Genomic DNA, 67421 nt, shown 5'->3' on the forward strand with positions numbered 1-67421 from the left:
AAAACTCATGGTAGTTAATTAGAGGAGTCCTGTGGGAGCCTGGCAAAGCCTCTGTCTGATAAAACCTCTTCAACCAAAGCCACAGTGTCTCCAGCATTAGGCCTACAGTAGCAGACTCACAATAATGTCTCCACGTTATTATGCATTCTCAGTAAGCAGAAAACCACATTGCTGTCTCTCCGGTCAGTCAAACACTGGACTCTCTGTCACTGCCAACCTAAAGGACAAGCAGCAGCAGTATCCAGGGATTACACCCAGATTGCTCCTCACACAATGGTGGGCTTCTTCTGGTTTAATGAAGCAGATGCTGTTTAATCCGGAGATGGATGTGGAAAGATCACAGAAACCCTTGCGTCTACTTTAAGACACTATTACAGAATGTAAAAAAAAAAAACTTACGGAATGTAGAGTAACATTTTGGCCTACTTTGTTGTATTTTTGTTGCCATTTACTACAGAAATATGTCTAATTAAAGTGCGCGCCAGTTTCCTGCACACAACCTCAAACAGCGAACATGTTTCAAATTGGACATCAAATGACTCATATTCGTCGGTCCTTTTGAACGAGTCAGCCAAAAAGATTCAGGAACGTTAGCGGTTTAAATTTAAGTCAGATTCAATTAGAATCGTTCTAAACTGCGACACATTTCTCAGTTATGTCCGATGACTCGTTGTTCAATGACAACGTATTATTAAATATAGCCTACATATGCACAACATTGTTTTGCTATCGTAATAGATTGGTAGCTATAATATTTTTTTCTTTAAGCGCATTCAAATATTTTACAAAAAAAGTATTATTGGTTAATTGTAAGGATAAATTACAGAATTAATTAATTAATTTAAAATAGGCAGACATATTCTTTCAAAACACATTAGTTGAATTTTAAAAATATTAGTTTAATATTAATATATATTAAAAAAATAAATAAATCAAACAGGCAGAAATATTCTTTCAAAACAGTAAGCAATATTAATGGTTAATTATTTATTGATTAGCATTTCAGATTAACTGTAAGGATCAATTAAGAAAAAAAATTGTTTGGGTAACCTATTGGTCTGTCATCAATACAGGTTTACTTAGTTAAGCTAGTTAAGAAAACTATGCACTCATCGAAGCACTTCTGAACAACTATTTTTTATAAGGCTATAGGCCTACTGTAATTTCTACAAGCATGTTTAGAAAAGAAGTCAGAGAAAGGGATGATGAAGGAGAAAATAATAATTTATCAACTTGTGTTTACTTGCTCCTTCACATCTGTGCTTGGCTGGATAAGAATCACATTTTTTACATAACACATACTTAATAATATCAGCCAAACCATTTGATATCATAACTGACTGGTGTGGTGAATAACTTGATTGAGCGCCAGTCATATTATCAAATCCAGTAAGTGACTCACTGACGATTATAAGTCAAGGTTTATGTAAATCATGAGGACTTCATTTAGCATTTTCCGTAGTGCCAGGTTTCCATTGGAGCGTTATGTAAAATGCGGTTTGGTTTGTGTTACTGTTCCATAAAAGTCTGTCAGACCCAACATGAGTTTAAAAATGAAACACTCCATTTAAACTTGAAAAAATAATATCTAGAATGCTAACTGAGTGTTTGAGGTGAAAGTCATTTCTTATGTTGTGGGTCAGTGGTTGTGGCAAAGTAGTTTGTCTTATTTTCTCATATCCAAGCACGCTTACTATTGCAGTCAGATGGCCGAGGAACCCTGTCATCATCACCATCAATAACATTCACAAGTTCTGTGTTTGTATAATTTATAATAACGATATGTCACACAGGTTTGTGAGCTCATTTGTGAGCTTGACAAATGGTCAGACAGGGCTGGTTATGCTCAAGTGCTCAATACAATTACAAATGATTGAATTTACAGCTCCATTGGAGTTAAAACCTGAGGAGATTGTCTGACAAATGACAGTGGTTTGATTTTGGTTCATCGCCACCTTGCATCAAGAACAGGAAAATAAAGCAATGTTTGGGAGAAAAAAAAAAAAAAAAAAATCCAACTAATAAAAAATATGAGATGTTTTAAAGGGGTCATGAACTGAGAAATTCCCTTGACCTTTTGATATATAAGAGGTAATTGTGCTATGAAGAACATTATGTATGTTTCAGAATTCAAAACGTGCACGTTAGTCTAAAAACATCTTATATTGAAGCCAATCTGCCAAAACAACAGGTTGTGGAATGTGCCACTATGATGTAATAGTGTGGCTAAACACTGCTTCTGCAGAAGAAGATCAACGCCTGCTTCTACATCACTGCCTGTTTAGCCCCACCCACCGATTTGCGCATGTAGTAGGTAAATGATCTGCAATCTCACAGTCCAGGGTTTTTCTAGGGAACCCCTTAAAAAATAAGTGTACTTTTTTATTTGATGAGGCTATGACTGTGATGATATACAAATAATGGAGTGAAGTTTTCCTACAGCAGTGCACAGGTGTCATACACAATCAACTGGTCAACTTGTTCTTTGTGAGAAAAGATATGTAGTGTTCGTGGTTTTCCAGCCACTAGAGAGCGCCATGCAATCTTGTATCCTTTTCTGTTTTTGTTCATAACACGTGTTGCTTCTTTAGTTAATTTGTCATTTCTTCTCTTGGTGACTGCTGCTTTTTGATTGTAGAGATATAAAAAATTAAACTTAAGTAATGATGGTTCTTCTAAAAGAGTTTGGAAGACCAAACATACACTTGGTTGTTGGTTTCTAAGCTTATAGATTATATTTCTATGAAATATTTATATGTGCAGTCTTAACAGAACACAAAACATAGCAATAAGTTTTATAATTTGTATCCACTTTATTCTATATTCAATAAACTTTAACATACAATAACTCCATAAAAACAATCCAAAAATGAATAAATCAAATCCATTTAATAATGCATATTTTTATCAACAGGAAAACATTTTATGAGGTAGTTTTTTTGTTGTTTGCATTTCCATAAGAATGACATTGAAAAAAGAATTTCAAAAATAATTCGAAAGTGTTTTATTTGCCTATATAGACTGAGAACTATATAGACTGAGCTATCATTTCATTTCTTTGGTGGAAAACTTGTAGGCATGCCTGACAAATGTTAATCTCCGAGCATAACATCCAAACACAGTCCTTCTCCTCTTCCACAGTGTTCACCAACAAGCAACCACAATGTAGCGTGCACAATTTGGTCTAACTGATTCATGATTTAAAGATGCAGTTTTCAAAAGATAATGTTGAAACCTTTGTGCATGCATCTGTCACTATTTGCACCTTGACTAACTTATCAAGTAGGTTGCTACTTCTTGTGCGTCAACTGATGGTCCTCTTCAGCACAAGCTCTGTGGACTCTCCATGTCCTGTGCACAAGGCTTCATTTAACTTCTATTGAGAACTAGTCCATGTACTCTGGTAACCATCACACATACACTTCTGGCATTGACTTGCAAATCAAATGATTGGGGACGATCGGGTTCTTGCCTTGAAGTTGCATTTTCAGCAAAGAGTCTTTTAAAAGCTTCTTGTTGCTTTGAAATGCATTCCTTAAACAAACCTGTGGTAAACATAACTCTGGTCAATAACTTTAAAATACATGTATAATATCTTGATTCAAAGTATTTAAATAATATCTTGACTTTAAGTATTTAAGTACTTACATAGCTTATGCAGAACATCAGGAACGCAATAATGAGTACTGGGACAGCAAGAACTCCATAAATTGTATCACTTGTAATAAATTCAGTTTTCTCAAATGTAGTATACTCTGAAAAGGAGAAAGAAAGAAAACAAAAACACACATGAAAATCAGATTGTTAGTTATTGCTCACAGCTGAAGTATACAGTGGCCTTAAAGGTATTTGGAAGCAACACTTAAAACTGTATGGATTTATTGCATTGAGATGAACTGCTACACCTTTGATTAATGTAGCCTATACCAGATCACCCCAGTGAACTTGATTCTGATTCTAAAAGCTCCAAAAATGTCTAAAACATTTGTTTATTTTAAGTGTGGCTTACGTATGTGTTCAAATACTTAAATCCCCATAGACTACTTACCATCGACTTTCAGAAAGATTTCACCTTCTTGGTTCTGATGGCCAAGGGGAGCAGAAAGAAAGCATTTGTATATCCCACTGTCCTCCGCGGTTACATTAGACAGAAGAAGGCTCATTGAGCTCTCAAGTAGCTCAGCCTCTCGTTCGACACCTTTATATTTTTCCACTGTGCCATTGTTTTTAGTTAGTCTCTTCCTTACAAGTCCAGATAACAGTTGGGAAGGCTCTTCAGAAACCTGCAGAGGTTTAGCTTAAAGTTAAATGCCATTCATTTGAAACAATACAATTCTCAAAAACATATAGGGGAAAATGTCAACATCTAGTACAAAACACGAACATGTGAGGGGGGAAAAAACGCAAGGTTCTAGAAAAAAATACGAATTTTGAATTTTACCTTGTACCATGTGACGGAACGGTACTGGACATCGGGCTTTGATTTCGCCGCACAACTCAAGACTGCGTCCTCACCACTGAAGAAGCGAATCTCCCGCCGCTCTCCCTCCGCCACAGCTGTGAATAAAACACCTCATGTCAACCTGGATCAACAGAGTCTGCGTGAAAATGTTTTCAGGAATACAGGTGGAGTCTTACCTAAAATTACAAGACAAGCGACTAATTCCGAGAAGTAATGCATGGTTCTGACTGTAGCTTGCCGTCGACTCTGCCTTTATATATACACAGTTCGTGCCATTTGTACTTTTGGTTTGAGGAAGTGGGGGATTCCCTTGCGTCATGAAAATCTGTTACAGTCACAAACCCGGAAAGAACCACTGTGATGGAAACTTTCATTTATGCATTCACAGCCACTTCATCAGACTAGTCCACGAGATGTGCTGGATAAGAGACTTTTTTGTTCGTTTCATATCGCTATCAGTCTTTGTTGCACCTGGTAAGATATTTCATGCTAATCTCCGATTCGCTCACTTTACATATTACATAATGTAGCTATGAGGCTTGATGCTGTTCAATAGTAGGCTAATGACGCAGCGGCAAGTTTATTCTCTCATGTCTCTAGCGGTCTAGCAAGCACGAGCGCTTGTGGTATGCTGATTTTTCACATGCACGTTTTTTTGTTATTTGTTAGTTTCTGTAAATTTAGCTTTTTCTAGATTTTAATTCTGTCTCTGTTGTGTTTACCATTTCGGCAGTTCTCAACTGTCTTTCAAGATTTTAATTTTAACATTGCATCTTAATGTTGTTAAAAAGTTATATATACATGCAGTTCATTTTAAAAGATGTTTGGTAGAGAAAGTATATGTCACTTGACAACTTCCGTTGGTATTTTGGGATTCCCCCATTACGTAATTGTTGCTGAGCACGTTTTAGTATTTACGCTGTAGTTTTAATCTGATGCTTTGCCCTCGTTGTCTCGATTAAATAAACTTTACACTCTACACCACAGGTAACTGCATAGACTTCCATTGATTTTATATCAGGTTAATATTTGTAACTAGTGAGGACCAGTTGTCAAAGTATTTCACAATGTACAGTAATTTAGGACGTTAGTCCTCACAAGCATAGTCAAAACACACACACACACACACACACACACACACACAGGCGTAATGGTTTTTATACTGTACAAACTGTATGTGCCATTGCCCTACACCAACCCTACAACCTAAACCTAAACCTACCCCTTACAGGAAACTACTGGCAATTTTTGAATTTCATAAAACACCGTTTTGTATGTTTTTGAAGCCTTTTGTTTTACAGGGACATAGGAAGTGTCCTCATAAACCATGTTTACGTTGTAGTACCCATGTTATTATACACATTTGTGTCCTCATAAACCATTTATACCAGTACACACACACACACGTTTGTTTTTGTGAATTGTGGGGACATTCCATAGGCGTAATTGTTTTTATACTGTACAAACCGTATTTTCTATCGCCCTACACTTAAACCTACCCCTTACAGGAAACTTTTTACTTTATCAAAAACAAATATGGGGACATGGGGAAATATCCTCATAAATCACCTTCTCTTGTAATACCTAAGTCCTACCTATGTCATTATACAAATTTGTGTCCTCATATGTCACACACACACACACGCATGGATACTCTGACATGCATACAAGTTAATAACAAAAGCTTTGACTTTTCTTATGTGTTGCACCTGTATATGATTCACTTTCTAAATATATAGTAATGACATATAATTCTGAAAGACACATCTTATGCCTCTCTTCCCTCAGTGTTCACTACAGTCACAGAGACGACACAAAACTACACCTGTGCGGAAGAGTTGCACCATGTACAATCTGAATATGCAATGAAGAGCCCAGACTGTGATCAGTATTGGTCTGCACAGGATCATGTGAGTAGACTGAAGAATTGAAGTTCAGTGATAGAATCTATCTACGCTGCAGCTCACTGACTTTCATGCTTTTTCATCCTTCAGTCTATTGCAACATTTCTGCAATCCACCCCAGAGTGTCACAGTCCATGCAATGAGGTGTTCGTTGGGAGAATCGTTCTGACTGACTGCGTCAATATCACCCTGGCTGTAATATGCACAAGAGTGAGTTGTTTTCTCTGCACCGCAGGTCATGTCCTTTATGACTTTATGAGCATTTGAATTAACCAGCATTTGTATCTATTTTAAAGGATTATTTGACTGAATACCGTGTACATTTTTATGGTAAGTTTATTTTCTACCAGTGATATATTGTTTATTGTTGGGTAGCCAGTTAATTTTCAAACATTTTCTTTTGTTTCGTTTTAGGCGAAAGAGTCCCTCAATCACTGATCAACTCTGTGAACAGAGGTCACTCTGGTAATATAAAACAAACACTGTGTGTGTGTGTGTGTGTGTGTTTTGTGACAAATGGGGACATAAATTTGTATAACGACAAGGGTATGACATAGGTATTACAAGGAGAAGGTGACTTTTCAGGACATTACCTCATGTCCCCACTTTTCAAAATGCTTATAAATCACACAGAATGGAGTGTATTGAAAATCTGAAATAGCACAAAGTTTCCTGTAAGGGGTAGGGTTAGGTGTAGGGTTGGTGTAGGGCAATAGCACATACAGTTTGTACAGTATAAAAACCATTACGCCTATGGGATGTACCCACTTTTCACAAAAACAAATGTGTGTGTGTAAAATATATAATACTCTTCAGAACAGAAATATTTTTGGTTTCATTTCAGAGGATTTCTCTTTTTATTTTTAGGTGTTTTCCTGCCTGTTACCTTGGTGGTCATAGCCATTGTGGTGTGTCTGCTGTGTGTTGCATATGCATACAAAAACAACAGAAGCAATGTTCAAGCAGTTCAAGCAGAGAGTGTTTAACAGAATCTTTTTAATTCTGTATGACTTTTTTTCTAAAAATAGTTTTATTATGGCAGGGATCCATTTTATTAGTTTAGAGCATAGGAATAGTACATCTTATATATTGTACGGTTAGTAGGGGTGGCACGGTACACAGATGTCATGGTTCGGTACGTACCTCGGTTCGGGGGTCATGGTTTGATACGATTTCGGTACAACAGGGGGAAAAAATCTACTATGCTCAGTTTCTTTTCCTTTATCTTGAACAGACAGTAGTGCAAATTAAAAATTTTTCCAAATTCGCATGGAGCCACAAAATATTTCATGCCCAAATAAAGATAACACGGCATTACAGGGCAGGGGAGTAGCAATCATTTCAGAAGTGAGGGGGACAGAAATGTAAAATAAATATTATAATTATTATTATTACTACATTTATGTATGTATAATTGACAAAACAAATTATTATCTCTTACTTTCAATTGGCTAAGTAATAAAATACACTGCTGGACAATATCCAATAATTTGTCTTCTATAATATTTTTGATAAATATTTTACTAATGACAATTTTATGGTTGTGATTGTACAATCAGTATATATCACAAATACTTTTTCAATTTGTATTACATAATAAGGCAGAACATATATTTTATAGCTTCTGTACTGTAATTAATGCTGTCAGTTACCACTGTATCATTCATATTACCTGGAGAAGACTTGAAAAACACACATAAACCATATTGTCTTCACGTTTCATCCTTTAAGTTTTATGCTTGTTATTCAGCTTAGCTACAGCGATAGCGGGATGCCTGTCAAAAGTTATTACTACTTCTCATATGAGTTCGTTTTGGACTTTCTGCGCGACAGCGCCCTCTGGCTTCGAGTATGAATGAAACATACAGCGCATGAGAGCGTTCAGCTCTCCGTGATGTTCACATCGTTTTGGATACAAATAAAACGTAGGCTATCCAAAACGACGTGACTATCTTTTCTCTTTTAATTTAAATTATGTTTTATTCACATCGGCCCTTGAAAACCGATACTTTAACACACTGGACCGAGAAAAAAAGTGCAGGAGAAGAGTTTAGGTTGTATTAAAAGTCGGGGGGACACCTCCGCCTGCGTATTGTACACCACGCTACAGGGAGCCACCGCTGAGGGATGAAAGAGCCGCGGGTTGCCGACCCCTGGTCTAGGGGGCTACGTTTTCAAGTGCGCAACTCATGGCATTCACTGTTCTTCTGCTGGCGGATATCAAACAGCGTTGCATTACTTCGAGCGCCTCCTTCTGGATTGGGGGTGAATTGCCTGTATTCGTCGTAAGGTCTCATGCACCGAACCGAGACGCCCGTACCGTGACGGTTCGGTACGAATACATGTACCGTGCCACCCCTAACGGTTAGAAATGGTATAGTATAGCATAGGAATAGTAAGTGTACATGGAGACGAATGAAAACATGGGGTTTGATGTGGTTTCCATTTATTCATTTAGCAGACCCTTTTATCGAAAGCGACTTATAATTGAGGAATACAACAAGCGATTCATCATAAAGAAGCAAATAAACAAAGGAAGCGCTCGTAATACAAGTACGAAAATGTTCTGGAAAGTGTTTTTGTGCCCTTCTGTGGTACCACGAGGCATTGCTCACTAGTAGGTCTGAGACTTGTAGAGGGGATGTTTCCCATCCTCCGACACTTTTTTTGCATGAAGCAAATTTTATATGATTTTGCTATAAATATTTTTGTATTTTCTATCTACCTCTGATGAATGTTTTTTTTTGTATCATTTTTTTCCATTTTGAAATTGTGCTTGTGCAATATTTCTTCAATATAAATTCTAATTGTTTTGATATATACTGAAAATTCATTAAAATGTATTTATTTGTGGCTAAATGTGTTCAAATACTCTTTGAGGTCACTTTATAAAACAAGACCGTAAGAGTCAACTCAAACACACTGCCAAGATCTATGTACCAATACTACTTTAATTTATGTTTTTTGATTCTTCCTTTTCTTGTACATTATAAATTATTACGTTTATTGACATAATAATATTTCCCTGTCATAAACTAGTTTTGTCCTTCATAATTTATTCAGAAAAAAAATAAAAAATAAAATTCTAAATGGATTTTACAGTTATTCAAAAAAGTATGATAATGGCCTGAACAACGATCATAACATTTTGTGGTTACACTATATTCATGCCAGACAATCAAACACGGCTTAACATGTTTACAAAAAAATTATCTTTAATTCAGCTTGATGAATCAAGACAATAAAACATGATATTTCAGGACACAGTAGATGTATATTCAAGATGCTTTACAAAATTATTTACATGTCTGTACTGTATTCATAATGAAACTAAAACATTGTTGATGAATGAAACCAAAAGTGCTGGTAGTTTTCATTTGTATAGTTTCATTTTTGGACTTCAAATTGGTAAACAAATCTGTAGAGATTTGATCTCCAGTTCTTGGCCAGTTCTTGTATGTGATGTCTTCCATCCGACAGCACTATTTTCATGGTCTCTGCTGGAGATTATCTCCTGTCACGGGTCACTCACATTCGTCCCTGTTGTCAGGCCTGGCTGAGAGGGCCTTTGACCAATCCCATCTCTTTGCGCACTACAGGTGCATGAATGCTGCAGTCTCGTGCCTCGCACACGCCAGGTATTCCTGCATCGCCAAACATGCCAGGCTGACCCACAGGCCCGGGAAAGCCACGGGGTCCTCGCGGCCCATCGATTCCATCTTTTGGTTCCGCTGGATGGCCTGGCAGCCCTGTTTAGAGATATAAACCAGATTTAACTACATCTAATCCACAGTTATTGAAATAGCAGACAGAAAATTATCCCACCTCTGAGGCCTTGGTGACCATCATGCCCTGGAAGACCTTTTCCAGGATCCCCCCTCTGTCCTTTCTGACCTTTAGCACCTTTAGAAAAACACAGAGCTCATTTGTATGTATAAACTCTTTGTTTTTCTTTCTTTTTTGTTAAAGGGTAAGTCCAACTAAAATGAAAATTCTGTCATTTAATCACACGTCATTTCAAACCAGTATACACAAAAGATGATATTTAGAAAAATGTTGGTAACCAGTTTTGGGTCCTATTGACTTCCATAGTATTTGTTGTCCATACTATGGAAGTCAATGGGATCTGAAACTCTTTGGTTACCAACATATTCTTCAAAATATCAAATAAGTCATGCGGGTTTAAAATGACATCAGGGTATGATGACTAAATTTTCTTTTTTTTTTGGGTGGTACAGTTTCAGGTCATATGGGCATAAAATAGTTCCATGGGACCTGAAACTGTCTGGTTATATTTTCCAAAATATCTTGTTTTTTCTTTTTTTCCACAAAATAAATACACACAGGTTTGGAACAACATAACGAAGAGTAAATGATGACTGAGTAAACAATGATGAGAATTTTCATTTTTGGATGAAACAGTTTTGGGTCCCACTGACTTCCATAGTTTGTTTGTTTGTCCATACTAATGAAGTTAAAGGGACCCAAAACTCTTTGGTTTAACAACATTCTTCAAAATATTCTTTTTTTTTTTGTGTGTCTGTGCGTTCCACAGAAAAAAAACAAGTCATACTTAAATGATGACAGTATTTAAATGTTTGGGTGGATTATCCCATTAAATTAAAATTTTATTTTTAATAGTAATGTCAGCGCAGTACCTCTGTCCCCTGTAGCTCCTTTCTGGCCCTCTAAACCTTTCATTCCTTGAGGGCCTCTTTCACCTTTAGCACCTACCTTTCCTGCTTTACCCTGAATGAAATGCAGTGTGTTATTATTTAATTATTTTTAAAGTAAGAGTGTTTTTATATGCCAGTTTTGTGGTGATTCATATCAACTCACAGGTTTTCCTGAACTTCCAGAGGGTCCTGTGACTCCTGGGGGTCCGATGAGTGTACGGTTGTTGATCGGACAGCCCTGTACGCATTTGGCACGTATAGATGACGCATACTGGGAGATCTGAGCAGTGACCACACCTTGACATAGCTGCAATATCTGCTCATCCGTCAGTCCAGGGCCCTGCACAGAGTGAAATGAACTAATATATTTTACAGCAGAAATCAATATTTGTATTCAGGGCTAAAACACATCCATATACTCAAAATTAAATTCTTGCTCATAATAAACATGATGATACGCACAGGTTCACCTGGTTCTCCTTTTGGCCCACTCTGTCCTTTCACTCCCAGGTCTCCTATAGGGCCTTTGTCACCTCTGGGACCTGGAAGACCTGGAGGTCCAATAGGACCAGGTAGCCCATCACGACCGAAACGACCCTTCACCCCACGCTACATCACATAAGATAAAATCTCAGTTACTTAAAGTGAAGAACAACAGTTACAGAATTAAAACAGACTGCAATTTATTTATTCATTTATTTACATTTTTTAAAAATACTTTTACTACATGAAATTGAAAATGATTATTATTTTTTTTTCTTCAAATGGTTATATTTGTACATATATTTATACATGTTGGAATGTAAGGACTGTTTGTCTAATGATACAAGAAGGATTTTTCCTTTTATGATTTATTGTTATTTCTACACATTGCCTAATGTGTCTATAACAGAGCTGACAAACAATACCATAAAGACATAAAAGAAAAAAAGGAAGTAACCTGTGTTTGGCAAGCACTGAATTATTAAAATGGAATATGTTTTCAATACGATTCTTCAATTATACAATCACCCACATACATACATACATATATTTATAATGCCTCAGAGCTTAAGGGGTTAATGCTGTTCTCTTGAAATTTCTATTCAAAGAAACCTGGAAAAAATGTATCACGGTTTCCACAAAACATTAAGCAGCACAACTTTTTTCACCATTGACAATGATAATAAATGTTTCTTGAGCACCAAATCAGCATGTTACAATGATTTCTAAAGGATCATGTGACACTGAAGACTGGAGTAATAGTGATTGAGGATGAAATGAGGAAACAGTGTAGTCCAGATTCAAACCTCCGTCGTTCTACGTCATGAGCTCGTGGACTACCGCTGTGACGTACAATAATGCTAAACCACATCAGTGAAACTAACCTGCCCTTTGTCACCACGAGATCCAGCGCCTCCCTGTGAAGTGAAATGATGACGAAACTGGTTAAAATAAAAACTATGGCAAGTGTAATGGAAAGAGGAAGAGAAACTGTGATGGCTAGTTCAGATTCTAGCAGCCGTACCTTGTCTCCTTTAAAACCCTTTCCTCCTTTTCGCCCTACTGCCCCCTGAGAGAGTCATGAAAAAATAATTCAATAAAAATAATTAAAAGGTGATATCATTTTTTTATGTAATGCCTATATAAATGTTTGTGGCTAATATTATACTGATATTATGTGCTTTTGATATCACCTTTTCACCATCTGGTCCTGTTTCTCCTTTGGCACCCTATAGATCAGAACACTGTATTATCATTTTCTCAATCACTGTTCTATTCAAGTATCATTTCAATTGTGTCATCAATTAGACAATCAACAAACAGTGAAACTAAGCATTTGATTAATTAATCAATTAAAATCAACAAACAGTGAAACAAAGCATTTGATTAATGAATTGATTAATCATTCAGAAACTAAAATCAGTTGCATACTGTTGGTCCAGGCAAGCCTTTTGGTCCAGGTTTCCCCGGAACTCCTGCATCCCCACTTTCTCCTTGTGGACCCTATGAAAAATAGTAGAATAAAACATCAAACCTGTTTCTCTTTTTACTAGGGAAAAATGTAAAAAGTGGGTGTTTTTGATATTGCAAAACACAGTATTAAACAATGATTACAGTTCTGCTTTAAAGGGCACCTATTAGGCCTATTTGCAATATAAGTCTCAGGGGTCCCCAGAATGTGTCTGTAAAGTTTCAGCTCAAAATAACCCACAGATCATTTATTATATCATTTTGAAAATGCCTATTTTGAGTGGAAGCAAAAACACGCTGCTTTCATGCATGTCTCTTTAAATGCAAATGAGCTGCTGCTCCCAGCTCCCTTTTCCAGAATAGGGCTGTGCCTTACATTCTCTGCCAAAAAAAACCCCATCTGTTTGGTTTTGATTATCATGTCTATCTCATTGAAATCATGAGTTTTAAAGCCATATCAGTTTAAACATCTGATATACAGTTTTTTGAGTGCACACATCCAAAGCACGTGCACAGAAAGATTCTGTCACATAGCATGTGAGTACTAAACTCAGTTCTCTTTCATATCTTATTACGCTTAAATGGATAGTTCACCCAAAAATGAAAATTCTGTCATTAATTACTCACAAAAGAGAATACTTTTTGTGCGCCATTTTGAAGAGTATCACATACGTAAACAGAGTATGTATGCGAATATGTTGTTCATGTTCAGATCAAAGTGTAAACAACGTATCTGCGTACGGTGCTGCTGACACAGAACAGCATACGTTGCTTACGTAGTAATACTCTCCAAAATGGCGCCAGGGTGAAGCGGAGGAGAATTGTTGAATAAAGTCATCATTTTTGTTTTCTTTGCGCACAAAAAGTGTTCTCGTTGCTTCGTAAAATTACGGTTGAACCACTGATGTCACATGGATTATTTTAACCATGTCCTTACTGCGTTTCTGGACCTTGATCGTGTTAGGATCCTTGCTGTCTATGGAGGGTCAGAGAGCTCTCGGAATTCATCAAAATATCTTAATTTGTGTTCCGAAGATGAACGAAGGTCTTACAGGTTTGGAACGACATGACGGTGAGTAATTAATGACAGAATTTTAATTTTTGTGTGAACTATCCCTTTAAACTGTCAAATACACACAAGTTTATGTTAAAAACACACGTTACAATAACACGGTTGTGTCTGTGAAGTTAAACAGCAGCGTAATATACAATACCTATACTGCTGTCTATGCTGTTAACATGGGCCAAACAATAAAAAAAAAAAAAAAAAAAGAAAATCACTCACTGTTTTGGACTAAACTTCTATAGCTTTAATAAGACAATTCTTATTTGAATGTTGCTTTTAAACACTCTAGTGTGAAGATAAACAGGGTGTCCGTCAGCTGTTGTGGGCGGAGCCTGTAAAATGTGACGTCACATTTTACAGATTTTGTGAACGACTTGTTCTAAGACACTGCTTATGATTTTGGGGATTAAAAGGAGCGGGTGGATTTTTATCATTATAGGGTGGTTGTGTATACAAACTGCCAACACACATTTATGTTCAAACAACATGTAAAAATGAATTTTGCATAATAGGTGCCCTTCAAGTATTTAAGTGTTTGTCCCATTTAAATGAATAATCTTTTATAGTGCACTTTATAGTTTAGACTAAACTGCTTGTTTATGCTATGGTTATACTATGCTATAGTACAGTATCATTTCCTTTAGGGGGAAAAATGTAGGGAAAATCCAAATAATCTAATAAGCAAACTGATCTGCACTACTGTTTCAGGAAACAATTTAGTGAAACTGCTGTAGGTATAAATAGAAGTTGTAGTTTCACTTTCAGTCTTGGGTCTGGCTACAGTCTGGTAAATCCCCCAACATTTAGGTACATTCCCGTCTGGAATAATATAAACAAAACAACCAAAACATCTGGTATATAAATTTCTGGTGCCTTCCAACCTAACAAATATGTTGACTTACCACAGAGTAATAATATGGCTTTTGTTTTGATCTTGAAAGGTGTCACATGTCAGTCAACAGATCAACCTTGTTTGGCTTCACATGCTATCACAAGTGTGTCACGCACATTTGAAATAATAAGGAAGTGTAATATCCCCCTAAAGGGCCAAATTTACTTACCACAGTTCCTACTCTTCCAGGTCTCCCTCTCCCACCACGATCACCTTTCAAACCCTGCAGAAAAGAGGAAGAGGGAAATTTATAAACTTTCTGCAAATTTTGAAGAACAAATTCCTTTGAAACAGGTTTCACTTGGAAATTGATAGTAAACACACACACACATACATATATATATATACACATACACACATATACACACACTTTCTTACCTTAGGTCCAAAAGGCCCAGGCACCCCCACAACTCCTGGAACACCCAGAGGACCCTGAAAAATATTTTATTAAATTTTTTTTTTTTTCCCCTGAATAATGACATATGTATCAGAAACAATTAGTTACTCACATCCTCTCCTGGATCCCCATCACTTCCTGGCAAGCCACCTGTACCTTTAGAACCCTGAAGATGAAAACAAATAGAAAGAAACATTTGCCTACCATAAGTTAGTCACCAAGTGCTGATTCAAGGCAAAGCTTTTAACTGGAATTATTAATAGTCAAATATTAGGTGTTTGTAGAACATAATGAGTAAAGGGGATTGACTGTGCCAATGTCTCAATTTTAGTTGCTGATGACCATGATAAATGATTTAATGAGAACAGACCTTCGGTCCCGTCACCCCACGACCTCCTGGAACTCCTGGATAACCCTGATAGCACGACAGATGAAAAAGATAGTATTTTAGTGAGATTACTACAGGGATTTTCCTGTTGGTAAAATATGAGTAATAGAAATAGAAAGAGAATGTTTCTGAGTGATTTTATCACCAAGTAACCCTGCTCTCCATGGTCTCCTGTGAATCCAGGTGCTCCTGTCTGACCCTAATTATGCAGAAAATGAAGGTTTAGTCAGCAGATGTAAAAAGCTTGTCAAACTAATAATTAGTTATGCCTATAAGTCTTGTTGCCAACCTTCTGTCCATGTCGACCCTCAGGACCTTGTTTTCCTGTTTTGCCAATGGAACCCTGTTGAAAGATGGGGAGATTTCTCAGAATTGGTCTTTTTTTTGTTCAATGTTTCAAGACAAGTCTGAACAAATTAAGACTCAACTGGAAATTTTCAGTTACATGAGAAGCTGACAAATCATATGGACTTCTTCATTTAATATAAATATTTAGTTTTTTTTTTTTGTGAATGTATTACAGAAAGCCTATATAAGTGCTGTAACTGTAAGCTATGGGTTTTTTTTATGGGGAGCATTTGAATCACTTTTTGTTTGCAATTTACTCAAAGGGATAGTTCACCCAAAAATGGAAATTCTTTATGCACCCTCAAGTTGATTCCAAACCTATATGATTTTCTTTATTCTACCAAATCATCTTCCATAGTAATTTTTTCCATACTATGGAAATCAAAGGCAACCCATTAACGGTTCAGTCACCCACATTCTACCAAATATCTTCTTTTGTGTTCAGCAGAAGGAACTCATACAGGTTCGGAACAACTTAAGGGTGAGTAAGATGACAGAATTTCATTTTTGGGTGAACTAACCTGAAGTATGACAAATTAATGATAGCTTATAATATGTATAATTAGACTGCAGGTCACTGCTGTCTCCACTTGAAAGGTCATATCACAGATGATATTATTAATTACAAGAAATAGAAGAGATAAAACCAGACAAACAAAACGAACAGAAAAACTCCCCCTCACATGCCAATGGGAAATGAAACTCGTGACACTGACATTTAATCAGAATGGGGAAGCATTTGACATTAAAACAGATATTTATGCAGATAATTGATATCTATTTTTCCTCCCTTGCAAATGTCTGACTAATAACTGCATGTAAACATAGGTGTTTGCTTAATAGTCATTTAGCAGAAGTTGACTGAAGGGACAGTCCCCTTGAAGGCAAACACTAGGTTAAGTATCACAATGTTCACATCTGTAGACTCTTATTGGTAGCTGAAATCGGGATCAAATTAGTTAGCAAGCTAAATAATTTAAGTAAGTAAACCTGTTGACCAGCCTTAAACCAGCAACCTTCTGGTCATTACATTTCAGTACACCACACAACAACTGTAAACATTTGTAGAGTAAATCAACTTACCTTAATACCTTTAACGCCTGGTTTTCCAGGTTTACCTTTTGCACCAACAGAACCCTGTAGCCAGTCAGAAAAATAGCACCTCAGATGAATTTCATAGACAAATCAGAAATTTTGCCAGGAATCTATAATAACTAGAGGAGTCAGCATGACTGTACAGATGCTGCTTTGAAATATCACATGGAGCTACTGTATGTGATCTATTTTATTGACTGAAGTGGAAATGAAAAACATTCAAAGAAATGTGGAGAGGAAATGCTGGTGGTGATATGTGTTACTGAAGATGCTATTTTGCTCACAGTCTTTCCAGTGACACCCACTCCTCCACGTGGACCTTCGATTCCGACGTTACCCTGCATGACACAAAGAAGTTGCAATGAATTATAAATACAAGCTGAATATAATTCTGGATAATCTTTATACACATATAAAATAATACCCTATAGGTCTGCAACAACAAAGATCAACCCTTTTTCACTTGTGACCTGTTTTGTTTTTTTGGTAAATCCATTACCTTTAATCCAGATTGGCCAGTTTCACCAGGGTCCCCTGGTAACCCGGGAAGGCCCTATAAAGAAGAGAAAGAAAAATACATATTAGAGATTTTTCTGGGAATTAGCTATTAAACCTAAAATAATATAGGTAATAGTAAAGTTTTCCAAAATTCTTGACTCACAATTGCACCAGAAAAACCAGATGCACCATCCTCTCCATCAGGCCCAGAGTCGCCCTAAACAGGAGGCAAGTGAGGTTAGTAAGGTAAACAAGTGAAGTCCTGGTAGTCTGAACAGGATGTGCAAGTTTAACAAGTGTTTCCTGTCACCTACCTCAGGGCCGGTGTCCCCTCCTCTTCCTCTCACTCCTTTGGCTCCTTTGTAACCCTAATAAAGTAACAGTCAGTTTGAGCTTGTGAACCTTTGCATTGATTGTTAAACACTATGAACATTAAAATCTGATGCTTTGCTCATACCACCCTTCCTTGAACCCCAGGAAACCCCTGTTTGCCTTGAAGACCCTTAGAACCCTATGAGCAAACATAAAAATGCAATAATCAAACTGAAGAATGCATTAAACTTTAAAAGAAAGCCAACTATACATAATTCGAAGGCATGGCATAGCAAGGCAATAATCAACCTTAGGTCCAGCAAAGCCTCCAAATCCAGGCTCCCCTGCTTCACAGTTACATTCGGTGGGTCCCTCCTGTCCCAGCTCAGCGTCCCCTCCATAAGGGACCTGTGTTATCAAGGTTTTATCCTCTTTGGCATAATCAAAAGACTCCACGGCTGTGGCATACGGGTAAGTTTCCTCAGTGATCATGGTGACCACGGTGGCCGCAGGCGCATAGGGGTCAAAGCCGGATGCTGAGTGCTCATCTTCACTGCCACGTTTGGACTCAACTGAGGAAGCAGATAAAAACACTGAGGTGCCCACTGATCCTGACTGGATATACTAATATAAAAGACATGATGACTAATAGTCTAAAGAATGTAAAAACAAACCTGGGATATAATATAATATACACATTTGCATTTTAATTTGCACTTTATGTCAACACCAGTAGTTAATTTTCCACTAATATTAGAGGTTTGAACATTTTTTAAAGAAGTAGTAGTAGTAGTAGCAGCAACGTCTCAGTTACCGCTGTGAGTGTATCCAGATTGTTCATCATATCGATCGACTAAGGATCCTTCATACATGTGCTCTTCTCCTATGATTGTAAAAGAGAGGGGGAAAGGCTAATTAAAAAAATGTTTTATTTGCCAATTATACATATCTAACAAATGTAAACATGTTGGACATGTGATAGTCTCACCCGACTGTAAACCAGAATAATCATTTTGAGCCTGAGAGGGCAGGACACACAGCAGGAACACAGAGCTGAGTGACACAGCCCACACCTGACATCAGCACAAACACAAACACACACACACACACACACACACACACACAGAGGAACTGATTACAATAACGTCATGGTGGAAACTCTACATCTGTCAGAAAAAGTTCAGAAAAACCTAAATGTAAATAGATTCACAAACTTCACTATTACAGATACTGATGATCTGTTTACAGTCTTTTGAGCTGTTATTTCACCAACTGGACAAGCTCAAGGGGTCTCCCTTTTAAGATGTGCTTTCTCAAAGATGTCCTTCTTTAAACTGGGTTTGTCCCTTCGTCATCTAATTTACAAGTGTTTTGTTTTTTTCTCTTTGTTAAAAGTAATTTTAATATAAGATTGATTTTATAAATATGACATTACTTCAGTTCCTTGTTCAGTTGTCATTTTGTTGGAACAAATAAATATGCAGTAATTGAAGCTGATCTTTTTATAACCCTCTTCCTGTTTCACACTTCCTCACGTGATTAGCTCAAATGTCATTAATGAGGTAATGGAACATGTTCTATCTTATATAAAAGTTAATAAAAAAGCTTTGAATGATGTAGCGAAATCAAGACCAATTTATCAAATATGATTTAGATTTTCAAAACAAGTTATCAGTAGGCTACAATGAACTTATTTTTTACTACGGGAGAAATAACAGATTTTTCACCAAATGATGTGTCAAAATGTAATTAAACCATTGAATTAAACCTCTGAACCGTTGACAGAATAGTTTATTTAAAATGCGAGGATGGAAACTTTATATAATATATGACCCCACCCCTTTAAAAAACATGAAGAGGAAATGGCGACATTTTAAATATGTAGATGTAGATCTCCCTCTAGTGGTCATTATTAAACAGAGCCGCACATTGCTGATGAGCAATCCCTAGAAAATCACCTCACAAAAATAACAGAGAATTACAGACATGAAACTGCCATCTACAATTATATCACACACTATATCTGTCAGTATCAGTTTCACTGAAGGGTTCTGTATTGTCACTGCTGAAGACTGTACAACTGTCAGCTGCAGGTGATTGCCATTTATCTGTGGGGATGTGTCTTTGTATTAAATTTCATTTGTTTGGTAAAATAGCCAACCAAGAACATACATGTAAATGCGGTATTTCAGTCAGGGTATCTGAATGCTGCACTGCATTACAGTTCTCAGGCTGCTCTCACATTCCAGACTAGACTGCTGTTGAAAGCAGCTTTTCTTAATCTCCCTCTCTCTGTGAGACAACAGTACTGCATGTTCACACAGTACACTTTACACAGCATGTGACCTTTCCAACAAATAGAAAATGCTTTTGTAAAAACTCAGCTGACTTTTTTTCAGGTCTCTTGTTCAATGTCAGATTAAGTTACAGGCAAAAAAAGTTTCTAGCATAATTATTATACACTACCTTTTAAAAGTTTAGGGTCAGTAACTCAGCAAGATTCACATTTAATAGACCGAACGTGCCAGTAAACACATTTATAATGTTACAAATGAATTCTTTTGCACCAATTCTTTTTGAACCTTGTTAAATGCTGTTCTTTTGAACTCTCTCTCATCAAGGAACCTTGGAGAGAGAACTTGCATCTAGTATGGACATGTATATGTGTTATATATATATATATATATATATATATATATATATATATATTTTGTATCTGTATGTTTATATAATATATTTATTGCTTTGGCAACATTGTTATGTTACACAGTCATGCCAATAAAGCTCATTTGAATTGAATTGAATTAATTTGACTGCACAACTGTTTTCAACTGTCATATTAATAAGAAATAATTCTTGATCACCAAATATATATTTAGGTAGCAAACAGTTATTATAAATTGTAATTTTAATAAAAATATTAGGCTACTGTATTTTTGATTAAATAAATGCAGCCCTGGTGAACATAAGAGCCTTCTTTCAAAAACCTTTGAATGATAATCATACACAATTCAGACTAAATATATTATAAGAATATTTGTTCTTTTGAAAATGCATTTGCTACACTGCAGGACTATTTTATTATACATACATATATATCTCCATGACATGTTAATGGTCAACACAAGTACCAGAAACAGTAACTTAGACATTTCTAGAAACGTTTATAAGGAGGACAAAGACCAACGCAACACAAAGAAAGCCATATCTTAACAGCTTGTATATCAGTCATATTTCTTCTAATTCTCCACAACCTAAGGAGGGTAGGGGGCGGAACTAATATCTCATACAACCAAAGCATCAGGTCCTCACCAACCCACAGGCCCTCTGGGACACTGAGGTGCAGCATGAGCAATACACACATTTCCATAATCTCCGCCAGCTTCAAATCTGGAACTGGCCTTTAGAGGCGCTTGTAAATTATTATTGTACTAAAATTTGGCTAGTTTAACCCACATGTGAGATTTTTTACAAGAGCCTAATAAAGTAATTACATAAACCCAATCAAAAAAATTTATGTAACATTATTTTTAATGGTTTTATAGGCCATGTAACAAAAATAACAGGTCATTAATGGCACACATAAATTTCATAAAGGCCCCTAAAACATGTCAAACTACTTCTGTAGCTGGTAATAACTTTACTATGCATTTGGTACCATTTCATAAAAATAACATAAAAATAACAACAAGCACACCATGCCTAACAACAAACATAAAATGTTTAAGATTAACAGTTCATTGGTTGAAAACATAATTGAATTCTCCTCAGCGACCCACAGTTTGTTTGCTTTTTGTAATAAGACTGTCCTCAAAACTAACCTGTATGAAACTGACAACACTGTACATGACCAATGCAAACCGCCTGAGAAACTACACAAACATAAAGTTGATTTGATTCCTGCTTTGCATATATGAAACAAACATAATTCCCTTCTGAATTCCCCTTAAATTTTAGTTACCCATCCTGCATCTTACCGTCACCCTGGAGGCTCCCATGGCCAGCAGCCTCCTGCTCAGGTTTCCAGGCGCTGTTCAGACACACAGCTCTGAGACCTTAGATCAGCGCAATCAGGGGGTCTGTGAGAACGCAGGCAGCACTGCTTCAGTGAGGGGCTGCAGTGGTCCTCAAAGCATTCTCCCTCCTTGCATGCGATTCTGATCCCCCTGTGCCGAGACAGATGAGCAGACCTCCTGGTCCCTCACCAGAATCTCCCAGGCTCCCACCTCTCCTCAACTGGGTGAGAAATACCTGAGCCTTCACCAAACAAACACACTCCTCCACTGGACTGCGAGTAATGAAGAATAAAGGCACTGTAAAAATAATATTCCTATCAAATATAAGTCAGTTCTTTACTCAAAACAATATTTTTATTGCAAAATATTTAATTATGATTCATTATATTAATTTTTTTGTAGTATATATGGTTCACTACTACAATTAGTAAAGGCTAAAGGAAAACCTGAATTGCAAAGCTTTGTGATATTTAATGACCTTTCGACCTCCTTGGAAAAATTTGCCATTGATGTAACAGATTTCTTAAAATCCATTTTAGGTGGTTCTTCTCTCTCTTAGCAACAGAAGGTAGGGCTGGACATATCCAATGAACAGCAAGATAAATTAAAATAAATATATAAATAAAGATTTTTTTTTTTTAATAACTGTGGAAAAACTTGGTAAATATGTAGAGTTCTACCTAATTATATAGATACATCACTCACCTTGAACTAGCATGTGACATACCGGCTACCAATAATATAATGGATAAGTCTATTTAGCAAGGATGCATTAAATTGAAAGACATTTACAATGTCACTAAAGATTTATATAACAATTCAATTATGTTATTTTGAGTTTTCTATTAATCAAAGGGGAAACTATCATAGTTACCAAAAAAATATTAAGCAGTACAACTGTTTTCAACTGAAGACTGGAGTAATGGCTGATGAAAATGCAGCTTTGCCATCACAGAAATAAATTACATTTCAATATATTTTACATTGACATTCATCAGTCCCAAACTTTTGAACAGCAATGTACATGAAAATATATGATGGCATGGAATAATGCTATAAGTAATGCAATTCAAGCCCATAAAACAAGTATTTGTAATATTCTATTATAGCAATTTTAATGTAGCATACCATCCAAAACAAAAACAAAAACAAAACAGGAGAAAACACTGAAACTCTGAATATCTGAAATCTAAACATTAATTCCTGATTTGTTCAATTAGGCTTCAAGACTTCAACTTCAAGACTTATTTTTCTTCTTTTTCTTATGATGTCTCTCCACGTCTGGAGACTGTGAATCTCTGAGGACAAAACAAAAAGGAGAACGTTTTAGTCAGTCTATCACAAATGGTCATAAAATGATATAACCACAAAGTATCAATATTATTTTGTCAGTAAAGTAAGTGTAGTGAGAAATTTGAGTGTAAAGTAAAAAAAAAGACATTATGTTAACAACAGTATAAAAAAACAAAAATATGCACAAGATAATTTTAAAAGAATGGTGGATTAAATTAGTTTCTGATGAGTTCAAATTTGTAAATACTTTATTTTACTTTCAAGTTGTTTAGGTCGGTGCTAGTGTGAACAGGCATTGATATAAAATACCTTTTAAACAGTCTTAATTTATACTAAGAAATGGGCCAACTAACTGTTTTTAATTAGTGAACATCAAATAATAAACATCAGTATAAACTTGCTTATAATGAGTGTTTCATAGCCTTACCTCCTACTTTTGTTTTTCCTCTCTCGACTACGCTTGCGACTACGACTGCGGCTACGTTTGCGGTGCCGTTTGTGCCCATGCTCGTCTCGGGAGCTGACACGAGACTCGATGGATGTGGAGCGGCATCTCTCAGATGCCCCTCTGCAACCAAAAACCATCATAAAATCAATATCAGTCATTCTGTGCTGCTTCTGTCAGGGAGGAAAGAGATTCACTACACTGAAATCAGACATGTGACCTGTGAGATGACTGCTGTGATGCTTTGAACTCCTCATCCTTCACTTCCTGCCAAATCCTGCCTAGTTCTCCAGAGTGGATGTCAATCACTTCCCGAATTACCTGGAAAAGATAGGAAAATGCATAAAATTATGCAGAATATTCTCTATGGCTCTCAAACCATCCATGGCATGGAGACAATTTAAATCCAAATCACAGGCAACCAAGAGAAAGACCAGACATGATAGTGACATGAGACATGCATAGCGTTTTGTTAGCAAGTAGATAAGATTAACACAAATCACATACCTCAGTGTAAGACTTCTTGGTAATGTGAACATTTTTCGCTCTGTAAGACTGTCTGCGCCTCCTGTAGTCCCTCATTTCAGCTAAGACCTCCAGATGAGACTTTGGCCCACTCTGTTGTTCTTCTATAAAATGTATTTCAAACAAAATATCATTCTTTACTTATAGCAATCAGGTACTATCAATTAATTGGAACTCAGTATTTGGCCATTATATGTGAGGTCAAAAAATCAGAAGCTGGATCGAATTGACACCGAAGCCCTTGAAAGTGGAGGCATTCATAAGATTTTCCAATTTTAGTGCAACTTGGGTCTTATTTGAATTAGCGGCAGTTGGGCCTTGGGATGCAGCTCCACCTCAGGGCTCAATGGGTCCCATGGTGCAGCTCTGCCTCAGGGCTCAGTCCCCCTTAAGTTAATCCATTACCAATGATCAGGGCTAACGTGTTGTCTGTGGGTGTAATTCAAGTACCTTTTTTAAGCTTCGCAACAAGATCTACATAAAGATCCTCATTGGATTCTCTCTTTGCACTCTGCTGACTGGCTTGCTGTATCACATGATCATAGATGGCCAATCGGTCTGCCACAGTGAGGTCACATAATGCCCGCTTATGATTCTGAGGTACGTCAGGGAGATCTGTAGATGCATCACCTAAAAAATGAAAACAAATTTTACACAAAACCACAATTATTAATCAAAATACCTAGACTAAAAAAAACATATTTGAACTAAAAATTCATTATCAAAGTGTTTATTTGAAAAATGTGTTTCCAAATCAAATATTAATTGACCGGACAGCAAAAACTAAATGCAGTGCAAAACTGGTGAGAGAGAAACACGTAATGGGACAAATTAACCTTGAGGAGTTTTTTTCTTTGGATATTTTTCTTTCGTCTATTATGAGTGTGTGCAACTAATGTGAGATAAAATCTTTTATCAAACAATATTAAGGACCAAGCCTTTAAAAGGATATTGAGCCAAAGGATACAGCAAGTATGTGTGGAAATTTGTCTACACCAGACTTCCTTTAATACTCACCCCTGTTACTGGGGAAAAAACAAAGAACACATATAAATGTTGAAAACATTTGGAAAAATTAAATCAAGACATGGATATCACTGATACACACATTCTGGCACACACCATTTTAAATGTGCCATATTGCTTGTTATCCTGATAAATGCTGATATGTCCCAATCACTGTCTAGAGAGGCAATCTTAAAACTTACTTGGTTTGTGAAGTCCTGTAGATTTCATATGAGGGACATTTTCCCGAGCCTGCAGAATCACTTGATGAAATGTATCTTTGTCTGTAAGTGATATAAGGTACTGTCACACAACTGCACCGAGTTTCAAAATTCGGGCCACAGAAACCTTATTACAAGAGACTGAATTGTAGGGAAGGCGTTCCACAAAGTAAAAAAAACCTCACCCATGGTTACTGAAGGAATGTTAGCTTTCTCATAGTACACTGAAGGATCAAACATTTCAGTCTGGAAACAAATGGAAGAAAAAAAATTGAAATCTTATTTTAAATATATCACAAGCCTTTTTGCTGTCACAGCCGTTACTTACCCGTTCCTCTTTTGAGTATCCCATCTCACTGAGCTGACAGGATGCTTTGTGTTTCTCCATCCTGTCCCACGGGACTGTGTGGTTTGGATCATACGGACACACTTCCATCTGTCAAATCACAAGATAATACAGGGATAGGGTCTTTCAACTTTCAAAGCAAAAGAGAAGGCAGGTGTTAAATATCTTAGGGACTAAGGGCATACCTTTTAATTTATATGAAGTATTTAGATTTAAAGACGTGATTTTATGGTGAATATGGTCATTTTTATAAAACAAAAAGAAAAACAAATCAAATGGTACATTCTAGTGATCACCTCATTAAGTGATCTGTTATTAATACAAAAAAGTGGTATCCACGGTAAACAAAACAAACGCTAAAATACAAAACAAAAACTCTCCCACTATTTGAATGAGACTTTATATTAGTTCATTATGAACTTACAGTACTACACTCATTCATTCACTGCTAAATAAGCCATCCTCATTATAGTTTCATATGTTTGGCTGGTGTTTGTACCTGAACTGCACGTGAATCTAATTCCTGACTCCATCCCAGCGCCTCAAACAAACCCTTTAGTTCTGCTTGACAACTCTCTGTGAAATCTGTGAGCTCTTGCAAACGCTGCATGCGCTCCTGGAGGCCCAACGAGAAAGATGTTTCACACATTTTACATTAGGAGTGCTCAAAAACAAGCTTTTTGTTTCGCGATTGTCTTCGTGTGTGTGTTCGCTGGCGCTTTAAAATGACGTAGACATGACGTAGCCTCGAACTCTGGTTGCCACAACCGTGAAAAAAACCCATAACAAAACAAAAAAAAAAAAAAAAAAAAACACACGTTTTATGCGAAATGGCTTGAATAGGATTGACTGGTGGATGGGAAATATTTACTTTTCCCAAAAAAGGTGCTTAAATAAAAACACGTTGTATTTAACACTGTACAGTTTTTCTAATTGCGTACTGACAATATTTTTTTTATTAGTGGTCAATTTTCAAAAGTCCAAACTGATCAAGATTTTTAGCTGTTGATAGCCTACTTTGAAAACACAAACAGTGAAAAAAATCTATAGACATACCAAATGAGTTGCAGATTTATCGTTAAGTGTTATGAAATAAAATAAATAAAATCTTCATTTAAGTGCAATATACTTTTGAAAAATGTAGTCTACTTTCTGCATTTGTTTGTCAAAACATTATCAAATTGAATTAAAAAAATATTAGCTACATAGAGTGCAGATCATAAATATGAATCATGGACTGATAGAGCAGTTTTATAACTGCCATTATTTCTCACCTCAATACAGAAAATATGTTCTTGCTGTGTGTTTGAGTGTAAATAGGCTAATATGCTGAAATCCTAACTGAATCCCTAGAGTCAACACTATCATAGTAAACTGTAATCTTGGTGTTGACCACCAGATAGCAGCACATCTTCATTTAGTGAGCAAACACGTTTCACATTGTTTTATAGTGGCTTATTGATAGAGACAGACTCCATTATCAAGGCTATCAGACTGCCTACGTTGTTAGTCCAAAATAACTCTCACTGAAGCCTTTCAGTTTAACAATATGACTCACTTTATAAAGTAAGCAAAAAGCGTGGCATCATTTCATTCTCCATTGTCAGAATATGTGACATCAGTGAATAACTGATTTATTTGAAGGACTTCAGATTCAACAGCATATCAACATAATTATGCCAAACTGAATGAATCACAGGTTTTGTTTTTAATAACCTTGAGATGTACATGTGGCAATTAAGTAACTTCTGTCGAAAGATTTCTTAAAGAGTCAGATACTTGACGTGTTTTAAGCATTACAACACCTGACTGCATATGAGTCAAGAATGAGTCGAAAGACCCCTTGAAAAGTTCCTCCTCTGTTTCTCTAGAAATAGAGACATCGGTATGGTAATAATGGTACGCTCTCATTTCATGGGCCATCTGTAAATGTTTTTTTTGTTTTGTTTCCATATTCACTTCCTAACCAGCGTGGGTGTTCTGCCCTGATGCCATGTTAACGCATTATGACGATAGTAGTACAACTTTGCATCTCCCACGCAGAAATAAGTTAGCACTGACGTCTGCTGGCTGAGCACTAACACCTGCATTAAGAATACCTGTGGAGGAAAAGATAATTGGTATCTAGAAAATTCAAATGAGATATCTAAAAATACATCGTATAGAATTAATAGAGCATTGGCTCTGTTGCGGAAATCTGAAAAACAAGTCTTAAATGTCACATTATGTTTCTAATACTATATGTTCTTCAAATAAAAGCTGGGCATTATTTTTAGCTTTTGCAACTTTCTTTTTTTAATTTTCAGGCACATTTTCCATCTTGGACTGGGTATATGTTGACATTTAGCTACTTAGGAAAGTGATTTCTGAAGCACAATATCATTGACTTTGGTTTCCAGGCTTTTGCAAAAAACAAACTCACTTACAAAATAAAGTCTGACCTTGTATTTTGCCACTTTATTACTGCTAATAGTCACTACAGCACTTGGTTGTTCTTTCAGGTTCTTTTATTTTCAACGTTTAAGCTTTTAGTCCCAAAGTCAGCCTGGGTTCGTATATGTCTTTGTTTCTGTAGCAACACCTCCGATAGCCCTTTATTGAGAAGCAATCAAGTTTGTCATGAAAAAGGAAGCAATTTTCTCAACCCAGACATTGTAGACAGACATCACTGGACAGCAGAGGCTGAAGCGGAAAATATTTGTGGTAATAAAAGCATGTCCCACTCAGAGACCCTTACAGTTCACTCGATTTTCTTTTTCACACAGATGCCTTATTGCTTTTCCCTCTTCTAGTTCTCTGCATCTCACTCAGCGGACTGTGCCATTGAATGCATTTTGGTCTGAAAGCACAAAAGAATGCCCTCTTCGATTAGTTCCAGCCCTTGAACTATCAAAATTACCACCTCGTGGACGAAAATGATCACAAAACAGTGCTGGGGTGAAAAAAAAGAGGTGTCTCGGGACTTCACCCGAATGTTTCAGTATGTTCAGCTCGCGTCTGCAGTATGGAGCTCATAGTCGGCTGGATTAGCGCTGCCTGCTGTTGGAAATAAACGTGTGGCCTGTGGCATACCAAACACGGCCTATTAGTGTGCAGCCCACGTGGGCAACTACACTCTCAAACACTCCCTCTGCCTCGCTCTCTGCCCTCACCCCTCCCGTACTGTCTCTCTCTCGCTTGTGTCTCCTCTGGCTCAGTGGTGTGTTTCTAAGAGATAAGACCCTTGCTCATTTCACACATGAACAGAATGGGGGGTGCTGGTGGAGGAAGAGAAAACAGGACTCTGATGGCAGAAGAAATGCCTCACCCAGTAACTCCGCCCCCAGCTGCGGCGCTTGATTGGTCTGTCCCAAAGGTGGGTGTGTTTACAAAACGCAAGAACTGACTAGTTGCAGAACTTCCACCGAGGCTGTGTTTAATGTGTCTGTCGCAGGGGGTCTCGTGTAAATAAAACATTTATTATGAGGTCATATTAGTTCAAATGAAGTTTATTTCACTGTTTTATTACTACATGCCAAACGTAAGAAAAATAACTGAAATATAACACTTCCAGAACCTCAGTCTAATAAAATAGCAAAATAATGTCAAAAGTAATTTTGTTAATAATTAACACTTAATCATGCTTGACAGACATTTTTGTTGAATTCATAACTCTCATTTGCCATAATAATAAAGTCTTTAAATAATATTTATTTAAATATTGATATATTTTTCAATTCAGTAAATTCTGAAGAAAAAAATATCTTGCAATTGTGCACTCTCAGAAATAAAGGTACAAAAGCTGTTACTGGGGCGGTACCTTTTCAAAGGGTACATATTTGTAGCTAAAGGGTCCATATTGGTACCTTAAAGGTACATATTAGTACTTAAAGTGTACATATTTGAACCTAATAGGTACCTAAAAGTGTACCTTTTGAAAAGGTACTGCCCCAGTGACAGCTTTTGTACCTTTATTTCTGAGAGTGTGAAATAAAGCTAGCAATTGTGAGATATAAACTTTCAATTCTGACTTTTTTTCAAAATCATGAGATCGCAGTTGTGTTATATAGTCAGAATTGTGAGATATAAACTTGTAATTGCGAATAATGAAGTCAGTTTCTGACATCTTCTCACAGTTGCGAGTTATAAAGTCAGAATCGTAAGATATAAACTCGTAATTGCGAATAATGAAGTCAGTTTCTGACATCTTCTCACAGTTGCGAGTTATAAAGTCAGAATCGTAAGATATAAACTCGCAATTGTGAGAAAATGTCAGAATTGTGAATATGACTTTCTTTCCTCAAAATTGGACTGTTTATATCTTACAGTTCTGAGTTTATAACTCGTAATTGCGAGAAAAAAGTCAGAATTGTCAGATTAAAAAAATCCCAATTAGGCAAATTTTTTTATTTTTTATTCAGTGGCAGAAACAAACTCCCATTGAAAGGCATTTGCCAGTTCTTATGTAATGATTTTAATATGTTTATTTCAAGCAGCCTTGTCAATTTAAAGGCCATTTCTTGAGGAGACTCCTCCTCTGATGTCTCTGGGGCTTTATGGAAACTAATTGTGAGGAATGAACTGCCTACAGTCTGTTGGCCTTGTGACAATCAGACGGCACATGAAAGGAGTTAGTCATGCAAATACAAGTTAATGAAGTGTTTTTAGTCCCTTAAGAAGGACCTTTTCGGGTGCCTTTGTCTCTATTGAACATCCTGTTCGTAACACTGGTTGCAGGCAGGAAAAGAAACTCAATTTGAGCAGCATTTGTACATTAAAAGCCTTGTACATGAAAAGAGCTGCTGAGCTTTGCTTGCGAATTAAACCACACAAAAAATGTTGTATTTCCACAGCAGAACCAACACTCTGAATTCATGTTTACTCGAAAAGCTGGAATAAATTTTATCTGACATCGAGCAGATCGTGTGATAGTTATTCCCCGAGTTGAATGAAGCAGAAATATTGATGACATTTGAAGAGCTGTAGCTCTTGAAAACTCGTTCAGTGCACTCCAATTACATCTGAAGCATGGGTTTTTCTTTAATTAATTGCTCAAAATCATTGATGACTCTATTACAGAGTGTGAACAGCTAGTGTTGACAGGAATCGTCTTCAGTCTGTTGCATGGAGTTTGTTCATGATGTAAATTCGTTCCCTGTTCAACTCATCCCCAGTGGTAAATTAACAGAGCCGAGGTCGATACGCCTGCAGCACATCACTGGATTCAATGCAAAATTGCACTGCTGCCACTTTCTCAGCAGAGCAATGACAGAACGTAGTGATTCGATGAATGAAGAGAACATCTCAGCTAGTGCATCAGAAATGAACAATCTGTTCAGATGTTAAAAGGAATACAGACAAAAAGAATATGCTTTCAGCACAGCCATGAGCAGGAATCGTATAATTAAAGTTACCATTCAGAGCTCCTGCTCAGTGATGAAAGCACAGGGTATGTAGACAACTGGAGCACTAGAACTGATTTCAATGCAGAATGATCTCAGAAATGCTCCACCTGAAGAACTTCCACTGGTTATCGACTGCAGGTAATCATCAGCAGGTAAAACCATTATCCACTGTATGGATACATGACACCTGTTTTTAATACCAACTGAGCTGTGAAGAAGTATCTACTTGCATTTTTATTTAAAGGAATAGTTCACCCAAAAATGAAAATTTACTCACACTCAGTCCATTCAAGATGTAGGTGAATTTGTTTGTTTCTTCATCAGAACATATTTCATGTAATTTAACATTACAAAACTTGCTCACCAATGGATCCGCTGCAGTGAATGGGTGCCGTCAGAATGAGAGCCCAAACAGCTGATAAAAATAGCTAAATAATCCACACTACTCCAGTTCATCAATTTATGTCTTGTGAAGAGAAAAACTGTGTTAAGAATTAAATCCATCAAGCTGTTTATATCTTCAAACCATTGCTTAAATATGAGTTGTCTATCCATAATATTGCTTTCTCCACTGAAAAAGTTGTCTTGTCTGAATCAGGAGAGAAATATGTATAGATCTAGAAACAGTTAGAAGTGAAAACTGTCCAAAACAATTCTAAACAAATATGTCTGTAGATTTTGATGTGAGAAGACAACAGGGGATGGACTTTATTTACTTTATGGACTTTGTTTGTTTTTGTGAAAAGTGGGGACATCCCATAGGCGTTATGGTTTTTATACTGTACAAACTGTATGTGCTATTGCCCTACACCAACCCTACACCTAACCCTACCCTTACAGGACCCTTTCTGCTATTTCAGATTTTCAATACACTCCATTCTGTGTGATTTATAAGCATTTTGAAAAGTGGGGACATGAGGTAATGTCCTGAAAAGTCACCTTCTCCTTGTAATACCTATGTCATACCTTTGTCATTATACAAATTTATGACCTCATTTGTCACAAAAACGCACGCACGCACACACACACACACACACACACACACACACACACACACATTTTTAATAGTTTTTTTATGTCCTACTAAAATAGTCATATAACTCAGCAGTGTGACTATTCTGCAAAACATCTCTTTTATGTTCCACAGAAGCAAGAAGTCATATCAGTGAGTAAGTAATGACACAATTTTAATTTTGGGTTGAACTACCCTTTTAAATGTTCCCTGTCTGTCCTGAGCTTAACACACTTAACGCACTTGCTCTGACTTTCATGTGTGTTTGACAATACAATTAGTCATCACTGGAGTAGTTAAACCTCGGGCTTTGTGAAGCGCACTTTGACACGGGTGAAGCAGACTTGCTGTAAGCTAGACAGACATGTCATTAGAGTGGTCTTTGTGTTTGTCCAGGTCCTGAGTACACGGAAAAAAAAAAAAAAAAAAAAACAACCCTGACATTAAGCAGAGACATTGATATTTCTATTTTGAGGCACATGCTCATAATATGTTCTCATTTGGCAGCTTCACCAAGGTTATTTCGAAGAACTGGATATAACAGGACAGAGAAAGACAGATCATTGTTAAATTCTTACAGAACCATATTTCTTATATAGATCCTTCCCACATGTTTATACTAAATTTAATTACTGTCTTTCTTATTCTTCTTTTACAGATTTATTAAAGGAGCAACATTACGTAAATATGCAAATTTTGTGTAATAGAAGTGCAGAGGAATTAAATGTAAGTGCTGTATTTAATTAGAATATTTATTTGCATAATCTTTGTACAGAATTTAAATTTAAGTAGGTGCCCACTATTAAAGTGAGCTTTTTTTGCACAAATGTCTGGTTACTGCATGTATTTCAATGCAGCCCAACACAAGCAATTAGGTAAAACTGTTTTGTGTCACAATATCTCATTGTAAAAATCATAAATTCACAAATTCATTATTTTCACAGTCTCTTGCAATGGAGATGTATCAAATGCTGAGATTAAACAGTCAGCACTGATTTTAAATGCTTTAATACACACTCAACAATTATTCAGTGCAGCAGCAACTAATTTCTCTGTCAAGCCACTGCTGGGGGCCGACAGAGACTCGGAGCACAGGATTAGCAGAATGACAGAGCGGTTATTACATCTACAAATCTACTTTCACAGTTAAAGGTGCTGGAAAGAGCGTCCCAGTGTATTTGAAGACTTTTTTCACAGTTCCTGCGGTTTGACACCCATCAATTTCTGGAACATATGCTAGAGGACATTCTACAATAATGTGGATGATTAGGATATATATTTATTTAAGAAGATGCTGGTAAACAGGAAAGTTGCCTTTGTCAAGGACATGCAGATGCAGCACTGGATGCCAAATGAGTCTGGACCACCTTTTTCTTTGAGGGAACACCCTAAGGCGAGAAGCATGCCATTAACATGGCAGCAATAATGAAGGTGGAGAGGAAATAATTAGACTTGTAAATTATGGAGCCATTAATCATTAAACTGGGTCAGTATTAGCACTCACCGAAAGTGCCAAACAAACAATGCTTTAATTATCGGCCAATTAGGTGGTTAATAATGCTTTTCAGTGGAAAGATAGCCCTTGCTGCCATCAAATACTTTATTATTATTATTTTTTTACTGTTCACTTGCAGCAGGTAACTGAGGTGCCTATTACAACAGGTTAATGCAACTGACTCTTTTATCAACTCATGCTACTTTTTACAGTACTTTTGGTTTGTTCTTAATCATAGTTTTTAGTCCTTTTAACTCTGGCTAATATATATATATATATATATATATATATAACCTTTAAAAAGAATATGCCTTCATCTCCTGGAATAATAGCATATAATAAGTTAATTGTATTTAATTGTATAATTTCATTTATTAATTGTTTTATAGATTTTAGTATGGGCTGATATACTATTATCTAAGCATATTTTAAAAAGCAAATGAAAATTCTCATTATCACCTATCTTAGTTCATGTGCATTTGTTTCATTGTTTGTGCAAATGCTATAATAAAAGGTGTAAAATTATGTGCAAAATAGTGTAAGTTTTGTTTCAAAATTGCTTATCATCATGATGTGTCTTTTTATGTTTGTTAGGTGTATGCACACAACTGAACCAAACTGAATGCACTTTCACGGTTAATGGATTTCATTTTGTCCAATTCCTTCAAAACCACTCGCACCAGTCCAGAAAGCCAAAGCACATTTATTAATTCAATTTTTAATTGAATTTTTCCCACAATTTCTCTGCTTAGTTAATTCCCATGCGGTCCTCAGGGTGGATGATTGGCGTGTAATTACTAGCTGTTGGCACAGACAAGACCCAGTATGTCCTCTTTTTTTTTTTTTTTTTCTCCCTCTGCCTTTCTTTTTATTGTGGATCCTTTTTTAAAACTCTCTGTCTGCACTTAAAACTTCTTCTCAAAGTCATCTCTCTCTCACTTCTCCCTTTTCGCCTCCCCCACATATCTTCTTCATCTGCTCGTGCTGTTTAATAGTTTCTATTCTTCCATTAGCCAAACTGCCTCGCTCATTGTGAGGGTCCGTGTGGGTGTTTCCATGTAAAGCCCTCTTTATATGGCATAACAAGAGCTTTCCTCATAATAATTATTTCTTCCTGCAGACCTATCAAACTGGGCATCGGCCCACATGGTGTCGCAGTTGAACTCCATTCTTTGAGGACACGTGTTAATAAAACAAGTGGCAGATAACAGTAATTACCACTCAATGGCTCCGCTTCTCTAGAGAGGCTACGCAGAGAGAAACTCCAGGCCTCTGTGTTAAGTTCATTTAAAGGGTTAGCTCACCCAAAAATTTAAATTCTGTCATTATTCACTCTCCTTTCTTTCTTCTGCGGAATGTATTAAATGTTCATTTTTGCAGGACATCCTGGCTGCAACTTTTAGTACAATGAAAGTGAATGAGGGCTGTCAAGCTTTAAAAAAGGGCATAAAATCACCACAAAACCATTATATGATTCATTGCGCTATATTACTAAGTTTTCTGTAACTGTTCAATAGTTTTGTGTGGTTAAAAAACTGGAGAATCAATCAGTCCAACTTGTCTACTTACATGACATATTTCCTATAATGGTCCATTTGTTCAATTGGGTGTGAAGACTACAAGTGTGTGTAGAACTTTGAGACACATGCACTTATAACGTGTGTAGAAATGCAAGATTTTACAGAGCTTTATTTACTCATTTTCAACACAAGTGGCCAAGACCACAAATGGGTCCTACTTAGGCAAGGTAGGTGAACTGTATCAATTGATTCATTGAAAAGAATCAATTGCTCAACTGACTGGCTACCTGTTAATGGGATGCCACCAACCCCTGTGAAGACTTTAGATGAATAAACATACTAAACTGACAAACATATAATCACTGCCTTAATTGTATTCATTGTTTCTGTTTGAATACGTAATTTACTAACTTCATGATTTGTATCCAAGAACTGTACATTTTTGCCATATGGACACTACTTTGAGATAGTTACCTCGAGTAAATTACTCTTAATTGTATAATGTAGAAACAGAATGAAAAGTCCCACATAAATAAACGTGAATTGAATTGAAAAAAGAAATATGGTTTAAAAGAATGATTCATTCATGACTTATGCCAAGTACCTAAAATTTCAGTCTGTTTTTCACACTTAAAAGCTTAAGACTTGAAATATTGACTTTTATGGCAGGTTTTGTCATTTTGAAGCTTGACAGCTTCAGTCCTCAATCACTTTCATTGTATCCAGGTTTGGAATGACATGAGGTTGATTAAATAATGACATAATTTTTATTTTTGAGTGATAGGCTACCATTTGCACTCTTTCCATCCATCTGTACCACCTCTCTCAGGCTGTCTCTTCTCAATGTCCTCCCTCTATCACCAGAGTATTAGCATAAGTAATTACAAATTCATGTGTGCCTGCATGGGTTTCTAATTTAAAATAAATGTGTTGATCTCTTTGATTCGCTTTTAGTTCAGAGCAACCCGTCTTGTACAATTAAGATAACAGGGGTTTGTGATGGGCGTCAGCAGAGGGGGGGTAATTGGAATTCCCTCCCTCTTTAAGCTGTTATCTCTTTTTGTTTTAAAGTCTTCCGAGCTTTCTGAAGACTCCAGTAGCAGCTCGTTCATGCTGCATATTGAAGTCTGTGTGGCTATCGCGAGAATCCACAATGGATGGTGTTTGGAGCTTGGTGCTCATGTAATTCTATTGATTTCACTTCAGAGGAAATGTGTGTGAAACACAGGGATCCATATCCACTTAAACCGCCGAATAACGCTTCGTCCTGAATAAGAGCGAGACGTAAATACACAATTTAACATTGCTCTAAAACAGCCTTCGCCTCTGACTGAAATCACAGTGAAGTTGATTGTATTCAAATGAGTGTCAGAGCTGCACTTGACATGCATGCGTTCACAATAGAGCTCTCAAGCTTACGACATAGTGTGCTTTGTCAGGAAAAACTGACTTTACAGGAGCCATTTTACTTCAATGCTGCAGCAAAAAAGGAAAGAAAACAGTCAGGAAAACAGCACTTTCACTTCATCAACAGTTTCAGTAATGTTAAAGGGATAGTTCGCCCAAAAATGAAAATTCTGTCATTAATTACTCACCAAACCCGTAAGACCTCCGTTCATCTTCAGAACACAAACTAAGATATTTTTTTATGAAATCTGAGAGCTCTCAGACCCTCCATAGACAGCAAGGGTCCTTACACAATCAAGGTCCGCTGACGTAGAGGAGACGAACTGTTGAATAAAGTCATTACTTTTGTTTTCTTTGCATACAAAAAGTATTCTTGTAGCTTTAAAATTACGGTTGAACCCCTGATGTTACATGGATTATTTTACCGATCTCCTTGCTACGTTTCTGGACCTTGATCGTGTAAGGACTCTTGCTGTCTATGGATGGTCTGAGAGCTCTTAGATTCCATTAAAAATATCTTAATTTGAATTCCAAAGATGAACGGAGGTCTCACGGGTTTGAAACAACACGAGGGTGAGTAATTAATGACAGAATTTTCATTTTTGGGTGAACTAACCCTTTAACCGTTTTAGTGGGTGTGGGAGAAAAAAGTGATTGTCAGATCAATCGTGATTCTCTTTACAACGAGTAAGAAAAGAGCAGAACAAAACAACTAATATGTTGTTAAAACAGATCTATGCATGCGTTTGAATTAGACTTGCCACTGTTTATGATGTTATCAGTAATAATCGAACAGCAATAACACCATAAATAAAAAAGATAAAAATCCTCCACTGCCTTTATCTGGAAATCTTTTATATACTTAAAGCCCTCTCAGATACTGAAATCACTTTTTGTTTATTGCTTGCAATGTGCTTTAAAAAAAAAAATGTATTAATGTATATTTTGAACTGTAAAAATACTTAAGAATAATTTAGATTTATTATTCATCTTTTATAAAAAAAACTTAATTCTTAAAATAATTTAATAAAATTCAACACATAAATTTGATATTCAAAATTGGTAAACTTTTTAATTAACATAGGACAAGAAATTTAGATCAAGAATCGTTTTAAAATCAGATTGTGATTCCCAAAATTGGGATTGATATATGTGTAAAAATGGTATTTACTTAAAGTAAAGTACCTAAAATATATATAAATACATAAAATATGCGTTAATAGTCAAGACTGTCCAGCAGATTTCAGAACTGACGCAAGGGAGTGCAACTATAGTACAATACAGCGATGGTATCTGATGGCAATACCATCGGAAATGAAAGATTATTGTGTTCATCTACTATATTAAGGTGGATTTTTCTGATATTTTTGTGTCTATATATTACACACCATGTAAACATTAAGAGTGCAGAGTGGAAAAAAGTATGTGAACCTCTTGCTATTGATTTTTCAAAGGCTAACTGAAGTAATGAGCAAGTCATTGAGACGACATTAGAGACGTTGTTCAGATCCGCCCTTACATTTACGGTATAGCTACAATATTGAGTATTTAATATTCAGTATGTTGAAGCTGATTCATGTCTGTCTATATATGAAGCGGATTGCCACTCAATATCCAGCAGAATGCAAGTTTCCTTCAGCCGTGACAAGTCAAATAAAATTATAGGATTACTAGAGGGAACATTTTCAAGGGCTAAGAAACAATGTGGGGAAAATGGAAAGAAGTTAAAGTTAGAAAGAGTGAGCTAGAGAGAAAAAGACAGAGAGAGTGGGATAGAAATTTCAGAGGAGCCCAGGGGTAGTTGTTGTTCAACACCTTGTAAAAAGATAGTACTATGCCCATGGCTTTACCCATAGCTCCCTATTTTGCATGAATTAGGTTGTCAAGGCCTGGAAGAGGCAATCCGATTCTGCTCATCATTCTGAGATTATTTCCAGTTGTCTCTGAAAGCCACCGGCAGGAGCGTTTGAAAGAGTCGCTTATTAAACCTGCACCAAAGGGGAGGAGCTGAAAGGCAGGAGCAGACTCTTTTTGAATGGCTCTTCTGACAACGTAATTTGCATTCTGTAATTAACTGTCTCTCCTGCCCCCCCACCCCCCCACCCCTTTCTTCTCCACCATTCTTGCACCCCCCTCTGCACCAGAGGTTAGTGCATGACAGTTCCAAGTCTGTGAATTAGGTCTGTGTTGCCCCGGTAACAGGTCTTTATCAAAGACCAACACACTGAAGTAGGAGGAAAGCTGATGTCTAAACGAAGAGGATTTTTTCCCTCCTGCTTACTATTTGCTTTTTCGCTCTTTTTGTGTGTGTTTGTGAGAAGCATGGATATAATCAATACAATGTCAGAAAGTAGAAAATGTTGCAGAAAGTAGAAAATGTACAAAATGCACAAAATGAAAGATGTAAATATTAGACATATTAATATTAAATATTAAAGTGTTTTGTGTGCGTGTGTGCATACAGAGCTGGGTAGTAACTGATTACATTTAATCTGGAAAACGTAGGCTAATCAGATTCCAAAAGTACTTGCAATTAGATTAAATTACATTTTAAAATACTTGGAATCAGACTACAGTAATTCTTTATTGATTACATGATTACATATTAAATAGCAATAAATTATTCATAATTTATTGATTCTCTGTCATTTCTCTTTTTCATCTTTTAAACGTTCCTTTCTAAAATAGCCTACCGCTTATATTTTCATTAAACTTACAAACCCCCTGCAGTTCCTTTACGGAAACCTTGATGTAATGTCATGTTTAATACACTTCATGTTGTCAATAACAACAATTGGAATATATTTTGTTTTTCTTGTATCAATATAGTACAAGATTATCCTATTTAAATCAATGTGATGGACGAGTTAGGTCAAAAGTAATCTAAAAGTAAAAAAATAGTAGTCTGATTATATTACCTAAAAATGTGTAATTATTTAATAATTTTTGTCATGTAATTTGGAATCAGTAACAGATTACAATTTTTAAGTAATTTACACAGCTATGAACAGTATATAGAAGTATTGCATCCTTCATGGGCATTTCATAATTTTTACATTTTTAAGTTAAATCTCTTTTTTTGGCTCATTTTATATTTATTTTGTTGTCTATTTCATGACAAAATTATATAAAATCATACTATTATGTATTATCATACTATGTTTGATTATCTACTTTAGGACACAATAATATTATAATAAAATAATGTATAACATGGGGCCCATATAATGACATGGTGGGCAACAGGTCAAATATGGTAACATAATATCACTATATCTGAGTAATTTTGATATAGAAAGATATTTTTAAATAACATTTAGGGACTTATTCAAAATAAACACCAATTTATGGTTTATTTAATTAATTTTGGTATTTCATAACCGCCTAAGAAAGTTTCAAAGGGGCCCTTTTACTCCAAAAATATATGTGATAGATTCAGAGATTCTTTTAACCTATATAAATCTCCAGGGTTTTAAAATACATTAAATGTTAGATTAAACAACCTCAAATTCAATCTTCTGTCACTGCGCACAACAACCTCAGGGATCAGGAAAATTTCATGCTGTACTCTGATGCTGTTTGTTGCTATTTAGTTTTTGGGAAGCAAATAAAATCAACCCTCCAGGGCCTTTAGCTGTGAAAACAGCAAGCAAAGCTAATATTTAAACAGGGGAGCATATAATCGTTAACATTCTGCCTTCGTTCACCATGTAACTGCTTGTTCCCGGTCTGCACTTGTGGCTTCCCGAGGTAGTCAATCTGCTCACCACCACTGAAATCGATAGGCGTGAGAGTAGAAAAGTATGAATGGAGTGGTGAGATCTGCAGCTTTGTCCTCTTTAACCTCGTCCCTTTACTGTGAGAGCAACTAGGGGCCATTATAAAATGTTCAGAGTAATAGATATTGAACTAACATTTCAAATGGGCTGAGCGAAAGGTAATCAAAGCATTCAGTAATTACAGTGTCTTCTCTAGTCCTCCCCCAAAAAGACTCCATTATGTCCTTGTTCTCCTGATAATAATGAAACAGGTGTTCGACTGTGTGTGTGTATATGTGTGAAGTCAAAGGACACAATTACATGGGAATTGCTAGCAAGGCCTATTTGCTTTCACTATGAGAGCCAGATAATGGGAAAAGTTTTTCAGTGTTTTCTTAGAAGAAAGAAAGCATGCTTGAAAAAAGCAGTTATGAAAATTCGTTATGAAATATAACTGAGAGGAAACTGATTGTCAGGAATTCACAGTCACAGCCACTTCAGTCACCAGCCACAACAATCACCAGATCACAATCACCTAAATACTGATCACCCGCACCTGCAGCCACTAATCAGCACTCCTTCAAATACACACTCCACTCAGACGCTCATCGTCTGGTCTACCGTTCACTACCCTGAACTGACACCAGACCAAGTGTGCACTTACCGGTGTATACTTTCCTTTCAGACCTCCAACAATCCTCCTACGAAGAATCCCTTTGTTCCTGGTTCGCGTTCTACCTTGATCCTGCAATGAAATTACTCTCATCAGTATTCTGCCAAGCCCCATTGAAACTGGTTTTTCTACAAGACACTCACCTGCCATTTCCTCCTCACGGCCAGCTGTCTTTCAGTCAATAAATTATCCTGTTGTTTCACTCATCTGTTGTTACGACTCTGCTTGTGACAGAAGACCGGACCATCACCGACACTTCCATGGATCCCCAATCTCCCTCACCTGCGGATGTCCTGGAGCAGCTGGTCAACACTCTTTGGGCTTCCCTCATGCCAGCCCCCAACCCTCCAGCCTCTGCCAGTCCCATGGATATGCCTGCTTCCTACATGGGTGATTCGGCCGTTCACCAGTCAGTCTCACCCGCCGCCACCTCCCCAGTACCAGAGCCAATGCAAGTGGATTCCACCTGGCTTTCTAATGCCGAACGTGCTCGCCGATTTGCGGCTGGGCTCTGCCTCTATTGTGCCGCTACCGATCATTACATCGGGACCTTCCCCATCTAACCCCCACGTCCAGCGGTGAGTACCATTCAGCTAGATCCAGTAATTTCCACGCTTTCCATGCTTGCAGTTCAACTATTCACTCCAGCCCGTTCCGTCACTGCCTCAACCTTTGTCGACTCAGGCCCCTCGGGCAACTTCATATCGAAAGACCTTCTAAGTCGCCTGCATCTGCCCGCCGCCGTCATGCCCAGGAGCTCCGAGTCGAAACCATCCAAGGAAAGCCGATAGGACGTTTGATGTTTTATTGATGTTTATTGATGTTTTGGGTACCGCTGGCTGCTGGGCCAGCGGCGAAACAAAACGAAACAAAAGATTCTCCACCCGGCCCTCCTCCGGGGGAGGGAGTGGTGCGGTCACCACCTCCCGACGAGCAGTCTCCTCCATCTCTGGGTCGCCCGTCTCAGGGCCTCTTGTACTTGCGCTTGCCGCCAGGTTTGGCGGGGGCCTGGACGGGCTGGGCGTCCTGCCTGTGACCGGCTCCACGACCCTGCCTGGTGGAAGGCTGCTGCGGCTGCGCGGGAGCAGGGGCGGCCGCAGGGGAGCGCCCACGGCGACGAGCAGGCTGAGGGGCTGCCGCCGGGGTGGAAGCAGCAGGTTTCCTCCGGTGCGTGATGTGTTTGGAGACTGTGCGGTCACCTTCGTCGCTCAAAGCGGGAGGTCCGTCGCAGCACGCAGCTCATGTAGAACCGCCAGGTCGTGACCACCCTCGTGCAGGTCTTTCAGGGCTTTGGCCTGGTGGACCTGCAGTAACGCCATGGCTTGGAGGGCAGAAGCCGCCTCCTCACAGGCTCTATAAGCACTGCCAGTTAGACCTGACGAATACTTACAGGCCCGCGAGGGGAAACACGGGTCACCCCACAGAGTGGTAGCGGCTGTTGGACATAGTTGCATGGCCACAGACCGCTCCACAGTGGGGATGCCCGCGTACCCCAAAGCGGCTCCACCATCGAGGGGGGAGGAGCCACAAGATTTGTTTCAGGCAGTGAAAGGTGCCTTCCACGATCTTGTGAGCTCCTCATGCACTTCCGGCGCGACCCCCACCGAGAAACCACTCATCCAGCCTCGAAGGATCAGGACGCGGTGGAGGATTCCACACGAGCCCGACATTCTCAGCGGCCCGGGAAAGCATAGCCGTCATCTCTGGGTCTGGCTCGGACAACGCTACCACACCCGAAGGGGGCAACGCAGCAGAGGGCCCAGCGCGCTCCTTTGGCAGCTCCACCGGCTGCGGAGTGCTTGAGGGGTGAGTAACTCCTCTTGGGGAAGCCCTCACTGTCACCCTCAGATCACCTCTGACTCCACCGGATACAGCGCCGCACCGGGAACGAACGCTGGATCGCGGCAGAGGGACTCCGCCATGTTTGACATAGCGGAGTCTATTATGCAACTCCGAGATGGTCATGTCCCCACAAGAAGAGCATGAACAATCCACGAAAGCTTCCTCAGCGTGCTGAATGCCCAGACACGTGAGGCAGCGATCGTGACCGTCCTGAGGTGCCAGGAAACGACCACACCCAGAAACGCACGGGTGATAAGACATCTTTAAAAATACGCGATCACCCCTGTTGCTCTTTTAGAGAAATTTGCTCTTTATTAAGTGCTGAAGCACGCAGGGGAGCTGGCCACCACACACTCCTAGTGTGACTGTCTTCACGGGAATCGTCTCCTCTCTCTCCCGTGAGACCGCGACCACCGCTGCTGCGCTGTAACGCCCGCACTCGCTCGCTCTTCTCACTCGCAGGAAAGGAGAGCAGCAGTGATTCACCGCCGCTCGGCTCCGAAGCAAAAGGATGAATTAATGCGGTGCACCCACTGCCTCTTATACTCACGCTGTGATCAGCGGCAGCTGGATGCAATGATTGCATGCCAATGTCCATTGGCTCGTTTAGTTACACTCGAAGTGGATTGGTCTCTCTGGCGAGATCCCAATTCGTCGGTCATCCGACATGACTCGGAGTGACCGACTGAAAGGAAATACACATCCAACACCATACGATCAGCACTGGAGCCCCCCAGGGTTGCGTCCTCTCCCCACTGCTCTTCTCCCTCTACACCAATGACTGCACATTTAAAGACCTCTCTGTCAAGCTCCTGAAGTTTGCAGACACTTATCGGCCTTATTCAGGACGGTGACAAGTCTGCTTACAGACAGGAGGTTTTAGGAGCTGGCTGTCTGGTGCAGTTTTAACAACCTGGAGCTCAACACGCTCAAAACAGTGGAGATGATCGTGGACTTCAGGAGAAACCCCCCTGCTCTCCCCCCACTCACCATCATGAACAGCACTGTAACGACAGTGGAGTCATTCAGGTTCCTGGGCACCACCATCTCCCAGGACCTGAAGTTGGACATTCACATAGACTCTATTGTTAAAAAGGCCCAGCAGAGGTTGTACTTCCTTTGCCAGCTGAGGAAATTCAAACTTCAATAACTGTCTGGTTCAGCTCAGCCACCAAATCTGACCTCAGATGACTACAGAGGGTAGTCCGGACTGCTGAGCGACTCATTGGTACAACCCTCCCCACTCTCCAATAACTGTATTCATCCAGAGTGAGCAAAAGGGCTGGCAAAATCCCTCTGGACCCCTCACATCCAACACACTCCCTCTTTGAACTATTGCCGTCTGGTCGACGCTACAGAGCTCTTAGCACCAGAACGGCCAGGCACAGAAACAGTTTCGTCCCTCAGGCAATCCATCTCATGTACACCTGACAATAATTGTGGAACACACACTATTGTGGAACTTATTTATCTAACACACATACTTGGTCTACATTTCAATTTGCACATAATATACCTGTACATACAACTGTATGTACAGGTATACAGTGTTTTTTTGTTTTGTTTTTTGTTCTGTCGCTGTCATTCTGTTGCACTGTGGAAGCTTCTGTCACGAAACAAATTCCTCGTATGTGTAAACATACCTTGCAATAAAGCTCATTCCGATTCTGAGTCCTTGCTAAATTGGCCCATTGTCTGTCTGAGGGCTGAACATTATTTCTTTATATCTCAGGGGAGCTGCTTTTGTGGCACGTAAGTGTTGCATTGGAATTCTGCTCAGGACCAGACCAGTGTCTGACTGTCATCCCTAATATGGATGGTGCCAATTAGACCACAGCTACAGACCCTCACACTCTATCACATAGACTCTCTTATATACAATCCACTTTAAACACATTTAGCCCACTACACACTCATTAATCCACACTCAAAATTTTGTGTGACACAATTTATCCCTATGATTTTCATCAGAAGCCACAGATCACCCCCTAAAAAATTCTCGTGTGTGTGTGCCCCCCTCTCTCTGCTCACCAAGGCTGTGAAAAAAAAGTGCGTCTGAAATATTACGATAATTTTAAAATAATTTTTGTTTCTAGATATTTTAAAATGTAATTTATTCCTATGATAGCAAAGCTGATTATTCAGCAGTCATGATCCTTCAGAAAACATTGAAAATATATCTTATATTATTATCAATGATGAAAACAATTGTGCTACATTTTTCAGGATTTTTTGGTCAACAGATATTTCAAAATAACAGCATTCATTTGCAATAGAACTATTTAAACATGTCATTATTGACTTTTGATCAATTTAATGTGTCCTTGTTGAATAAATATATTGATATCTTTCTTTTTTTTAAAAATAAATAATGACACAACTGCATCATCTGCACTTGATCTATACATAACACGTATAGACCATGTGATATGAGTTTTCATTGGGATTTCAGAAAAAAAACAAAGAGAGATGATTCTATCACAGCATCCTATTAGCAAAATATACCTTTAAGCTGTTGATTTCTTGTTTTCAAGGCATGGTGTTGGTTCATAAGTCTTTTTTCCCCCTCCATTCCTCTTGTTGAGACTCTTGCTTGCAGCTATGAGAGGTCTGGCTGAGAAAGGTATGGCTTCTTTCAAGCTCTGTGGGGCAATGATTTCAGAAAAAACAAAACAGTATTTAGAGTCAAATACATGCAGTACACCTATCTTCAAACATGCACACTGACCATTTCAGACATGTTTGTTTTTTGAGTTCAAACATTTGAGAAAAATTAAAGGGAAATAAATGGCAGTATTCAGATGCACAATGCCTGGTGCTTTTGCTCTTTTCTTCTAGTTGCTTGATTAGTTTAAGCCCTGTTTAGAATAATTGTGCAGAAGCCAAAAGAAAAGAAAATGATCCTGTCTGATACTCTCCAAATTGTAAACGGAACACCCCGAGCAAGTTTCACTTAAAATTACCTCCTGATACATCACCACTAACCACGAGTTGATTTATAACAAAACTTGCATCCTGTCACTATTTTAAAACACTGCATGATTGCTTTATATTTTTCCTTTTAAACTGGCACTTAAAGTGCTGCCACAGTTTGTAATCATCACGACTGTAGACCATCAATTAACATCTTGTGAAGTGAAAAAGCTTACTCTTTATTTTAAGGTGTCCTTGTTACAGTGTAATTATAGATTTAAGTACTGAGTAATATTAATTAACTACATATACTTACTATATGGTTGGGTGTAGGGTTAGGGTTTGGTTTAGGGTTACTTGCATATAATTATGCATAAATAATTGCTATTATAAAATAAAATATATTTTTTAACTTTAAACCAGTGCTCCAGGCTAAAATACAATTCTATTGCTTTCTCCAGTGAAAAAAAGTGTCTTGTCTGAATCAGGAGAGAAATATGCACAGATAAGTATTGTTTACAAATAAAAACAGTTCTAAACAAATGTCAGTTTAACCGGAGGAAGCATTATTGACTATATTTTGGCCTGAAGAACTTGTTTAAACTTAGAATGATGAATGGATTTGTTTCTTACAAACACACAGCTTTTCACTTCACCATGCCTTAATTCATGTACTGGAGGCATGTGGATTACTTGTGTATTATTGAGATGTCTCATTCTGATGACACACATTCACTGAAGAGTATCCATTGGTGAGCAAGTGACTAATTTCTCCAAATCTGTTCTGATGAAGAAGCACACTCATCTACATCTTGAATGACCTGAGAGTAAACTTTGAGCAAACTTTCATTTTTGGATGAACTATTACTTTAATAAACAACAGTGTTTGAAAAGAATACAAAATAACTGACTGGTATATATAAAGTATATTTCTCTCACCCTGCATAAAAAAAAGTGTCTCTTCTCTGGATATAACCACAAACAAGTATTCTGGTTTCATCCACACAATACAACGTGCACGTAACTCTACCCTCGTCTCTCCTCATCTTCTTACATTCACTCCATCAAAGCTATCCTCCGAGCAGTTGAGGTGGGCACAAAGAGAACTTCAAACTTGAAAATCCAACAACAACATCAACAAAAAAAGCAATTTCCCAATTTGTTTTATTTATGTGACACATACTTTCCAGCAGGGAACTTATCTGCAGGCGTCAGGAGGCCTGTGAGTGGAGGAGCACCTAATCCCAAACAGAACGCCTCTGCTAATCTTAAATGGGATGGAAATCCTGGAGATCCTGAATAACTCAACACGGGCCACTCATGTAACTCTGGACGAAGCGGGAAACAATCATTTGACAAATGTGATAACACCAACAATAGCGATTTGGCAGCTGAAACGACAAAATTTGCCTGTTGCGGAGTTGCGAAACTGAATCTAATTTTTAAGTTCCAATCCAATAAGCTTGGATCTAATTAAATGTGGATTTATGATGCCACTTTAATTAGTCTATATTATATTTTGAACAATGCCATCTTTAATTTTGCTAACTGCCATCAGACTTGGATAGGTTTTTAGATTTTCCGTGATTATCTTATAATGAGTTCTGCATTGATGTCTTCATATGGCCTGATGACATTTCCTTTTTGGTTTAATGCGTGATGTCCATCCGACAATAATTTGTCTTAAAACCAAATCTATTAGCACTAAACCTACAGGGGAAGAATACCAAGTAGAAGGCAAAGTAGAGGACTACTTTTTTGCTACTTAATTTCTTAAAATATATTTTCAAAAAACTAAAAAAAACAAAAAAAAACACACATTTACAGATTTGTAATATTATTTATACAGATCATCTTTTTTCACACTTTCAAACCAATTTGAGCTGTGCTTGTAGATTAATACATAAAGTTCAGAACAAGTGAGACAAGGTTATAGAGGATTTTTATTTTATTTTTTATGATTTACAGGATTACCACAAATAAAAAATAATTTACTCTGCATTATGTTCCAGATCTATATGACTTACTTTCTTGTTTATATGCCTGGAGAGAAACTTTGCAAACAGAAAACGCACTCCACAAAGTTGAATCATAGCAGGATGGTCCATGACTCTGTCACATTCAGAAACTGCCTGAGGAACAAAGAAGAGGAGGAGACACTGAAGTGTCAAATGAGGGCAAAAGGAGGTAAGGTGAAATAGTGGGACAAGGAGTAAGGATATGAGGTGCAGTTTAAATGAGAGATCAAAAGCTGGCTCTCTGTCTGTGCTGACTGTGACAAAGACAAATCAGACTTGCGAAGAAGAATAGGGTCAGGAAGTTGTCATATACTGCTTCAGACAGAAGTTTCAGATGGTAAAATCATCTTTTTCTATCTTTAAAGCCTTTCCTGAGCAAATGTTTCCAGGTTCAATACAAGAAAAGCTCAAATGACAGCACAATTACAACAGAAAATAATTTAAACCTGTCCCTTACACTTAATTAAATGGTGGAAGCATCCAATGACACTTTCAGCAAGTTACATCAATACACCAGTAGGTGGCGACTGTCTTCAGTTCAGAAAAGCAACCATTATGTTTCAACGTAAAAAAAAAAAAAAATACAGCAATTACAACTGCGATTTCTCAAATGAAACAGAATCGACGTCTTCGGCTGACAAAAGGGACCTCCGGAGGGCATAGCCTTTGAAATAAGGCACAGCGTTTAAGTGAATAATTGAATAATTTTTTTCTGATTCAATCAAAACACTGATTCATTCAGACTGAAACAAGTGACTCTCTTATACTGTATATTCAGGATCAGGAATGACTGTGTATTTTCGTTGCTGAACAAAAATAAAGTTACCAGATATTTAACTTTTTGTTTATTGAACTCATATAAAATCAAAATAAAAGTAAAAAAAAAAAAAAGAATCATGGAGATGAATGTAAAATAGAATATGATACATGAGCTGGATTTGAACAGAATAGATCAGAGCATGTGCTGCTAACCAGGTCACAACTCCAACCTAAAAATGATCTGCCTGTTGATGATATACAGTATTTACTTTCTTGTGTTATTTTCTCCTTTTAAGCAAACAGTTTTCTGTGCACTTGGTTGATGCCAAAAAAGGCATATGTTGCAGGTGGCATGGTCCAAATGTTTCTCTGTACCTCAGCCAAGCTCAGTAAGATGAGCTGCTACATTGGACGTTCTCCTTAAATAACAATTCTTTCCAGATAAATCTGCAGGACTTCCGTTAAAGGTGTGATCATGTCTCAAAACTTCCCTGCCTCCAGGCAGAAAAAAGGGAAAAAGCATAAGTGAGGCAGACACTGAGATAATCTAAAGTGCAGGTAATCACAGAGCCGCTTTGATCATTCCTCAAATGTTGTAGAATAGGAGATGTAACTCACAGCGAGGACACTGTTCTGATGTGGAGACCTCAAGTGACTTTCAGCTCCTCTTTTTCTGAGGTTAGCTTCACAAGTTGGTGCCTTTTTTAAAATATCAAGGAGGTATAGCCGTCAACAGAGAATAGGTGTAGATAGCCATCAATCAGCCATCAGAGAATAATGCCTTTTTGTAGATATATTTTAATATTACCCCAAACTGTATAGACCCAAAATATGCAGAAGTTTCTGGAGAAATTTCGCATTACATCACTAGCTCACCAATGGATCATCTGCAGTGAATGGGTGCCGTCAGAATGAGAGTTCAAATGGCTAATAAAATCATCACAATAATCCACACATAACCCACACAAGCTCAGTGAAGTGAAAAGTTGTGTGTTTGTCATAAGCAAATAAATCATTAAGATGTTTTTAACTTCAAACTGTCATCTCATCTGAATCAGGAGAGAAATATATATAGATCAAGCACCGTTTACAAGCAAAAACAGTCCAAAACAGTTCTAAACAAATATGTCGGAGAATTTTGATGTGAGAGAGATGCACTTTTCCACTGGAAGAAGCATTATTATGGATTATGGACTAAATCGATGGTTTAAGGGTGCTTTCACACTAGGCTCGTTTGCTGCGGTCCGAGCCGGGCGCGCTTTTTTTTTTTTTTTTGTTATTTTGGTGCTACTATGAACAGCATAGTGAACGGCAACATCGTTTATGCTCATTGCATGGCGTAATTCATCATATATCCATGATGATCGCGTACTGCTCAAACAATGATGTTGTCGCGCATGCGCAGGTTACTTTACTTCCTGAACAAGTGCGCACCCGAGTCCGTGTTGCTTTCACATTAACGCGAACCGCGCCACAGTTCGAGTGCAACCGAACTCAGACCACCTCCTTCAGGTAGTCTCGGGTCCGGTACCCCGGTGCGCACCCGCTTTCGCATGACAGCTTTCACACTAGCCAAACGTACCGAACTCTGACGTCAATCGAACCCGGGTGCGCACCAAACGTGCTAGTGTGAAAATGCACTAAGTTAAAAAGCCCCAATGATGAATTTGTTTCTTACAAGTACGCAACTTTTCACAAGACATTAATTGATGGATTATTGTGATGTTTTTATCAGCTGTTTTTCCTGAGGGTGGTTCGTTTTTTTTTGGGTGAACCATTCCTTTAAATAAATACCAAATAGTTTGTTTGTTTTATACTTACGTTTTCATTTCCTGTTCTGAATACTGCTAAATTGAAAGGATTTGTTGTGATCTGAGGGGAACTAAAATACATATTTATAGTTATGTTTACAAAATTCTTGCTGATTTACCAGTATTTTACATTATTTCTGAATTTAATAATAAAATGTGACATATACACCAAAGCGATGCCAGGTACGACTTATTTTTCTGAAAATACGGTATATGCAAATCAGGTAATGACGCAAACACACTCACAAGATCTGTGCTTTCTAAAAATAATCACAATTAATTTAATTTCAGAGCATTTAGCACCTGGTTAAACTAGGTAGTAGGTTGGTTAGTGAATTGGATTTTTGCATTGAAATATTGTTGCGTGGTTAGTAAATTCGATTTTTTTTGCATTGAAATAATGCATGCAAAAGTGGTTTAGTAAATTCGCTCTTCGATTGGTCAGAGGTCAAAGTGACCTAGTTATTTCTACCCCAGTTATTATGTGTGTGTGAAAGAATGACCTTTCAGTATCACATGAGCTTGGACATGGTTTAAATGCCTCTCTACCCTCTGGGTTCCCTCCATTTGACTGTCTCTAAATGCACAATCAGCAGCAGAGGGCACCAGTGATCTTCTGAAGCACTGTCCACTGGCACAAACCGGCTGCCACTAACGCTGCAAATATCATCGCCTATTTGTGTGTGTGTGCATGGGTGTTTGTCTTTGTTTAAATTTGATGTTTAGATTTCTGTGAGATTTGTTCTCGCAGCGTTTGCACAGATCATGTTTGTGGGTGCACCTGTGACAAATGCATGAGTAGCAGTATCTAAGAACACGTGTTTACATAAATGTATGTGGGTGTTTCTTCAACCTAGAGCACTTTTATGTCCCAGGGGATGATTTTACACCATTTTTCCACCACAACGAATTGTTCTGCTCTTGATAAAGTGTTTTTTGTTCTTTCAAAAATTCCCTGTGTACTTGTTTACCAAAGAAACAGAGCACCTTGAGGTCAAGATATGTAAAAGATTTAAATAAAAAATAAAGAAAAATCAAGATAAATACATTTGTATATTGAGAATTTTATTGTGCATCAAGCTATAATTTAGTCTTACTATGCAAAAAGCATGAAAATATTACTTGTGCTTTTTTTTTTTTTTAAAGAGATATGGAATGCTAGTTATAAAATTAGCCTTAAACAGACTAAAAGTTGGTCATTTTATTACAATTTTTAAAATGTCATTTCCATCACAGAATGCTATTAAACATATTACACAGTTTGAGTTGTTGGAAATGGCAATGACATATAAAAAAATAAAATAAAATAAAATAAATAAAGAGAGAGAGAATTATCCTGTGATGCATCATGTATGCACTGTTAGACATTGTTAGTGTACAAATGAAAGGAATAATTCACCCAAGATGTAATTTAAATGATGTGCAGATGAGTTCTTGTTTCTGAAGAAAATCCTCTGAAATGAATGGGTGCCGTCAGAGTTCAAACAGCTCAAACAAGTAATCATCATGACTCCAATCCATCAATTAACATCTTGTGAAGCGAAAAGCTGTGTAAGAAACAATTATTAAGATGTTTTTTAACATCAAACCATTGCTTCAGGCTAAAATATGAGTCCTCTGTCCATAATAGTGCTTGATGAAAAAGTGAAAAAGTCACCTCGTTTGAATCAGGAGAGAAATATGCACTAATCAAGCATTGTTTCCAAGTTCAAAACAGTTCAACAAACAAATATGTTAGAGGATTTTGATGTGAGAGGACAACAGAGAATGCATTTTTATGGATTATGGGCTCGTATTTTGGCCAAAAGCAATGGTTTAAAGTTAAAAAACAAAACAAAATGTTTTTATTACAAATACAGCTTCACTTCACAAGACGTAAATTGATGGATTAAAGTCATGTGAATTATTGTGACATTTTTAACAGCTGTTTGGACTCTCATTCTGATGGCACCCATCCACTACAGAGGATCCATTGGTGAGCAAATGATGAAATGCTAAATTTCTCCAAATCTGTTCTGATGAAGAAACAAACTCGTTTTCATTTTGGATGGCCTAAGTGAGAATACATTTCCAGCATTTTCATTTTTGGGTGAACTATTCCTTTAAACTTGAGAGAGTGTGAAAGTGTGTCTATGAGAGGGCAAAGGGCCAAAGTGGCCATAGTTGAAGAAACACCCATTACACACCACAAAAACAACCACAACTGCAGTAAAAGTTGTTATCTTGCTGTGCTCATTTCTATCACATGTTGTGAGCTGACCAAGGGTCTACAGCAAACCTCCTAGAGCTCCATTAGTCTGGCCACCAGCCCTCTGGAAAATTCTGTATCTCTGCATCTCCCATTTCCCTCCTCCTCGGGGGTTTTCACTTCTTATCTCAATGAAATACATTAAAAGGAAGATTAATGTGGGAGACCTTTTAGAAGACTCAAGAACTTGCAGGAGGGCGAGTCCTGGGAACCCTACCACAGGAACAGCAGATGCTAAAAGCATAAAGAGACTGATCATAAATTCCTTGGTTTTTGTCTGTGTGAGATCACGAGGTTGTAACTTGTAACCTTTAATAGGCCCCTGTGCTTTATGAATTATTCAGAATTGAGTGCTTTTCCCTTTATGAAAGAATTAACCGTGTCTAATACTGAATGTACACGGCTATAATGCAATAAACAAGACAGGACAATCCCCCCATAATAGATAAATAGTCATTTGCAAGGCTTTCACGCAAAGCATACTGGTGTTGCAAAAAGGAAGATAAACTGTCACCTTCACTTGACTTCTGGAGTTTATGTGACAATTTATTAACAATTAACAGCCATGCATTATGAAATCTTATTGTCTGAGATCAAATGTCTATAAAATACATAGAATATCCTGTGTTCCTACACGTTATAAAATTTGTAAAAAAATGTACTGGTAATTTTTTGCCAAGACATTATCCATTAATTTTACGGACATTTCCCTCAACTCTACAACATAACGCATTGCAATGAAAAATTTAAAATACAGGTAAAACACACACATATACATTTATATATATATATATTAAAATGTCTTCATTTCATTATCATTATTGCCTAGAAATATAAATTGTGAAAATGTAGTAATCTTATTTAAAAAAAGAAAATGCTTTAGAAATGGCCAATAGTGGTAAATAAATGGAAGTCCAAATAAATGGAAGTCCAATATTACAAAATAATTAAAAAACAACGAAAACTAAAAACCAGTTTCTTTAAACTCTACAAGTGAACTTAAGCATTATAATGAATATTCAACAATATTTTTGATATTTGCTAAAGATTAAACTTAACAGTGATATTAAATTCTTTGGGTTTTTAAATATTACCTTTAAATAAGCATTAAATGGAGGTAAAGACAATCTAAATTTATGAAATGAGCATGCATCATAGAATATCCAAATATTTTCCTGCACCAGTTTATCTTTAATAATCTATTTCAAATAAATTTGAAACTTAAATCAGGGGAAATAAAAAAAAAAATGAATGAATGAATGAATGAATGAAATCCAGATTTAATGAAAAGGTCTGGCTCTGTAAACCAACTAATCTTTTAAGCTTGAACAATGAGAAGCATGAAAAAATAACATTCAGTGCCATGTTATAAATTCACAAAGAGTAAACAAATTACAACAATACAAAAAAAAAAAAAATCAGTGAAACTGCATTAATACAATGAATGGTAAACAGATTAATAGCTCTGTCAAACAGGTATTGATTAGATGTTTGCTTCTCAATTGATTTTGGTCATAGCTCAGCCAGGGGGAAAAAAATGTAAAAAAACAAAACAAAACAAAAAAAACACAACAGTCTTTTACCACCAGACCACTGAAAGAAACTTTCACCCTCTGTCTTTCTCTTTTCTCTATCCTGTTGCACAGTGGTAGAGTAATTGACCATCGGAAAACCTTGGCTCTCAGAGTCAGAGGATAATATATCAGTCAATAACCCTGAAGAAACCATTAAAGCTGGAGAATGTTAGCCAATCTCAGGGAAGAAAAACAAAGTTCAAGCCTCTGTAATCTTCTCTTTAAAATGATCAATAAATCAAATTAAAGTTTGGGGTGTGTGAGGAGGCTAAATAAATCCTTGTAGCCACCTGCAGCTTTAAAGCCTTCAAAACCCTGACTTTTGTTGACGCACATGTGTTTGCAAACGCATCCTCATATACAGTACATATAGCTCACCAGAAGTCCTGTTTTACAAGTATTGCAGAATTAGGCCTGTCACGTTCATAATTCATAACCGCACATTCCCAGCTTCATTAATATGATATCGGAGCAAACGTTGACAAATAGCTCACCCAATTTATCGCAGGTGTAGAAACAGGTGCCCTGTCTGGGACTGGCTGAGCTGACCACCAAACATTTCCCCTTCTGTTTCCACAAGGTGTCCCATCATAAATTACTCATGACATCATATCCTGCGCACATGATGGCTGCATGAACGCAGAGTAGCTTTCCTTGTTAACACTGAAGCAAAGGACTCTAAATTTTTCATTGGCCTTGAATTATTCAAAAAAAAGCAGAGTAATTGAACGAATTCAAAGAAGGAACGCGTCTGCTAAAGTGAGTCACATCTCGCAACTTTTTATTTTTTATATGTTTTTTATGTGGCAAAGCAGAAGTTGTAGGTCAGCAGAGGCGGTTGGTAGTGCATTGTGGGAGCTGTGGTGTGACCGTGGTATGAATGCTTGAGGTTTAGCGGCTACGGCGTCTCGCCATAAACATAATTATCTCATTATCTACTCCCCATCCGCACGTATCACCATTACACACATGCAGACACACTTGTTTCAGTGATTTTGTGTGGGGTGTAATGGAGTTTTCTCATTAGGGGGAGTTGTGGGAGTATTTTTGGTGTATAATGATATGAAGAGGAAGGTCATTTTTCCTCCAGCAGACTGAAACGTCAGGCACCAGTATTCAGTCAGTCAGCTTTCTGATGAAATTAACGCCGCTCTTCACCCATCTTCTCCCTCTAAGCAGATTACGGCACTTCAGGGACATTATTTGCACTGTTTATCACTTCACACACCAATTGAAATGAAGTGGAATCTATGGCAGAGAGAATTTTTGAAAAAATCAAGCTGTAGTTTGCATAATGTTATTAGGACGCCATCCTCAGGTGGACATTTGGATATATGGGCTACTATACAAAACGAAATAAGAATAATAAATATATGAACACAAACAGTAAACTACGGTATAAAAATAAAATGATTTGAGAAATATGTATGTAAAAATGTAAAAACTTTAACATAAATATGTTTTATGTATATCAGTGGACGTATATCAGTAGGGATGAATTTTAATACATTTTAATTTGTGATATCTCTGGAACGGAGAGCTGTGCAGGAAAGAATGTCGCTTTTGTACAACAGGATCCGCCACTGATGATAACCTCATAGCAAAACATTAAAAAAGTCCAGTAGGCTTCACCACTCATTAAATCTGATGCTAACGAAAAGAAAACTCCTGCTCAACAACTGCTCTGCATTAGACACATCGCTGCCGCTAGTTATTTTTCCTCATTTTCACAAGAAGGAAGACCTTCATAAAGGTTGAGGACAAAATCATGCATGGCAAAATGTGGTGGGACATTTTGTAAATTTTGCTAGGCTTGAAATCATTTTCCAAAAGCTCAAACACAAAATCCTGCTGCAAGTACAGTATAAAGCCTTAAAATTATATACTAGCCAATTCTAGAACAACACAGAAGAATAACTGAAGTAAATGAATAAATATATAAATTATGTATTTTTACTTTAACAAAGACAGGTATGCAAATTACATAACTCCACAGAGTGTCAGAATAAAAAGGCTTTGAGTTAAAGGGATAGTTTGAAAAACGCTGGTAACCAAACAGTTGACGGTAACCACTGACTTGGAAAATAAATAAAAAACTGTATAGAAGTCAATTGCTACAGTCAACTGTTTAGTACTGACATTCTTCAAAATATCTTCTTTTGTGTTCAAGAGAAGATAGAAACTTCAAAAAGTTTTTTTTTATCGGTAATCTTTAAATCTATGCAAAAGCCACCGCATTTAAAACGTTAGTTTTATTTATTTTCTATTGTATGAAAATTGCTAAACCCCAGAGCGGTGCACTGTCTCATTGTTATACATTTACAAGCAGTGAAATAAAATAAAGGATGGTACTAAGATAGTACTAAATAATAATAAATACAACTTTTTTTGTGACTGGTAAGGGGAGGATTCAAAATAACCTTAGATTGCTTACTGCAGCTGCTGTTTTCAGCAGACATGGGGAGAGATCCATAATCACACATTTTTAAGATGCTGACAGCTTAATGGCATTTTAGACGGTATGGAAGACAGGGGGGCGTGAGTGTAGCAAAGCCTATGGTGTGTAGGCACACTTACACGTGTAAACAATAAATATCAGGGGCTCTACATAAAGCACTTTTTGAGGTGGCAATATTTTACAATCCAGCAGAGAAAACTGAGCACAGATATCTATAAATCACTTCTAGCGTGAGCTATTCTGGTTCAAAAGAGTACCGTGAAGCCAGCAAAAGCCTCATCTTGAATGAATGATGGAAATAATGATCTATATCTGACCAAAAATGATCATTCACTGATCCGGACTTCACTTTGTAGCTCTGAACATGACAGGATCCTTACTGGTTCTGAAGTTCTTATTCAGGAACTGTAGCTCAACCACGGTTGCATATTCTCTCTCTCTTTCTCTGCTCAGTGCACTGCGGGGTGTTTGTATGGTCTTGAAGATTAGAGGTGACAGCGGTTCCCATGTGGCCTCTCTGGGAACGCTGTCAGACAGCCGCACTGTACACACATGCAAAACTACACACACACTCAGGAAAATGAGTAAAATGGACTATAACCCTGTTGCAACTGTTGCTTTTTAGTGTTAGATCAAAAACACTGGCATTTGACATAGTCTTACAACCTTTTAAAACCTTCTTCTGAGCCACATACAGTGTGTTTTACTAATTCAGCTCCATGCTGTTTAATAGTCTTTTCCACAGTGGGTTGTACTTTTATGACATTTTTATGGTAGTTTTTTTTTCCCCCTTCCATCTGTCACTGACACAATCTCATGTCAGGGATAAACTCAAATAACGTTCATAAATGATCCAGCAATTCATTTCTGCTTACCCAAGACACTCAGTGTTCACATAGCAACAACATGTATGTCTGCTTTCCAGTGTTATTTTAGTATTTAAGTTTTTTATTTATTTTTATTTTTTTATTTTAATATTCTGTTTTTTAATATTATAAAAAGTATTTAAGTTTTTATAATATAATATTTTATTTTTATATTTTCAATTTTGATTTATTTAAATTTTTTGTAATTTTATAATGTGTAATACTTTTTTAAAAATGTTTTGTTTAAACTATTATTTATTTCCAGATATTAATTTTAATGCTTTAACTTTAACTTATTTCTAAATGTTTGTTTAGTTTAAATCTGCAGTCTGTAACTTTTTTGGTTAAAAATGATCCGAAATCAATATTTGAGCAAGTACATAACCAGCCAGTGTCCAAAACTATCACCTTACTTTAGCCCGATTCACAACGGTTAGCTTATAATAGTATTTTCTAATTTGAGTGGTACGGGTAGGTTTTCGTGGGAAATTCGAGCATGGCACTGCGTCATTACGTCATGTCTGTAAACATAAATAAGTTGTCCCAACTAGGCTATCGCATGTGAGGATCCTGCAGGTGATGGATCGTTCAGCCTTTTCTCACAGCAGCTTTATCATTTTGATGGCGGATTGTAATCCAGAAAGGATTATGTGTTTATGAAACACATTTATATTCCAGTTTTAAATGTGCTTCTGATTACAGATAGCCTTACTACACAAGATTTGTATTTGAAAGAAAACCAGTTCGAAGGGAGCAAAATTTGCTTTTTGGGTTAAAAGAATTTCTTAATATGAAATTCAAATGGCATGACAATTAGATTAGACTGTACAGAAATTGAAATTTACATGCTAATACACACTATACTCATAGTCACACAATGGTGATGTTGTTAATATTAATAATTTGAGAATAAAGTATAACAATAATAATAATTTGCACGGTTTGATGTGATAAAAGCTAACCGATCTTTAGATTAAATCACCATTGGTGGCGCGATTTATCATAATGTTTTGTCCTCAGTTGATCAGAACAAAAGTGACAGACTTGTTACTTACTTGTTCAGATGGCAATACACAATGAAAATTCTTATTTGGGTCATATATTCCAAGACGTAGGCTAGAAGCTGTGATTGCGAAGTACAGTAAATATCCACTCCGGTGTGGTGACAGCAACACATTCACCTCAAAACATTAGATTCATCTGCTCTGCAGCCGTGCCGGAGCCCATCCCACGCAAGGAAGATAATTCTGCAAGCAGCTGCAATTCCACGTTTTCAAACCGAGATGGCGACAAAGAGGCAAAACTTGTGGACTGCAGCTTTAAGTTTTTTTTTTTTTTATATTTACATTTTATTTGTAATTTATTTAAATTAACAAAAGTTTATTTTAGTGAATGATAATAAATGTTGCTTTGATGACATTTTTATGGTTTTGTATTTGTGGTTAGGGCTGGTAATTGGAAGGTCTCCACAAGAAGCAAGCCATGTGTCAACGTCATTGTGCCCTTGAGCAATGCACTTAACCCAGGTTGCTTCAGGGGAAATGTCCCTTTAAAAAACTTATGGTTCTATGGCAACACTGGCTACATTTTCTAGCTAATTCCTAATTTTCAGATTTTCACTTAATTGTTTTTATTTATTTACTTACATTATCAGTCACTGGTCTGAAAAAGCAGCTTCTTTAATTAAATGTGTAAAATTACCTAGCCTGGTACATTTATCAGAAGTAAACAAACAAATGGATGCAATTTTAGTGAAACAGTGCCGGATGTCATCAAATTGCATATTGATGAGTGTGCAATTATGACAAATAAATAAAAATCAGATTAATTCAGACCTGTCTATGCTCATACTGTTACACTACAAAAAACAAACAAACAAAAAAAACCTCTCTGCCCAAATCAGAATCGGATTTTGTCATAAAAAAGGTTTTTCAAACTAGGAGTCTGTAGAAAAGACCTGAGAAAATTGTATGAAATTGAATATAAAATAAAATATAAAATAAGTTTGACATGATTGTATCTCTTAAAGGTGGGAAAAGAGGTTCAATAAACAATAAATTAGAATGCCAATCAGCTAATCAACTCAAAACACCTGCAAAGTTTTCCTGAGCCTTCAAAATGGTCTCTCAGTTTGGTTCACTAGGCTACACAATCATGGGGAAGACTGCTGATCTGACAGTTGTCCAGAAGACAATCATTGACACCCTTCACAAAGAGGGTAAGCCACAAACATTCATTGCCAAAGAAGCTGGCTGTTCACAGAGTGCTGTATCCAAGCATGTTAACAGAAAGTTGAGTGGAAGGAAAAAGTGTGGAAGAAAAAGATGCACAACCAACCGAGAGAACCGCAACCTTATGTGGATTGTCAAGCAAAATCGATTCAAGAATTTGGGTGAACTTCACAAGGAATGGACTGAGGCTAGGGTCAAGGCATCAAGAGCCACCACACACAGACGTGTCAAGGAATTTGGCTACGGTTGTCGTATTCCTCTTGTTAAGCCACTCCTGAACCACAGACAACGTCAGAGGCGTCTTACCTGAGCTAAGGAGAAGAATAACTGGACTGTTGTCCAAAGTCCTCTTTTCAGATGAGAGCAAGTTTTGTATTTCATTTGGAAACCAAGGTCCTAGAGTCTGGAGGAAGGGTGGAGAAGCTCATAGCCCAAGTTGCTTGAAGTCCAGTGTTAAGTTTCCACAGTCTGTGATGATCTGGGCTGCAATATCATCTGCTGGTGTTGGTCCATTGTGTTTTTTGAAAACCAAAGTCACTGCACCCGTTTACCAAGAAATTTTGGAGCACTTCATGCTTCCTTCTGCTGACCAGCTTTTTAAAGATGCTGATTTCATTTTCCAGCAAGATTTGGCACCTGCCCTCACTGCCAAAAGCACCAAAAGTTGGTTAAATGACCATGGTGTTGGTGTGCTTGACTGGCCAGCAAACTCACCAGACCTCAAGCCCATAGAGAATCTATGGGGTATTGTCAAGAGGAAAATGAGAAACAAGAGATCAAAAAATGCAGATGAGCTGAAGGCCACTGTCAAAGAAACCTGGGCTTCCATACCACCTCAGCAGTGCCACAAACTGATCACCTCCATGCCACGCCGAATTGAGGCAGTAATTAAAGCAAAAGGAGCCCCTACCAAGTATTGAGTACATATACAGTAAATGAACATACTTTCCAGAAGGCCAACAATTCACTAAAAATGTTATTTTTTTTTTTATTGGTCTTATGAAGTATTCTAATTTGTTGAGATAGTGAATTGGTGGGTTTTTGTTAAATGTGGGCCAAAATCATCACAATTAAAAGAACCAAAGACTTAAACTACTTCAGTCTGTGTGCACTGAATTTATTTAATACATGAGTTTCACAACCCAATCTCATGAAAGTGCGTATAATAGTACGCCAAAGAAAAATGAAAACTCGTGGTATTGATACACAAAAATGGACTTTGGCGTGTCTATGCTTTGTGATTGGTAGGATTAGGGTTGTGGTGTAGATGCGTATCATATGTACGCGAAAACTGCGTATCATATGCACACCAACAAATTTTGGATCATATGCACGCGAAAACTGCGTATTATATGCACGTCAAAAACGCGCGTAGCATAGATACGCCAAAGTCCATTTTTGCGTATCAATACCACGTGTTTTCTTTTTTTTTTTTTGGCGTAATATTTATACGTATTTTCATGAGACCTTTGAGTTGAAGTACTGAAATAAATGAACTTTTCCACGACATTCTAATTTATTGAGATGCACCTGTATAGTCACAATGCATTTTTTGAAACATAAAAACGTATAGCTACTTTTATATTTTAGGAAGAGGGTATTTTCAGGGGTCCATTAAGTAAACTCTTAATCAAACAGATCTGTGTCACATGTGAAGGAACGTAGCATCAGATTTGGCCTGTGGTGCGAATGTAGCCAAAGACTCTATTGTATTGTGAATTGTATTTAAAATACTATATTCCCTCTCCTTTTCCAGAAGCTATTCTCCAGTCAGGCCGGAAGGGCCACTCATTCAAACGCCACATGTTGTTTTATGTGGTATATGACAGTTGTCGGGGGAGTGCTGTGTGCTGGATTTAGAATATATCTCATACCCAGGGTTGTGGATAATAGCTTACAAGGGAGGCGTATGATTGGTAACGGGCGTTAATGAATTCCTGTGTAACATCTGCCGAGATGCACTCCACATGCTGGCTATTAAAGGGAGGTGATGGAAAGCATCTCTTTCGGCAGACATTAATTGCTGCCTCCGCCAGATGCCAATTCTCCCTCCCGGTAGGTAGTGCTTTGATAGACAGAGCGGACTGTTCTTGTCTGACATAAAAAGAAAAAGACTGAAAAATCATGCAAGTACCCGACCCTGTCTCTTTTGGCCTTCGTCATTTTTTTTTTTAAACCCGCAATGTTCGGAAAAGGCCCCGCCCCTGGATTCAGTTTCCCGGGATTCCCTGGTGTTCTGTAATTAGTCTATTTAACATTGTTTGTCTAAACAAAGTGCTACATTGATAATTTTCACAGCGTTGCGCTGGTGTTTGTTTGAACCTGACAGGAGAGGAGAATGGCGGGCTTGTGTAAAGGCACTGTGGGGGCGTTTATGAGTCATGCTGCTGGTGAAACTGCAAAACAGCGATGGGCAAAGCTCATTAGTGACCTTGAATACAGCAGAATCTGAATCACCATGCAGAACATCCTCGTTCCTTTCACATATTGATTGTGTCCCAGTCGCCCTTGATAGGGTCCTCAAGTCCTTGGACTTAATTCCTTTCACTCTCATTCTGAATGAGTCTTGAAGAAAAACTTCTCTTGGTTGCGTCGTGGAATGAATTATTGGCTTAACCTGCTGGAACAATGATATAAATTTGTCTGCTGTACCATTCACGTAGAGAATCAAACCACATGCACTTAGCATGTGTTTTACAGCTTCACCAATCATTTTGAGCCATTTCTACATTAGCTAATGCTCAAACTACAGGCATATTATGATGAAGAGCCTATGCATTACTGCTTCTAGATTTTGACATAAGAGTCTATCATAGGGTGCAAATTAAAAGGAGGATTTGAGGGGGAGGGGTCTGGCACCCTCATTTAATGCTTGAACCCTTCCAAAGGAGTCAAAACACAAAAAATCTTAATTTTGCTTATACAGTGTATTAGGGATGTTTAACAGTGTTTTAACCATTGCATTTAATTAAAAATTCAAATATCTTCATAAAGTATTTATACACTACATTCAAAAGTTTACCATTATTACAGTCTTCAGTGTCACATGATCCTTCAGAAATCATTCTATTATGCTGATTTGGTGGTAAATTATTATTAATTATTTTTGATGCTCAAATATTAACAGTGTTTTTTATTATTATCAACACTTTTTTTTTTACAATAATAATGCAATAATGCAAACGGCTTTACTTTCACTTTTGGTCAATTTAATGTATCCTTGATTAATTAAAATATTAATTTCTTTAAAAAAAAATTAATACAAATCTTACTGACCGCTAACTGTACTGAACAGTTACACACACACACACACACACACATGCAGTCTGCTGTATTATTGTTCAAATGAAACTGATTTTAACAGTAACAATGTTCCTGATAACGAACATTTTCAATTTATCTTATGCTTCAAATATTTGTATTGAAAAATACAGAAAAGCTTGCATTAAAACCTGGGTAACACTTTATTTCGATAGTCCACTTTAGACATTCTACTAACATTAAGTAACTTTGCAACTACATGTCAACTAGCAGTCATTAGAGTGTATTAGTAGATTATCTGCTTAATATCTTCTAACACTTTATTTTGATGGGTCCACAACATACGCAAGTATATGCCAACTTGTTCTACTAACCCTAAACCTACCCTACTGAGAGTTGGTAGACATGTAGTTGCAAATTAATGAGAATTAGTTGACATATAGTTGACATGTAGTTACAAAATTACTTATAGTTAGTAGAATGTCTAAAGTGGACTATCAAAATAAAGTGTAATCAAAAACTGTGTTAAAAAGGCATTTGGTTAACTGTGCTAGGGACAGCTTGGGTTGCGCAAGTCAAAACCAAACAAACTGTGCCCCAAAATTACTAGACATTTCTTCGAAAAGCTTGAAATTCTTCATATAATTCATGCACTGCTTTCAACAATTGTTGGAATGCCACGTTTCTACCTCCCTGAGATCTCCTGGCATCCCTAGCATGTCATTGCTTTGACAACTACCCTTCTGCAGCCAATTTACACACCTGCTGCGTGAATGACAGTAAATCAATACAGGCAGTGTCACATTTTGGCTGCAAGCTTACTGTCCAGTCATGAAACTGAGCATGTGTGAAAATCCCCAAGCATGCTGTGAATTTGGATGGGTTTCAGTTCTACAGTTGGCGATTTCAGCGTGTGTGCGTTATGTGTGTTACGCTGTTTAAATAAGTGTGAGGTTAAGACCAGCGCAAGAGAGAAAGGTATTATCTGTAGTCATAAAATATTAAGAGCTCACAGATATAACAAGCTCAAAGAATTAACAGGCTTTGGTGATTTGTGTTTGCAAAACAAGATAAGAATGTTGATATTTAAAGAGCCATATTAAATATTAATCATTCATAATGTAACTGAGCTATTATTTCTTCTTTGCCAGCTGTTAACTGTTAATGCTCCCTTAAACTTTAAAGGGATCACATAACAAAAAAATCTAATCTCTTTTTATTTAATTTTTTTTTAAATAAAAGGGTTTATTAAATTAAATTAAATTAAATTAAATTAAATTAAATTAAATTAAATTAAATTAAATTAAATTAAATTAAATTAAATTAAATTAAATTAAATTAAATTAAATTAAATTAAATTAAATTAAATTAAATTAAATTAAATTAAATTAACACAAATGTTTAATTCTAAAAGGATCAAAAAAAGTGTAAAAATAAAGTCAAGAAAATTTCAATAACTCCTTCTTTTGGTACAAAAAAAAGTAGAAAGGTAGAAGTAGAAAAATAAGAGAAGAAGTAAAGAAAAGAAAAGAAAGCATGAATGAATAGTTCACAAAAAAATGGAAATTTGCCGAAAATTTACTCACTGAGAGGCCAGATTTGGAGAAATTTAGCATTACATCACTTGCTCAAAAATGGATCCTCTGCAGTGAATGGGTGCCATCAGAAGATGCTTTTATCAGCTGTTTGAACTGATTCTGATGGCAACCATTCACTGCAGAGGATCCATTGGTGGGCAAGTAATGTTTCAACGAAGAAACAAACTTAAATTTACATCTTGGATGGAATTTTAATTTTTGGGGTGAATTTTTCCTTTAACACTATGTTCTTGTGACAAATGCTTAATGACATGCAAGTGCATTATGTGCCTTTAACATGCTCTTCCATCATGATGGCGTGATCTTAGACATAAAGCAAACACTCCAACTTTAAGAAACAAAACGCTCCTTGCTTCAGGCAAAATCATGCAGCTCTGTCTGATTCCGCCTCTTCCCAAAACCTCTCCTCCAAGTGTAATCTCCCGAGCACCATAAGAGTGCAATCTGTGATGACCATGCGCTGCTCCGGCCCCCTCATGCAGCACTAACACACATAGGAGAGGCCATAAATGCTCCTCCATTCCACTCTCAGAGCGCTAGCACTGACGTCAAGGGACAATATGATTAACCCCCCATGCCACGGTTCACCAGTGCCCGGCGGGCAGAGCTGAGAGCTCTGCTAAAGAAGGGACATCCCTGGAGAAAAACTCAGAAACCTCCACCCACGTCCCCAGCGCATACATACCCACACAGTATATAGGATCAGCCGCCAGTCAGCATGCGGCTGTGATAATGCTATCCAGCGATAAAGAGTCTGGATCTAAACTGACCAATAAAACTGTGACAAATCCTGTCAGTAGGGATGGTCCAATCTAAGATTTAGTTTGCATCACCGTCACTTGTGTTCTGATATGATTACATCATATAATTAAAAAATAAAAATAAATAAATACCCCAGGCACCCATATCTAAGCTGTAAAAATGGTAATTCAGAATCATGGTATTGACGTCAACCATTTACATTTTCTGGCAACCATAGAGATAATCTGTTGATACATCCCTTCAAGCAAATTGTAAGAGCATTATGGAAGGAAAAGAAAAGACAGAACCTACACTTCGTTCATTTACTGTATTTATTTATTGAAATATCTATTCATACGGCACTAAAAACAATAATGGCTTCTGAAAATTTAGCTTTACCATCACAGGAAATAATTATATTTAAAATATGTTAAACCAGAAAATAGTTATTTTAACTTGTAATAATATTTTAAAATATTTGTAAAAATTTCACAATATCACAGTTTTTACATTGTATTTTTGATCAAATAAATGCAGCCTTGGTGAGACATATTATTGTTTTAACATAAAAGACTCATACATTTATGCATTTGGCAGATGACTTAGTTTACAATATACATTTTTATCAGTTCATGCATTCCTTGGCATTGTTGAACTGATTTCCTTATTTTCCTAATCTATAAATGCTAATAATGTAAAATAAATAATAATAAATAGGCAGGAAAAAATAAATTAAAATATGAATTTGAAAGTGAGCAGAGAATTAATGAAATTGTAGTTGCACACACTCACTCAAATGTTTAATTCTAAAAGTGTCAAATTAAGTGTGAATATATGAATAAAATCAAGAAATTGTTTTGGTATAAAAAGACAAGAAATAAATAAATAAAGAAAAGAAAGAAACAAGAGAGAGATTAAATGAATATTAAATGAATATTTCACCCAAAAAATGAGGAAAATTTACTCAACCTATTGCCAGATTTGGAGAAATTTAGCATCATATCACTTGCTCACCAATGGATCATCTGCAGTGAATGGGTGCCGTCAGAATGAGAGTTCAAATAGCTAATAAAATCATCACAATAATCCACGAGTAATCCACACAAGCTCAGTGAAGTGAAAAGCTGTGTGTTTGTGTCCTATTCTGTGTCCTAAACTCCTGAAACATTGGTGTCTCATATTTAGATAATTGTGATGTTTTTTTCAGCTGTTTGGTCTGATAAAAAACAAAATCCAATTTAAATTAAATTAACACAAATGTTTAATTCTAAAAGGATCAAAAAAAGTGTAAAAATAAAGTCAAGAAAATTTCAATAACTCCTTCTTTTGGTACAAAAAAAAGTAGAAAGGTAGAAGTAGAAAAATAAGAGAAGAAGTAAAGAAAAGAAAAGAAAGCATGAATGAATAGTTCACAAAAAAATGGAAATTTGCCGAAAATTTACTCACTGAGAGGCCAGATTTGGAGAAATTTAGCATTACATCACTTGCTCAAAAATGGATCCTCTGCAGTGAATGGGTGCCATCAGAAGTGATGCTTTTATCAGCTGTTTGAACTGATTCTGATGGCAACCATTCACTGCAGAGGATCCATTGGTGGGCAAGTAATGTTTCAACGAAGAAACAAACTTAAATTTACATCTTGGATGGAATTTTAATTTTTGGGGTGAATTTTTCCTTTAACACTATGTTCTTGTGACAAATGCTTAATGACATGCAAGTGCATTATGTGCCTTTAACATGCTCTTCCATCATGATGGCGTGATCTTAGACATAAAGCAAACACTCCAACTTTAAGAAACAAAACGCTCCTTGCTTCAGGCAAAATCATGCAGCTCTGTCTGATTCCGCCTCTTCCCAAAACCTCTCCTCCAAGTGTAATCTCCCGAGCACCATAAGAGTGCAATCTGTGATGACCATGCGCTGCTCCGGCCCCCTCATGCAGCACTAACACACATAGGAGAGGCCATAAATGCTCCTCCATTCCACTCTCAGAGCGCTAGCACTGACGTC

The 67421-nt window shown here is 37.1% G+C and overlaps 3 protein-coding genes across 7 annotated transcripts; all 3 read right to left on the reverse strand.

Moving 5' to 3' along the window:
* Window positions 1-2789: 2789 nt before the first annotated feature.
* cd83 (CD83 molecule) lies at window positions 2790-4866 on the reverse strand. The gene is made up of 5 exons (XM_058747097.1): window positions 4639-4866; window positions 4442-4557; window positions 4049-4283; window positions 3649-3755; window positions 2790-3545 (listed from the first exon to the last, which is right to left on the reverse strand). The coding sequence occupies exons 1-5, from the start codon at window positions 4679-4681 to the stop codon at window positions 3411-3413; spliced, it is 636 nt and encodes a 211-aa protein (XP_058603080.1). The 5' UTR covers window positions 4682-4866; the 3' UTR covers window positions 2790-3410.
* A 4744-nt stretch (window positions 4867-9610) lies between these two features.
* zgc:113232 (uncharacterized protein LOC541546 homolog) lies at window positions 9611-22859 on the reverse strand. Of its 5 annotated transcripts, XM_058747094.1 has the most exons (27): window positions 22713-22859; window positions 22486-22581; window positions 21969-22279; window positions 18980-19064; window positions 18806-18874; window positions 18301-18563; window positions 18137-18190; window positions 17994-18047; window positions 17843-17896; window positions 17681-17734; window positions 17466-17519; window positions 17170-17223; window positions 16028-16081; window positions 15884-15937; window positions 15721-15765; window positions 15463-15516; window positions 15332-15385; window positions 15123-15176; window positions 12957-13028; window positions 12719-12754; window positions 12550-12594; window positions 12410-12442; window positions 11505-11651; window positions 11206-11382; window positions 11025-11115; window positions 10192-10269; window positions 9613-10115 (listed from the first exon to the last, which is right to left on the reverse strand). In XM_058747094.1, the coding sequence occupies exons 3-27, from the start codon at window positions 21987-21989 to the stop codon at window positions 9913-9915; spliced, it is 1959 nt and encodes a 652-aa protein (XP_058603077.1). In that variant the 5' UTR covers window positions 21990-22279; window positions 22486-22581; window positions 22713-22859; the 3' UTR covers window positions 9613-9912. The 5 variants fall into 5 exon arrangements, with proteins under 5 accessions (XP_058603073.1, XP_058603077.1, XP_058603078.1 ...); XM_058747095.1 differs by lacking the exon at window positions 22486-22581; XM_058747092.1 differs by having other exon boundaries at window positions 21969-22581.
* An 8-nt stretch (window positions 22860-22867) lies between these two features.
* On the reverse strand, window positions 22868-26613 carry snrnp48 (small nuclear ribonucleoprotein 48 (U11/U12)). Its single transcript, XM_058747096.1, has 9 exons — window positions 26342-26613; window positions 25825-25932; window positions 25682-25742; window positions 25479-25559; window positions 24721-24900; window positions 24253-24374; window positions 23966-24066; window positions 23728-23868; window positions 22868-23305 (listed from the first exon to the last, which is right to left on the reverse strand). The coding sequence occupies exons 1-9, from the start codon at window positions 26489-26491 to the stop codon at window positions 23245-23247; spliced, it is 1005 nt and encodes a 334-aa protein (XP_058603079.1). The 5' UTR covers window positions 26492-26613; the 3' UTR covers window positions 22868-23244.
* Between the last annotated feature and the right edge of the window lie 40808 nt (window positions 26614-67421).

The sequence above is a fragment of the Onychostoma macrolepis genome, chromosome 16 (genome assembly GCF_012432095.1).
Source record: "Onychostoma macrolepis isolate SWU-2019 chromosome 16, ASM1243209v1, whole genome shotgun sequence".
Classification (NCBI taxonomy): domain Eukaryota; kingdom Metazoa; phylum Chordata; class Actinopteri; order Cypriniformes; family Cyprinidae; genus Onychostoma; species Onychostoma macrolepis.

Bases quoted from the DNA above. Each gene is read 5' to 3' on its own strand.
- cd83 (XM_058747097.1), bottom strand. From the start codon at position 4,681: ATGCATTACTTCTCGGAATTAGTCGCTTGTCTTGTAATTTTAG. The intron at 4,558-4,638 runs GTAAGACTCCAC...TTTTATTCACAG, and splicing joins CGCTTGTCTTGTAATTTTAG to CTGTGGCGGAGGGAGAGCGG. The intron at 4,284-4,441 runs GTAAAATTCAAA...AAACCTCTGCAG, and splicing joins GTTCCGTCACATGGTACAAG to GTTTCTGAAGAGCCTTCCCA.
- zgc:113232 (XM_058747090.1), bottom strand. From the start codon at position 19,450: ATGACAACTGAACAAGGAACTGAA. The intron at 17,897-17,993 runs GTAGGTGACAGG...CCTCCTGTTTAG, and splicing joins GAGGGGACACCGGCCCTGAG to GGCGACTCTGGGCCTGATGG. The intron at 15,177-15,331 runs GTAAGAAAGTGT...TCTTTTCTGCAG, and splicing joins CTGGGCCTTTTGGACCTAAG to GGTTTGAAAGGTGATCGTGG.
- snrnp48 (XM_058747096.1), bottom strand. From the start codon at position 26,491: ATGTGTGAAACATCTTTCTCGTTGGGCCTCCAGGAGCGCATGCAGCGT. The intron at 25,560-25,681 runs GTGAGGTTTTTT...TATCACTTACAG, and splicing joins CATTCCTTCAGTAACCATGG to ACAAAGATACATTTCATCAA. The intron at 23,869-23,965 runs GTCACATGTCTG...TTTTGGTTGCAG, and splicing joins TCACAGCAGTCATCTCACAG to AGGGGCATCTGAGAGATGCC.